This window comes from Pongo pygmaeus, chromosome 17 (genome assembly GCF_028885625.2).
Source record: "Pongo pygmaeus isolate AG05252 chromosome 17, NHGRI_mPonPyg2-v2.0_pri, whole genome shotgun sequence".
Classification (NCBI taxonomy): domain Eukaryota; kingdom Metazoa; phylum Chordata; class Mammalia; order Primates; family Hominidae; genus Pongo; species Pongo pygmaeus.
This window is the reverse complement of record NC_072390.2, coordinates 30,414,883-30,486,971: the sequence shown is the minus strand read 5'-3', so window position 1 is coordinate 30,486,971 and position 72,089 is coordinate 30,414,883.

Here is a 72,089-nt window from a genome sequence, read left to right as displayed (position 1 = left end):
ATCCAGTCTATCGTTGTTGGACATTTAGGTTGGTTCCAAGTCTTTGCTATCGTGAATAGTGCCACTATAAACATACGTGTGCATGTGCCTTTATAGCAGCATGGATGAAACTGGAAACCATCATTCTCAGCAAACTATCGCAAGGACAAAAAACCAAACACCGCATGTTCTCACTCATAGGTGGGAATTGAACAACGAGAACACATGGACACAGGAAGGGGAACATCACACACTGGGGACTGTTGTGGGGTGGGGGGAGGGGGGAGGGATAGCAGTAGGAGATATACCTAATGCTAAATGACGAGTTAATGGGTGCAGCACACTGACATGGCACATGTATACGTATGTAACAAACCTGCACATTGTGCACATGTACCCTAAAACTTAAAGTATAATAATAATAAAATTAAAAAAAATTGCCATTCTGACTGGCATGAGATGGTATCTCATTGTGGTTTTGATTTGCAAGAAATATTGAATTTCAAAAGTTAACAATAAATTTAAAAACCAAATATAAAACATTGCAAAGGCTGAAGAATCCTTGTAGGCAGATAGATGACCCTTATAGCCTGGATGCTGCCTTGGTCTTCACCTTGTTACCTCAGCTCTTCTGGTCTCTACTTTCTCTCTAGATGACATCATCTGTCTCCTTGGCTTCAAAGCCCATCTAACATTTATGACTTCCAAACCTGTATCTGATCTTACTCCTGAAATCCAGACTTCAATCTCCAACTATCTCTTCAGCAAATCCTTGCTCAGAGGCACCTCACACTCAATGAGTTGATGAGAATCTCCCTGTCTATAAACCTTCTTCACTTGGAATGATTTCTACCTTGGTTAATGCAATCACTTCTATGAAATCACCCAACGGCACGATCTCGGCTCACTACAGGCTTCGCCCCGGGTTCACGCCATTCTCCTGCCTCAGCCTCACGAGTAGCTAGGACTACAGGCACCTTCTACCTCGCCCAGCTAATTTTTTGTATTTTTTTAGTAGAGACGGGGTTTCAGCATGTTAGCCAGGATGGTCTTGATCTCCTGACCTTGTCATCCGCCCGCCTCGGCCTCCCAAAGTGCTGCGATTGACACCTCATTTTTTAAATCTCATAAATATTATTAATAAGTAAGTCCAATTGAATCTACCTCAAAATATTTCTAAAATCTGTCCAACAATTGGCCCAAAGTCTGCTAGTTAAATAAACTAGGAGTTTTCCAAGTTTTTTAAACTACAATATATTTTCTTTTTACAAAATTTTACTTAAATTGTACTTAGAAGGCCAATTGCAATAGATATAAGTAGATCTTGTCAGGTAGAAGTTGGATTGGAGGCCCAGACTCCCACCCACTCACCCTCATTGTCTTTTGAAGTGGCCCACGAGGCATCTCTAAGAGACTCACAACAGTCCCCAAACACAGTTTAGAAACCAGACAGAAACGTAAAACTCCAAACTGGCTTCCCCACCACCACTCTTGCCATCTGCTGTACTGCTACAAAAATTATCTTTCTGAAACACAGATGTGGTCAGATTTCTATTTAAAAAGCTCTGGTGGTACACTACTAACATAGAATAAATCCGTACTTCTTAACGTGAATTTATACACTCTACAAGCCAAGTGTATAGCCACTCAGTAATTACACCTCAGTTCACACTACAGCCACACTGGCTTTTTCGTGATCTACTCTCTTGCCTCTTGCTTGGTTCATACTAGTACTTTGGCTAGTAAAAGGTTTAACCTGGGTTCAAAATGGTGCTGGAGATATAAGGCTGGAATGCTACTTGCTCCTCTAATTTCCACACTGCCTATCCAAATGTAATTGTTACCTATCAAAGGCAAGATCATTCAGACTGAAGGAAGAGTACAGTTGCTTCTATAACAACCATGAGGTATATATGCTTAGTCTCCAATCATTGGATCACCTTTAGAGAGTGGCATTCATAAGGATGTATGGTGGGCATCCGATATCCACCTTGCTCATTAAATTGAATGATCCCTATTATTGATCATTATAGTCATGCAGTATTACCTAGCTTTCAACTAACCAAGGCACTTCTGGTTATCGTACATAGACTATTCATTTTCAAAGACACAATCAGCAAAGCATCTATTTTGTGCCCTATATAATTAAGGCCCTATGAAAAAACAAGACAGTTTCTATGGTTAAAAAAATGTAATCTGGTTAAGAAAACAGACTATAATTCCAAACTGTTTATGAGCAGCATAAAGAAATATGCAATTAAGTAATTAAATATTACAGATGATTAATGCTAAATGAATTTAAGAGTAGGTATATAGCACTGTCTTCTAGAGTTCTTACAACAAACCTCACAAAGCAGATTGTTTTAAGCTGGGGTTTGGAAGGCAGGGAAGATTTACAGAAGATGAGGAAAAGGTGCTTCAGGCCAAAGAAATAATATAAGCAAAGGTGCAGGATTAAAAACAACCTGGCTTGTGACTGCACCAGAAAGAGAAGAATGGACTAGAATGTTGGGTAATTGAAAATTCCTCAAATTCAAAGAGTTTCAAGTTTTTATAATAGGTTACAAAACATGATTGAAGGTTACGTTGTATGTGTTGGGTGCAGATGTCCCTGGAGAAACAACATGAAGATGAAATTTAAGGAACAGCCGTCTTGTACAGTGGTAGAGTGTGCAAGATGGATTATAGAAAAGAGACTGGAGTCGGAGAATCTGGTTCAAAAAGCAGAACACCTGTGCAGTAATTAAGATAAAATTGATGTAAGCCTAGACTAGAGTGGCACCCATGGTGCCTTGGAGAGAAGATGCCTCAGTGTGAAGGAAGAACCAACTGGGCTTTCGAGAGTCTGTGTTTTATCAATAAAACAAAGAATGAATGATACTAAATGAACACAGGGTTTTCAGGGTTAGTGATATTGTTATGTTTTAACAGACACAAAAGCCAAATTGAGTGATGAAAAAAAGTTCCTTTTCTTTTTTAAAATGTTAAATTTTAAGATTAACCTGGTTTCTCCAGAAAACAGAGCCTGAGGCAATTATTAAAGTGCTGATGCATTGTTGGGGTGGGAATGAAAATACAACAAAGCAGGTAAGAAAGGATGTTTGGTGAGGCAGCAATTCTTTCCTGTACTGGCTGCAATCTCACAAGGAGCGGAGGAGAGACACAGCAGGGGCCTTACCAGGTGTGTTCATTCAGCTCACAGGACTTTTCTAATCAGGCTGTGAGAAAGAACCATGCTCCAGATTAGTCTGTGGGGGAGAGGAGGAAAGAAAATCAATCTGCCTGTCTCCCTTCACACTCCTATTTCTCATTAGTCAAAAAATCACTCCAAAGGGCATCAACTACCCTCGTCATCTGGCTCTTAGGTATGAGCTTAGGATGCCAGAAGCTATAACCTGCAGTGTGGGGTTCCATCCAAGATCTGATGTGGTGCAGGGAGTCTGAAACTCCAGATATACAGCTGGTCAGCCAGGTGTGGCGGGCCAAGAGGAGGGACTGGCACCTCTGGGGAAAGAAACAAGTGGCTGTGGTGTCCTGGAAATGGGTAGTGCCTTTGCAAAAAAGGACACATCATAGGGGCTATGATATGAGACATATATCACATATCATATATATCATATATCTGACATGATAAATGATTAATCCATGTGGAATTAACTGGCACAGTTTGGATATATGGGATAAAAGCCTGAGGGAAACCTTGTGACAAAAGGTCAAAGTTTATAATTCAGCCCCCACAAACTAATAATTAGAAATTGAGAGAAAGGGTGAGCCCTGGGAGAAAGAGAACACAAAGACAGGAGGGAAAAGATGAGGACCTAACACTGAGAACTGAGAAGCACAGAGGAAAGCAAGGAAAGAAGAGAAATATGGTGTAGTCACATTAAAAACATTAGAAACAAAACAAAAAATGAAATATAGTGTTTTAGTCCATTCCAGCTGCTATAACAAAATATCACATCGTAGACTGGGTGACTTATGAACAACAGAAATTTATTTCTCACAGTTCTAGAGGCTGGAAAGTCCAAGATAAAGGCACCTGCAGATTTGATGTAGTTGTCTGGAGAACGAGGGCCTGTTTTCTGGTTTATAGAGGGCGCCTTCTTACTGTATCCTCATATGGTAGAAAAAGGGGAGCTCTCTGGGGCCTCTTTTATAAGAACACTAATCCCATTCATGAGGGCTCCGTCCGTATAACAGGAGAGTTATCTATGGAGAATCCTGAGAGGTCAATCCATAGAGAAAAAATAAATCAAGATATCTCTTGTTGTGTACAGAAGGTGGGGTTGAAACTAAGGTAAGGACTGGGTTGGGGCTCGTCACAGAGAGACGAATAGCATTAAATGGTGTCTTAGTTTGTTTGTGCTGCTAGAACTGAACACCACAGACGATGTCATTTATAGTGGGCAAACATGTATTGGCTTATGGTTCTGGAAGCTTGGAAGCCCAAAACTGAGGGGTAAAGATTTGGTGAGGGCCTTCTTGCTGCATCATCCCATGGCGGAAGAACAAAGACAATATGAGAGATTGCAAGAGATGAAATTTACAGCCTAAAGCCCTTTTATAATAAGAATTAATCCATTCGTGTAGGTGGAGCCCTCATGATCTAAACCTCCCATTAGGCCCCACCTCCCAACACCATTCCATTGGGTATTGCATTTCTAACACATGCATTTAGTGAGATGCATTCAAACCACAGCAAATAACGAGCTTTAGAAAAAAACTGCCTGCGCCCCAAATCAAGCTCCACTACTTCCTTGCTGTAACCATGGCAAGTTACTTGGAAACTCCAGTTCTCAATTATCTCACTTGGAAAACAGATATAATAATAGAATCTATCCTATTGGATATAGTGACTAAAATGAGGTATAAATGATATGCTGTATTTAGCAGAGTGCCTAGCATGTGATAGAACTTTTTACACCATGTATTTACATGGATGTCTCAAATGTAACATGTTTAATGATACCTCCCACCATCTGATGCACCTCTACCTAAAATAATCACACCACTGTCCATTCAGCAAGCCAGACACCTAGAAGTCATACTTTGCACCTTATCCCTCATCTCCCACATCCAATCTGACATCAATTTTACCTTCAAAGTATCTATGTGAACCTATACCATCTCAGTATCTATACTCCTATTATGCTAATCCAAATTGCTGTTTTGCTTTAGCTGTGCTACAAAAATGGTCCATGAACCCATGAACTCAGGCACCTGCACAACCACTTTGGCTTTTCTCCAATCTCTTCTTGAATCCAGAGGCTCCCAGGCAGTGTCATGTATAAGACACAGATGCCCAAGGAACACAGTATACAACCCAAGGTCCAGCTTGTGAGTCCTAGAGAATAAGCCAGATGGAAGCTTCAACAGATACAGCTCAAGACAAGCCCCAATTCTCTGTGTCAAATAGACTGGTATTTACTTCTGTCTGACATGCCATTTTATTGGCATCCAAGTAAACTGCAAGCTGACCTTTCTAACAAATACATTTATGCAAGTGCATTTCACAAATTAGACCTTCTGTATTATGCTATAATTTTTTTATGAATTCAATTTTAAATATACGTCCTAGTGCTTTGTATTTCATTTTACTTACTATAAATGGAGATATAAAGAATCTGTTAATTATTTGTTTTCGTCAAATCTCATCAAGATACTCCTAAATCCCCTCATTTTGACCAGGGGATGGAAAAAATATTATCATTCTATATTTGTGCCATAACATGGGCAATTTAGGGAAATCAGAGTTCTTATCTATAGTCAAAGCAGTCTTAAACAAAGCAAATCTGATCATGTAACTGTTCTGCATAAAAGCCTAATGCTTCATAGCGCTCTCAGAATAAAGATTAAAATAAGCAAAGTAGACTCCAGGCCTGTGTGTTTGCCCACACAATTCCCCTGGTTTTATCTTAGGCCACTCCTCTTCTCATTCTCTGCATTTCAATTACCTTGACTTCTTTCATTTCCTTAAAGGCATCATGCCTACTGAAGTCATAGAAACTTTGTGTATGCAGATCTCTCTTTCTGAAATGAAAATGCCTTACCCGATCCTGCGCAGTTACCCAATTAATTGTATTTCATCCTTTAGCTCTTCGCTCAAGGATAACTTCCTCAAGGAAGACTTTCCTGTACTTACCTCCTTCCCAGTCCAATTCAGGGCTTCTGTGCACCTGTCAAATAACACATACATCTATGTTCCCCTACAGTATTCCCAATATTTAACATACTACTTGACATTTTGTAGGAGCTCAGTGAAAAACTTGCAGAAACTAGATTGAGGACAAAATTCTAGCAAGCCCTGGGTAAGGCCTCAGGTTGTGAGCTGCGGCTGTTTTGCCCTGATTCAGGAAGGCTGACTCCCCTTACGTATGGCTGTACTGAGGGCGGCATGTTCATTCCTAAAGACTCACCATGCAGAAGGAGATATTTCTTTTTGCTTAACTTTGTAAATGTGAAAAACTTTGAAGGACTTTTCAGGGAATAGAAATCAATCATCATTAATCCTTCTAATATGACAAACTGTTTCATTTTTTATAACAGCTTCTGTTCGTTGTCAAAATATGTTCATATTTTACACAGTGTACATATAATATTTGTATGCTGCTTTTTATTCAGCATAATGTTACATACATTTTATTAAATTACTACAAAGTCTTCATAGCTATCATTGTATGTAACTACACAATTAGATCTTCCAAAATACTTTTTTTTTTTTTTTTTTTGAGGCTGTCTCCCTCTGTTGCCTAGGCTGGAGTGCTGTGGCACAATCTCAGCTCACTGCAACCTCTGCCTCCTGGGTTCAAGTGATTCTCCTGCCTCTGCCTTCTGAGTAGCTGGGATTACAGATGCACACCACCACACCCAGCTAATTTTTGTATTTTTTAGTAGATACAGGGTTTTGCCATGTTGGCCAGGCTGGTCTCGAACCCCTGACCTCAAGTAATCAGCCCGCCTCAGCCTCCCAAAGTGCTGGGATTACAGGTGTGAGCCCCTGCACCCAGCCAATATCTTCTAAAATACTTATCAAGAGAGTATAAGTGCCAAGTACCATGAAAGCACAGTGAAGCAAAAATTCATTCAATTTATATAAAAAATATTGAACAAAGAAATGATACAGAAATGGGAGAGGAAATGGGGCTAAAGAGGAGCTGTTTCTTTTTTTGTTTGCTTTAATTCCAGGGGTAAGATACCTTTGTGTGCTAATGGAAATAATCTTGTAGAAAGAAAATTGACAATGAATTTGGATTGTGGTTTTGACAAGTTAGGATTACACAGTGTAGGGGTTGAAAAGGTACAATACCTTTCCTTCAGAAGGGTCATGGCTGACACTCCTATAACAATGACAACAGCAAAGACAGATTAAAAAGAGAAAAGCATGATACATTTATTTAATCAAAGTGTTACATGACACAGGGGCCTTCAGAAATGAAGACCTAAAGACTCAGAGAAAACGATTTTTTTGCTTAGGTCCAACAAAGAATGGACAGCCATGTAGAAATGTGATTGGACAAAAATGGTGTGATGTAATGATAATAGACCTAAGTGGGAAAGACAGCGAGGCCTGCCTGTTCAGATTCTTCTTGACTTCTATATGCAGCATTTCTGTCTTCCAGGTATAGACCAGGTATAGACCCCTTTGGAAATGAGAGTCTTATGATCTACTATCAGATAAAGTAGGCCAGAAAATTTATGGCCATCTTCTACACAGAAAGGAAGGTGGAAGGTTAGAGTAATACAGTTGATCCTTGAATGACACAGGTTTGAACTGCTTGGGTCCATTTATATGTCGATGTTTTTCAATAAAAATATTAGAAATGTTTTCAAGATTTGTGGTAATTTGCAAACCATGTAGCCTTAGAAGTATTGAAATAATTAATAAAAGGTTATGTATGTCATGAATGTATAAAATATATGTAGATACTAGTCTATTGTATCATTTACTACCATGAAATATATGCAAATCTGTTATGTAAAAAAGTTAAATATCAAAACTTAGGCACATGAACACTTACAGACCATACATGGCACCATTGGCAGTCAACAGAAATGTAAACAAATGTAAAGACACAGTATTGAATCATAACTGCATAAAATTAACTCTAGTACATACCAATCTACTGCAATAATTTTGTTGCCACCTCCTGTTGCTACCGCAGTGAGCTCAGGTGTTGTATCTGCTTAAAATGCCCTGTGACGTTAATCATCTCCACGTGAGCAGTATTGCAGTAAAAAGTTTTCTCCAGCAGCTCTTGAGTATTTTTCATCATTTTTAGTGCAATACCATAAACTTGGAATAATATCACAGGACCCATACAAAGTGCCACTAGTGATGCTGGAATTTGTCCCAAGAAGCAGAGAAAACTCATGATATTATAAGAAAAAGCTGAATTGCTTGATATGTACCATAGATTGAGGTCTGCAGCTTCAGTTGTCCACCATTTCAAGATAAATGAATCCAGCATAGGGATCATTGATGTGAAGCCATCACTGCAGCTAGACCTGCAGGTGCAAAAACCATACACTTTTTATGGAATAACTTTTAATCTCATGTTGAAAATACAGCTTTTATATGGGTGCAAAATTGCTATAAGAAAGGCATATCTATAGATTGTAATATATTTTGAGAAAAAGCAAAATCATTATATGACAAGTTAAAGCAAAAAGAAGGTGAAGGACCTAAAGCTGGAGGATTGAATGCCAGCAAAGGATGGTTTGATAATTTTAAAAAGGCATTTAACTTTAATAAAAATGTCAAACTTGTGAAGAAGCAGCTTCTGCTGCTCAAGAGGCAGCAGATGAGTTCCCATTGCTATTAAGAAAATCATTATCTGCCTGAATAGGTTTCTAATGAAGATGAAAGTACATTTTTTTTTATTCTGGAAAAAAAAATGCCACAAAGAAGATTTAGTAGTAAGGAAGAGAAGCACACACCAGGATTTAAGGCAGGAGGGGATAGGCTAACTCTACTGTTTTGGGCAAATAGAGTTGGGTTTATGATCCAGACTGTGCTTTTCTATAAATCTGCTAGCCCCTGAGCCTTTCTTTTTATTTTTTTATTTTTTTTTGAGACAGAGTCTTGCTCTGTCACCCAGGCTGTAGTGCAGAGGCATGACCTCGGCTCACTGCAAACTCCACCTCCCAGATTCAAGTGATTCTCCTACCTCAACCTCCCACATAGCTGGGATTACAGGTGTGAGCCACCACACCTGGCTAATTTTTGTATTTTTAGTAGAGATGGGGTTTCACCATGTTGGCCAGACTGGTCTCCAAATCCTGACCTCAGGTGATCCGCCTACCTCAGCCTCCCAAAGTGCTGGGATTGCAGGCATGAGCCACTGTGCCCAGTCACTCCTAAGCCTTAAAGGGGAAATATAAACACCAGCAGCCAGTCTTTTGGTTTTACAAGAAGGCCTGTACAAGGAAAACCCTTTTTCTGAATTGGTTCCATCAGTGTGTTGTCTCTGAAGTCAGGAAGTACTTTGCCAGAAAGGAATTTCCATTTAAAACTCTTTTGGTGTTGAACAATGACCCTGGCCACGTAGAATCTCATGAGTTCAACACCAAAGGCATTGAAGTGGTCTGCTCACCCTCGAACACAACATCTCTAGTTGAGCCTTAGACGAAGGGGTCATAAAGACCTTTAAGTCTCATTACACAGGGTACTCTATGGAAAGAATTGTCAATGCTATGGAAGAGGACCCTGATAGAGAAAACCCCATAAAAGTCTAGAAGGGTCACACCATTGAATATGCCATCATTGATTTAGAAAACCATGAAAACCATCAAGCCTGAAACAATAATTTCTTCTGGAGTAAACTGGGTCCAGGTATTGTCCACGACTTCACAGGATTCAACAGTGCCAGTCAGGGAAATGATAACACAGATATGCAAAAAAGGTGTGGGGTGAAGGATTTCAACATAGGGGTCTTGGAGAAATTCAAGAGTTAAGAGAGAGTATACCAGAGGAATTAACAGAAAATGACTTGATGGAGATGAGTACTTTCACACCAGTGCCAATGAGGAAGAAGATATCGAAGAAACAGTGCCAGAAAACATAATGACATTAGACACTCTGCCAGAAGGATTCTGATTATACAAGAATGCTATTGACTTCTTTCATGACACAGACCCTTTGATGATATGGGTACTGAAAATAAAGTAAATGGTACCACAGAGAAACATTTTTAGAGAAATTAAAAAGCAAAAAAAGGCAGACCAAAATTACAATATATTTCCATAAAATTATACCGAGTGTGCCTGCCTCTGCTGCCTCTCCTTCCACCTCCTCTGCTTCTTCCACCTCTGCTACCCCTGAGACAGCAAAACCAACCACTCTTCTCCCTCCTCCTCCTCAGCCTACTCAGCATGAAGACAATGAGGAAGACTTTTATAATGATCCACTTCCACTTAATGAATAGTAAATATACTTTCTCTTCCTTATAATTTTCATAACATTTTCTTTTATCTAGCTTTATTGTAAGAATATAGTATATCATATGTATAACATACAAATCATATGTTAAATGACTTTATGTTATCAGTAAGGCTTTCAGTCAACAGTGAGCACATACACACTGTAATTCCCAAATTGTTACAGGGTCATCTGTATTTCTAGTTCCTACTACCCATCTTAGGGAAGAAGAACTCCAGTCCTGTGGTCTGCCTTGGGGAAGAAAAGGAAGCAAGAGAAAGGCAGGCAGGAGAAGATCAGAAAGAGGCTTTGCTTCTGAGGCCCTTCCAATGTCCTTCAGTTCAAAGTACTCTGCATGCCAAAGAGTTATACTTTTGGGTATCATTTTCTGAGCTCCAACAATAAAGAGGAGCACAGGATTTGAGAGGATATCCAAGAAAATAATTTTGGTGATGTTTATTTGTTTCATACTCCTTGTTCTCAGTGGGCTCACAGCAGGTGAAGAAAAATACAAGAAACAGTACATAGTAAAAAATGCTAAAATAGAGAAATATAGGATGCCATGCAAACACAGAGGAAAGATTTGATGTACCATATTTTACTAAATCATTATAGAATATTTCTATTAATTATGGATAATATCACAATAAACATATTGGTGTACATATACACATTTTTAATAATACTCCTATAAATACATCAGAATTATTGGATGTTTCACCTTATTAACTAATATTTGGATAGTTTTGTTCTATACTGAAATATTTCTGAGAATGCTTAAAGTTTTGAGATTTTGTTTGGCTTTTAATATTGTAGTCACGTTATTTCTATAATAACTTTCTTTTATAGATCATAGAGGTTTTCCAGGGATATCGGGGAGCTAGGGACCAAGGGAAAGATTCCCTTTTGCCTTCTGAAGGTTCACTGCAAATAAATCAATCAAATAAATAAACTCACAAAAGGTGGATTAATTGGAGAAAAGGCATGCAAATATTATTAGCAGGAACATGGAAGCCTTCAGAATGCAGAACCAAAGATTCAGGGGAAATTGTGCATCTTTATGCTTAGGTTAAACAAAGTATGGGCAGCTGTGTAGAAATATAATTGGACAGAAAGGGCACGCTAACAGACTGAGTGAGTGGGGGAGCTAAGCAAGAACTATCTATTTAGATTTTTCTTGGCTTCTCTGAACATATATTTCTTCCTTCTGGGTGTGGGGCAGTATCCTCTCTGGAATGGGATCTCATAACCTATAGTCAAACAAGGTAGGTCCAACAATTTTTTTATGATCAGTTTTTACACAGGGTGGGGGAAAGTTAGATCAATATTTTTAGGTTTGGCCGGGCGCAGTGGTTCATGCCTGTAATCCCAGCACTTTGGGAGGCCGAAGCAGGTGGATCACTTGAGGTCAGGAGTTCAAGACCAGCCTGGCCAACATGATGAAATCCCGTCTCTACTAAAAATACAAAAAATTAGCTGGGCATGGTGGCAGGCACCTGTAATCCCAGGTACCCAGGAGGCTGAGGCAGGAGAATTGCTTAAGCCTGGGAGGCAGAGGTTGCAGTGAGCCGAGATCATGCCGCTGCACTCCAGCCTGGGCGACAGAGCAAGACTCTGTCTAAAAGTAATTAATTAATTAATTAAAATAATAATAATATTTTTAGATTCTATGGTAGACTTCAAGGAAAAGTGGTTCTAGTTTCTATGACCTGCCTTGGGGTAGAGGGAGTCCAGTTTCTATGGCCAGCCTGTGGAAAGAATATTTACAGACAACATAAATGAGATTTAGGATAGCAAAAGAAGGTTAGAGAAAAACTTTTCCTTCTGAGGCTGCTTCTGAAGATTCATTTGGGGTTGTTGATTTACAACAGAGTCAAGCACAGCATCATTCTGAATCAGAAATAATCACTGCATCTGCCACCCAGCCTTGAGGAGGATGTTAATCAAAGACAGTTATCTCAAAAACCATGGCTTTCCTCTCTGTATTCTGGTTTTATTAGGGAGCTCCCACCAATATAGAATACAAATTGTGCCATCCTAGTTTATATATAACTAAACTCCAGGTGTGGAAACTATAAGATTCTCTAGCATACAGAAGAGATATAAGAGGAGGTAATTCCCAGGCCAGTCAGGGTGGCTTACGCCTGTAATCCTAACAATTTGAGAGGCAGAGGAGGGCGGATCACCTGAGGTCAGGAGTTCAAGACCAGCTTGGCCAACATGGTAAAACCCCATCTCTACAAAAATACAAAAATTAGCCTGGAATGATGGCAAGTGCTTGTAATCCCAGCTACTTGAGAGGCTGAGGTAGAAGAATCACTTCAACCTGGGAGGCAGAAGTAGCAGTGAGCCGAGATCGTGCCATTGCACTCCAGCCTGGGTGACAGAGCAAGGCTCCATCTCAAAAAAAAAGAAAAAAAAAAGAGAGGAGGTAATTCCTATCTTATCCACATGATCATATCCACTCAAGATAACTTATTACATATATTTTTAATTATTTTATAGTGATTAGTTACTCTGGGACTCTTGAGTTAATCAATCTCTTACCAACCAACATATACGTCTACTGCAGTTTTACTACAACCTTGTCAGTATTAAGTGCTATATTTTTAACTTAATATTTTCAATGTATGTTGTTGAAAAATATTTTGGAGCAATACAGAAAGACTCTCTGCTTAGTAAAATTGTCATTTTTCTTTTTAAAAAAACAAATGATTAGTTTTTTCTTAAATTACTGAACATGTATACTTGAATTCTTAATCTTCAAATCAATTAAAAACAATCTCCTAGTGAAAAATGAAAAAAGCTCACACTCTTGTAGCAGAAAAGGTCCTCTTTTGAAAACAAAGTGCATGGGCCAGGCGCGGTGGCTCACGCCTGTAATCCCAGCACTCTGGGAGGCTGAGGTGAGCGGATCATGAGGTCAGGAGATCAAGACCATCTTGGCTAACACAGTGAAACTCCGTCTTTACTGAAAATACAGAAAAATTAGCTGGGCGTGGTGGCAGGTGCCCGTAGTCCCAGCTACTCTGGAGACTGAGGCAGGAGAATGGCATGAACCCAGGAGGCGGAGCTTGCAGTGAGCCGAGATCGCGCCACTGCACTCCAGCCTGGGCGACAAAGTGAGACTCTGTCTCAAAAAAGAAGAGAAAGTGCACGTAGCGTGTGTTTTTAAGACACTGCCAGTAGAGGTCTTTTTCAATTCACTATATTGTTTAAAAACAGTGCGCAAGTGATGAAAATCAGGGCACATGAATCTGAGAATCATGTGTGGTTAGAGCTGGTGGTGTTCCTCACCATTGTGATGACTTAGACCCATGGGACAATGAACCTTAACGGTGATGATTAATAAAGAATATTCTCTCAAACCTCATTCATTCATTCACCATACACTTAGATTCCAACAAGGAACAGAGCACTTGAGTCACAAATATTAACAGGACGTCGCCTCAGAAATAATGAGCTCACTAAAATAGGAAACAAAGGTATAGTAACACAGGAAAGGACAACGCCAGCATTATAGAAAGTGTCAGAACAACCACAGAAAGGAGGACAACTAACTCTGCTTATAGAAGGGGTGTATTCTCCTTTGTTGCTGTAACAGATTACCATAGACAAAAAATGATTAAATTGCTTCCTTAAATTACCAAGCATGTATACTTGAATTCCTCATCTTCGAACCTGTTAAACTTTCTATGCAACCTCAACTTGTGGTTATACCTCATAGACCAGGGATGGAGAACAACGGCTTCTCTCCACTTATACACAGGAAAGAAGCAGCTTCCTCCATCTCTTATCCAAAAAAGAGAGGTAAATCTTTGTTTCTTACAGACAGGATGGAAAGTATCCTGGGTCTAACCTTAACTTTTGGGAATGTCAATAAAATCTCTCCAAAAGCCAGATGGTCCCATGTGTCTTGAATTTTTTGACCTAGAAATGTCTTCAACATCTGGGCTTCATCCCTTTTGGCATGCAAATGCTGGGGAGATGGCACTTCAGATTTCTTGGCACCTTGGAGGCTTTGGGGGTCTCATTTGAGCTGTAATCATTGGCCCTCTTAGGGAATAAAAGTTGTGTTGCCTTTTGGATAGAGTAGTTAACAAGAAAAATGGCTATATACTCAAAGTATGTGAAGAATAAATGTTTCTAGGGGAAGATATTGAAAACACTCCCTGTATTTATAGTGTATGCATTTCTATGTCTCAAGACACCAGGATCTCTTAGAGGAGCACTGAGAAATTCAGGGATACTTTATCCCCAAGAATCCATAAATTGTTCTTCAATATAGCTAATTTGATAAGACCAAAAAAAAAAAAGAGCTATCTTGGGACATAATCAAGACAGCTGACTAGAAACCTCTAGTACTCTTTACACACACACACACACACACACACACACCCCACAAATAAACAACTAAATTCTCACCAAAATAACTACAGGAGAGCTCCAGAGCTCCAGAGAACAGCAAAGAAGTAGCAGAAATCCTGTAGAGCACAGAAATGCAGGATGGCCACATAGGGAAAAGAAGGAAACAGCTTGTCTTTAGTCAGATTGTTAGAGTAGGCAGATAGCCAGAAATGAGCAGGCAAGGGAGCCCCTGGGGAAAGAAGTCCAGGAGATGCTGCCCATTGACAGTTAACAAAGGAGACAATGGCTACAATGGCTACTTCTGGCCTTGTGATTGGGCTCCTGTATCCTCGAAGGGGACTTATCAGGCCCTAGCAGGAGGTAACCATGATAGAGACTTTCCCTGCTGACAAGCATGCACATTCCTCCAATAACTCACCCTAGAGTAGCCTTTTGCTCGTAAAAAACACATCCTTGGGTGGAGAATTTAATGCTAATGAGACATGTGACATGTATCTCACTAGAATGTGCAACCACAGAGCATGTGTGCCCAAGAGGAATGTCTAAAACATGATTGCAAGTGACACCCCTCCATGGTCGTTCATAAATAATTATGTAAGATTCTCATAGAGTCCCCCAGCACTAGCTGCTGCTGGTTCATTCTCTTGAGCAGCCTGTTCTTTCTCATCTTTCAGAGTTTACTGTCTCTTTAAGTAAACACTGCTACTATTTTTCCAACTGGACCGGCCCAGAGCTATTTTCCAGACACACAAGGCCAGAGCTGTTATCCAGCTGGGTCAGCTCACTTTTCTCTTGGAGTGTACTTTTATCTCCTTAACAAACCTTTGGCTTACATTATTAATTGTCCTTTGGCTGAATTCATTCTCCCAAGTTAGACAAGAACCAAGGATTCCTGCAGTTCACAGTTGCAGGATGAGCTCAGAATCAGGAGGGTAGGGAAAGGGTAAGAAAGAAGACTCCAGCAGCCCCCATTACCACCATGAACACTGCAATCTTTGCTACTGGAAACTCTTGCAGTCCTGACAGTTTCTGAACCCACCTGAAGGAGCTCCCCAGAATCCACATGCTCAGCCACCCCCCAAAAAGGAGCAGACACCATTCCCCACCACCACCATTCCCTGTGCTGCTATTGCAGTGCACCATCTTGGAATCAGAGACATTGCTAAAGGGCTTCCTGCTGTGGGAGTGTAGCCATTGCCTCACCCCTTCATCCCTGAGGGAGATGTCCACATGACAATGTGCTATTTCTTAACCAAGCTCCAGCTATGCCCTACCCCAGGATCAAGCTACCACTGAGTTGCTGTGCAACCCCAATTTCAGTCAGTGGTGTATCTTCCTTTCAGGGCCAAGATAAAGTTGTGCCCTGTCCTCCAGGGATTTCACCCAGGGCTCCTGAACACCCCCAGTGCCATAGGTGAGGCAAGACCCCAACCCATAGGGACCTCAGACTTCTGGCACACCAGAGCTGTTGACCCCTGCACCAGCACCCCAGGTGAGGCAGTGCTGGGGATCCTCTGAGCCTTTAGAAAACTGGAGCACTTGCATCCTCCAGAACTACAGCTGATGCAGCACCCCAGTCCCAAGGGGTCTGGAGGCTCTTTTGACCTATATAGCCACACTTTCTGGAGTTGAGGAGATGTGGCATTTTGCATCCCAGGAACTCATAGCCTTGGCTGAGTTGTGCCACTCCACCCGCAAGGCCTAACAGCCACAGTGCCCCACCTACCTGGAACAGGATTAACCCCTCTTCCCCTACAATCTAAGGTGCTGAGTTATCCCATCTCTCTAGGGAGTGGAGTCATTGCCGTTCTGCTCCCAGCCTCCCAGGACCCAAGCAACAGCAGAGTCTTGCCATTCCTGGGTCCTTGCTGCTGCACCCAGCCTCACAGAGTCTTAGTTACTGTCATGTCCCACTATTCCAGGGTATAGAGTCACCACCGTGTGGTACTCATCTTGTGGAGCTTGAGCTGACAATGTGCCTTATTGGTCTTGGATCTCAAATTGCAGCTGTGCTCTGCTCCCCAGGGTCCCAGCTTCCAAAAGCCTCTCTCTTCTCCAGAGCTGTGCCAGTATAGTGCCCTGCCCACCCCATGGTCAGAATCACAGCTACATCCCAGCCCCATGGGCTAGATATGCTGGGATATGCCTCAGAGCTACAAATTCCAGCTTAGTAGAAGAACTGAATCCACTTGATATGGACTGACTCTGTGTCCCCACCCAAATCTCATCTTGAATTGTAATCCCCACATGTTGAGGGAGGGACAAGGTGGGAGGTGATTGGATCATTGGGGGTGGTTTCCCCCATGCTGTTCTTATGATAGTGACAGAGTTCTCATAAGATCTGATGGTATAAAAGGGGCAGTTTCCCCTGCACTATCTCTATCTCCTGCCGCCATGTGAAACATGCCTTACTTCCCCTTCATCTTTAGGGGCCATGATTGTAAGTTTCCTGAGGCCTTCCCAGCCATGTGGAACTGAGTCAATTAAACCTCTTTCCTTTATAAATTACCATCTCAGGTCATTCTTTATAGCAGTGTGAAAATGGACTAATACACCTCTCATGCCTTGGAAAGAACCTATGCCTTAAATCCCAGGTCTAATAACAGTGTCACAAGACTCTGAGTCCAGGAACCCAGCTACACAGCTGCTCCAAGCACCTACTCCCCATATCCCAGTGCTGCCATGGCTGTCTGTGTGCTCTGTCAGATCAACACCAAGAGAGATCTCCTCAGCTGAGATGACTCACTATGGGGAAGACAAGAATAGGAGGATCAAACCTTAATAGGTTAAAGCCTTTGCCCTAATAACCTATGGAGCCACCATCACTGCCACAAACTCCTGCAACCTATACCACGGAGGCATTCACAGTAATCACCAATTATCACAATTGAAGAAGCTGCTGGAGACTACACCACTGCAATCACATGGAACCAGAGCCACTGCACCCTGAACAACCAACAGTCTCAGGCTCTTCTTCAGATGAACATCTTCTCCTACAAACGCCACTGTGTAAAGTTTGGAAGAGGTGACTGCACCACCAGATGCACAGACATTAATGCAGAGATACAAGAAAAATGAAAAAGCAAGGAAAAATGACACCATCAAATGAGCACAATAATTCTCCAGTAAATGACCTTTAAAAATAAAAATGTATGAATTACCTGAAAAGGAAAGAAACTCAACAAGATACAAGAGAATACAAATAGACAATTAAATCAGAAACAATTCATGATCTGAGTGAGAAATTCAACAAAGAGATAGATTATTTAAAAAAAAAATTGGAGAAGAAGAATCCAATCAGCGAAATAAAAAGAACAATAGAGAGCTTCGATAGCAGGCTAGATGAAGCAAAAAGAAAGAATCCGTGAAGTTAAAAGATAGGTCTTTTGAAATGAATCACAGTGGGGAAAAGAATGAAAAAGAGTGAAGACAGCCTATGGGACTTATGGGACACCATTAAGTGAATAAAATAAAATGGCAGCCGAAAAATCAGGGAATAAATTGCAAACCATATATCTGATAAGGGGTTAATATCCAAAATTTAGAAAGAATTCATACAGCTCAATAGTAGGAAAACAAATACCCCATTTAAAAATAAGCAAAACATTTTAATAGACATTTTTCCAAAGAAGATATAAACATTGCCAAAAGGTATATGAAAATGTGCTCAACATCATTAATCATCAGGGAAATACAAATTTAAACCACTATGAAATACCACTTCACACCCATTATAATGACTATTATAAAAATGTTAACAAATGTTGATGAGAGTGTGGAACAAAGGAAACTCTTGTACACTCTTGGTGGGATTGTAGATTGGTGCAGCTATTATGGAAAAAAGTATGATATTTCTTAAATACATTTTAAAACAAACTTGTGAATGACCCAGCAAACCCTCTTCTGGGCATATATCCAAAGGAATTGAAATCACCACCTGGTAAAGATATTTGTGCTCCCATGCTCTCTGCAGTATTACTCACAATAGCCAATATACAAAAACAACCCAAGAGTTTGGTAACAGAAAAATGGACAAAGAAATTGTGTGTGTGTGTGTGTGTGTGTGTGTGTGTGTGTGTATGTGTATATACATGTATTATTTGTTCAGTATCAAATGTTTGCCTGTGTAGAGGTGGGAATAGACTGAAAGAAGCACAAGGGAGCTTTCTTTGGGCGTGTAGCTGTTCTATATCTTGATTCGTTCAATATTATTCGGTCCTAAAAAGGAATGAGATCTTTCCATTTGTCATAATGTAGGCGAGCTTCGAGGACATTGTTATAAATGAAATGTCAGACATGAAAAAAATTGTATAATCTCACTTATATGTGGAACCAAGAAAATTAAATATACAGAGAAAGAACAAAACACTGGTTACCAGGGGTTGGGGGGTGGAAGGGGAAATGAAGAGATATAGGTCAGAGGATACAATGCAGCAGATATGTAGGGTGAACAAGTCTGGAGATCTACTGTACAACATGAGACTATAGGTAATAAAATTATATTGCATTTAGGAATCTGGTTAAACGAATAATTTTAGTTGCTATTCACACAAAAAGAAAAAATGTTAATTTTCTTCAGTATAGTAAAGTTTTACTATCTATATATATCTGATAACATTATGTTATATACCTTAAATATAGAAAATAAAATTCATTTTTACAAAGGATAAACTATTGATACATGCCACAATATTATGGATGATGATAAATCTCAAAAACATTATGTTTTACGAAAGAGGTTATACACAAAAAAACCCATACTGCATAATTCCCCCATAAAGAACAGCCAAAACTAAACTATTGTGATGAAAGTCAGAACAATGTTTGCCTGCGCAAAGGTAGGGATAGACTGTAAGAAGCACTAGGGAGCTTTCTTTGGACATGGGGTTGTCCTATATCTTGATTCAAGTGGTGATTACACAGTTGTACATAGTTGACAAAACTTAAGCAATTGTACTCTTAAATCTAGCATTTCAGTATTTGCAAAATTCACCTCAATTTCAAAAGTATTCCTCATATGTAGTCTTTTTTTGTATACTGATTTATATTAAAATTCTTGGTGTCTATGTAAAATCCTTTCCTCCTCTACGAATCTTTTGTTGTCAAAATGAAAAAAATCCAACAACAAAAGGATGTTTAATCTTTTCTCTACCTCCACCTGCTGTAGGGCTGAATAACGGTAAATGTTGTCTCCAAGATAAACAAACATGAATTCTGTAAAGTAGAGTGAAACTGCCTAAAGTGATACACTAATAACATGAGGACTGTACTCCCAAAATTCTGATTTCTAAATTAGTCTGATTTTTTGGGGGACACAAACTATTCCACTAAGTAAAAACTATTATTATGGTGGTAAAGTGGAAGGAACACAATGACATCCCATATACCAAAATTACCACCAAGGGGATAGCATGACTGACAAATAAATGACAAATGGCTGAGAAAATAATAAAAGTAGAACACCAGCTATAAAGTGTAAGCCTGGAATTAGAGTTTGTGAAGCCTCAGTTGAAAACATATATATAACAGAATATTTTGGCAAAGGATACTGATATAGTGGCAGTATAAGGTGGATTATTCATATGAAAAATTATAATTTATTTATTATATATTTTTGAAGTTTCCCTTTTTAAAATTTAAAATTATCTGGAAGTGTATTAGTTTTCTCTTGCTGTTATAACAAATCACTACAAACTTAGAGACTTAAACCAACATAAACTTATTATCTTAGCTCTGTAGGTCAGAAGTCCAACATAGGTCTCAATGGGCTAAGTCAAAGTATCACAGAACTGTGTTCCTTTGTGGAAACTCTAGAGAAGAACTAGGTTTTGCATTTTCTAGATCTAGAGCCCACCTGTATTCTTTGGCTTCTGGCCTCCTTTTGCCTTTTTAAAAGCCAGAGCTATTAACATCAGACAACATATTTTAACTTTGCCATCTATCTTATCTTTGCAGCTAGGAAAGGTCCATAAGTTTTAAGAAACTTGTGATTTGATTGAGCCTGCTTGAATTATCCAGGATAGTCTTTCCTTCTCAAGATTCTTAACCTTATTAAATTGGCAAAGTCCCCTTTCTTATGCAAAGTAACATATTCACAGGTACTGATGATCAGGGCATAGATATCATCGTAAGACACTATTTTGCCAACCATAGTGGTTATCAAAGCATTCTTTACAGAGAAGGGTGATCCTCAAATGGGGTATTAAAGAATGAGTGAAGAGGAGTTTTGCTTCTGACTGAGATGAAGAGACTGCTTTTACCCTTTCAGCTAAAATAACAACAAAAAGCCAAAATATATTAAACAACTACTTTCAAATATTGGATATCAGGCAGCACAGGGCAGTAATCTCTGAAAGAGAGGAAACAAAGTGAGCATAAAGATTGCCCACCTTGCTCTATGGAAAGAGATTCCACTGAATTTAGGGGGAAAATCCCAGGAGAAACTCAGAGATCTGTTTCAGTTGAGGAGAAAGGGTTGGGAGTGGAGAGATTGTGGATATTCCAGGGTGACTATATATCACAGGGAAGATTACCAGAAATAAGAGAGCTCCCTAGAGAGAGAAAAGAGATCAACAGAGAGTCCCCTGGAGTTATTCACCAAGCACTGATCAGCACATTTGTCAGGAAACTATCTGAGGCCAGGGAAACAGCTACCCAGAAGAAGCAGAGAGAATAATTCCTATAACTTATACAGGGCTCATAGTATTTTCAAACAATACCATTTACAACAGCGTAAAAATATGAAATGCTTAGGGACAAATCTAATAATCTAATAAAATATATGTAATATCTACACACTGAAAACTGAAAAACACTACTAAAAGAAACAACAGAAGGCCTAAATAAATGGAGATATATACTGTGTTCATGGATAAGAAGACTCAATATTTTTAAGATGTCACTTCTCTCCAAAATAATCTATAGATGTAATACAATTTCAAGGAATATCCCAGAAGTCACTTTTTTCATAGAAACTGACAAGATTATCCTAAGACTCATATAAAAATGCAAAGACTTCAGGACAGCCAAAACAAACATTGAAAAAGAAGAATAAATTTGGAGGAGTTACACTACGTCATTATAAGACTTAGCATAAAACTACTGTAATCAAAACATTGGCATAAAGTTTGACAAATAAATAAATGAAACAGAAAAGAGAGTCCAGAAATAGACTGACACAGACATGGTCAATAATTTTTTACAAAAATGCCAATAAAATTAAATGGAAGAAACTTATACTTTTCTCAAAAGATGGTGAAAGAAAAATTGGATTTTATCTTGCAAAACACACACACACAAACGCAAAACAAAAAACAAGAAAGGGTACAGAAAAGGCAAGATGGCTGACTAGACACAGCCAGAAGGAACATCTCCCACCAAGGGATGGGGCACTGGGAAGACTGGTGTACTCTAAGCAGATCTTCAGAGGGAAGGCATTGGGAATAGATGGAGGGAAGACACAGATGTTGGACTAAAGTGGGAGAAAACTGGGAATGTTGCATGGGGCTACTGTACACCAGGATGCATTCCTGGGCCCCAACAACTCCTGGGGAAGGGGTGTGTTGAACAGGCAAGGAGAAATCTGCTCTTGCCACGGGCCTCTGTAATCTTGGCAGGAGGAGACCTCTTCACCACCATGGACACTTACATTGGCAGGAAGAGCTACTCAGAGAAGTGGTAGGGAAGAACTCCAGCAAGAGCAGAACTCAGAGTGTTTAGTGTGGGAGCATCTGTAAAGGAGCATGGCCAGGGTCATCCCTTTCCCTAGGCTTGACTCACTCCCACTGGAGAAATTAGCCCTAGGGGAACGGTCAGACCTGAAATCTGCAGAGAAATCTTGCCTATGAGACTGGGCCAGTTCAATCTGATCACCTCTCAGTCTGCTGGATACTCCTAGGGCCCCATCCCAGCCATGCCTGCTTGCAGTTCATCCCCCCAGATACCTCCTAAGGGCCTGCATCATAGCTCCCATGATAGTGGACCACACACATGACTAGCAGAGTGCTCCAGCAGAGCAACCCCAGTGGACATGCACCAGCTGGCCTGCACCCTCCTCCCACTTCAGTCTTCACTTGCTGCTTTGCCTGTGTGCACTTGCCCCCAGCCACCCCCCAACCCACATTACTTTGCCAGTGTGTGTGTGCAAGTGCAAACCATGCCTTCCCTTCCCTGCCAGTACACATGTGCATCTTCATCCTGCCATGCCACTATGCATGAAGAAAAGAGGACCTTCCCTGCCCTGAATGGCTACTGACACCTACAGGAATGTGCACAGACAGCACACACAGTTCTGCACCCACCTGAGTTCTGCTCTCATGCGGAAACCACCACCTGCATGAACATGCACAGTCACTGGCACGGGGATGGAGTGTCCCCCCAGCCACACTTTCAATACCAGCCACTGCTACAAATGCATACAGGAAAAGGCCTACTGCTTCTGTGAATACTGGAACAGATGCTATGCTGTTAATGCCAGCTGCTGCTGCAAATGCCCACATGGAGGCTGGCACCCTGGTACCTGCTAGCACCCTGTTGCAACTGACAAGGGTTTACCCCACCATGCTGCAGATGCAGCTGATACTGGCATGTGCAAACAAGGATGGATCACATTGCCACCACCCTAGGATGTGCTTTGGCTGGCATTTCCTATTGGAATGTTATGAACAGCAGTCTGGGAGCACCTTGACTTTTCTAGTGCAACAGGTTCTTAACATTGAGGGGCCAGACTGGGTGTGGTGGCTCAGGCCTGTAATCCCAGCACTTCGGGAGGCCAACACGGGCGGATCACGAGGTCAGGAGATCGAGACCATCCTGGCTAACATGGTGAAACCCAGTCTCTACTAAAAATACAAAAATAATTAGCCGGGCATGGTGGCAGGCACCTGTAGTCCCAGCTACTCGGGAGGCTGAGGCAGGAGAATGGCATGAACCCTGGAGGCAGAGCTTGCAGTGAGCCGAGATCACGCCACTGCACTCCAGCCTGGGTGACAGAGTGAGACTCCATCTCAAACAAACAAACAAGCAAACAAAAAATAAATAAACATCGAGGGGCCAGAGAACAAAGCAGGGTCCAATACCAGTCTCCCAGAGTTACAGCATGAAGTCCAGGCGTACTGAGCTGAGCCTTGGCCACTAAAATCTTCCAGAAATGAAGCCAGTTAATCTACCTTACATCACAAAAGGCATCAAATACAATAAAAGAAGAAAAAAAATTCAAAAGACAGCAACTTCCAAGATTGAAGGGCCATCAACTCACAAAGATGAGAAAAAAACAGTGCAAGAACTCTGACAACTCAAAAAGTCAGAGTGCCGTCTTTCCACCAATCAACACTAGTTCTCCAGCAAGGGTTATTAACCAGGCTAAAATGGCTGAAATGACAGAAAGAGAATTCAGAATATGGATAAGAATGAAGATAATTAAGATACAGGAAAACATTGAAATCCAATCTGAGGAAGCTAAGAGTCACAATATAAAGATACAGGAGCTGACAGACAAAATAGCCAGTACAGGAAAAAAAAATAACCAATCTGATAGAGCTGAAAAACACTCTGCAATAATTTTATAAAGCAATCACAAGCATTATCAGCAGAACAGACCAAGCTGAGGAAATAATCTCAGAGCTTGAAGACTGACCTTCTGAAATAAGACAATCAGACAAGAATTTTAAAAAAAGAATGAAAAGGAATGAACAAAACCTCCATGAAATATGGAACTGTATAAAGAGTCCAAATCTATGACTCTTGGGCATCTCTGAAAGAGATCGGGAGAATGAAAGCAACTTAGAAAACATACTTCAGGATATCATCCATAAGAAGTTCCCCAACCTAGCTAGAGTGGCCAACATTCAAATTCAGGAAATGTAGAAAACCCCTGCAAAATAATTCACAAGATCATCCCCAAGACATAAAAGCATCACATTGTCCAAGCTCAAATTAAAAGAAAAAATGTTAAAGGCAACTAGTGAGAAAAGACAGGTCACCTACAAAGGGAAGCTTATAAAACTAGCAGTGGACCTCCCAGCAGAAATTGTACAAGCCAGAAGAGATTGAGGGTCAATATTCAACATTCACAAAGATAAGAAATTCCAACCAAGAATTTTATATCTGGCCAGACTAAGCTTCATAACGGAATGAAAATAAGGTCCTTTTCAGACAAGCAAATACTGAGGGAATTTGTTACCACCAGATCTGCCTTATAAGAGCTCCTGAAAGAAGCACTAAATATGGAAAAGAAAGACCATTACCAGCCTCTACAAAAGTACACCTAAGTACACAGACCAGTGACACCATAAAGCAACCATACAAACAAGTCTGCATAAGAAGCAGCTAACAGCATGATGACAAAATCAAATCAACACATATCAATACTAACCTTATATGTAAACAGGCTAAATGCTCCAAATAAAAGGTACATAGTGGCAAGCTGGATAAAGAAGCAAGATGCCATAGTGTGCTGTCTTCAAGAGACCCATCTCACATGCAATGACACACATAGACTCAAATTAAAGGGATGGAGAAAAGTCTACCAAGCAAATGGAAAAGAGAAAAAAGCAAGGGTTGCAATCCTAATTTCAGACAAAACAGACTTTCAGCCAACAACTATCACTAAAGACAAAGTGAGGATTACAAAATGGTGAGAAATTCAAAATGCTAAAAGATTCAATTCTAAAGCATTACAAAATGGTAAAGCATTCAATTCAACAATAGACCTTAGTATCCTAAATATATATGCATCCAACACAGGAGCACCCAGATTCATAAAGCAAGTTATTAGAGACCTATAAAGAGATGTAGACTCCCACACAATAATATTGTAAGACCTCAACACCCCACTGACAGTATTAAATAGATCATCAAGGCAGAAATTTAACAAAGATATTTAGAACCTGAACTCAACAGTGAACTAAATGGACTTGATAGAAATCTACAGAACTCTCCACCCAAAAACAAAATAATATACATTCTTCTCATTACCAGATGGCACATACTCTAAAATTGACCACACAATTGGACATAAAACAATCCTCAGCAAATGCAAAAGAACGGAAATCCTACCAACCACTCCTTTGGATCACAATGCAATAATAAAATTGGAAATCAAGATGAAGAGAATCACTCAAAACAATACAATTACCTTGAAATTAAAGAACCTGCTACTGAACTTTTGGGTAAATAATGAAATTAAGGCAGATATCAAGAAGTTCTTTGAAATTAATGAGAACAAAGATAGAACATCCCAGAATCTCTGGGACACAGCTAAGGCAATGTTAAGAGGGAAATTTATAGCACTAAATGCCCACATCAAAAAGTTAAAAACATCTCAAACTAACAATCTAACACAACAAAAAGAAGTAGAGAAGCAGGATCAAACCAAAACAAAAGCTAGCAGAAGACAAGAAATGAACAAAATCAGAGCTGAATTGAAGGAGATTGAGACATTAAAAAAACTTTCTAAAGATCAATCAATCAAGGAGGTAGTTTTCTGAAAAAAATTAATACAATAGACCATCAGCTAGACTAATAAAGAGGAAAACAGAGAGGATCCAAATAAACACAACTAGAAATGACAAAGGAGATATTACCACTAACCCCATAGTACAAACAGCCAACAGAGAATGCTATGAACACCTCTATGCACACAAACTAGAAAATCTAGAAGAAACAGATAAGTTCCTAGACACATACACCCTCCCAAGACTGAACCAGGAAGAAATTGAATCTCTTAATAGACCAATAATGCACTCCAAAATTGAATCAGTAATAAATAGCCTACCAACCAAAAGGAAAAAAAAAAAGCCCAGGACTAGGGAGATTTACAGCTGAATTCTACCAGATGTATAAAAAAGATCTGAAAGATCTAGTACCATTTCTACTGAAGATATTCCAAAAAACTGAGGAGGAAGAACTCCTCCTTAACTCATTCTATGAGGTCAGCAGCATCCTGATACCAAGCCCTGGAAGAGACACACACACACAAAGAACACTTCAGGCCAATATTCTTGATGAACGTTGATGGAAAAATCTTCAAGAAAATACTAGAAAACTGAATCCAGTAGCACATGAAAAGGCTAATACACCATGAACAGGTAGGCTTTATTCCTGAGATGCAACCCTAGTTCAAAATATGCAAATCAATAAACATGATTAGTCACATAAACAGAACTAAAGACAAAACCACATGATTATATTAATAGATGCAGTAAAAGCTTTCAATATAACTCAACAACACTTCATGTTAAAAACTCTCAACAAATTAGGTCTTGAAGGAATATGCCTCAAAATAATAAAAGCCATCTATGACATACCCACAGCCAACATCATACTTACTGGGCAGAAGCTAGAAGAATTCCTCTTAAAAACTGGCACTAGACAAGGATGCCTTAGCTCACCATGCTTATTTAACATAATATTGGAAATCCTGACCACAGCAATTAGGCAGGTGAAAGAAATAAAAAGCACCCAAACAGGAAGAAAGGAAGTGAAAATATCCCTGTTTGCAGATCATACAATTCCATACCTAGAAAACCCCACAGTCTCTTGCCCAAAAGCTCCTTGATCTGATACATGACTTCAGCAAAATTTCAAGATACAAAATCAATGTACAAAAATAAGTAGCATTCCTATGCATCAACAACATCCAGGCCAAGAGCCAAATCAGGAATGCAATCCCATTCACAATAGCCACAAGAAGAAGAAAATACCTGGAAATATAGCTAACCAAGTGGTAGCCTCTGCAATGAAAATTACAAAATACTACTGAAAGAAACAAGAGAGATAACACAAACAAATGCAGAAACATTCCATGCTCATGAATAGAAACAATCAATATTTTCAAAATGGCCATACTGCCCAAAGTAATTTACAGATTTAGTGCTATTCCTTTCATACTACCAATGACATTCTTCACAGTGGTAGAAAAAAATTATTCTAAAATTCATATGGAACCAAAAACAGCCTCAATGAACAAGGCAATCTTAAGCAGAAGAAAGAAAGCTGGAGGCATCATGCTACCTCACTTCAAACTATGCTACAGGGTTACAGTAACTAAAACAGCACTGCACTGGTACAAAAAAAGATACATAGACCAATGGAACAGAATAGAGAGCCCAGAAATAAGGCCACACACCTACAATCATCTTATTTTAGACAAAGTTGACAAAAACAAGCAATAGAGAAAGGACTCCCTATTCCATAAATGGTGCTGGGATAACTGGCAAGCCATATGCAGAAGATTGAAACTGGACCTCTTTATTATACCATATACAAAAATCAACTCAGTATGAATTAAATACTTAAATATAAAACCTAAAACTATAAAAACCCTGAAAGACAACCTCAGCAGTACCATTCTGGACATAGGATTGGGCAAAGATTTTATGGTGAAGATGCCAAAAGCAACTGCAGCAAAAGCAAAAATTGACAGATAGGATCTTATTAAACTAAAGAGCTTCTGCATAGCAAAATAAACTATCAAGAGAGTAAAGAGACAACCTACAGAATTGGCAAAAATATTTGCAAATTATGCATCTGGCAAGGTCTAATATCTAGTATCTACAAGGAACTTAAACAATGTTACAAGAAAAAAAACACACAACCCCATTAAAAGTGGGAAAACAACATGAACAGACACATTGCAAAAGAAGACATATATATAGCCAACAAGCATATGAAAAAAAATCCAACTAACACTGATCATTAGATAAATGAAAATCAAATCCACAATGAGATACCATCTCATATCAGTCAGAATGGCTATTACTAAAATTAGAAAATAACCGATACTGAGAAGGTTGTGAAAAATACACTTTTGGTGGGAGCATAAATTAGTTCAACCATTGAGGAAAATGGCATGGCAATTCCTCAAAGACCTAAAAACAGAACTACCATTTGACTCAGCAATTCCATTACTGGGTATATACACGAAATAATATAAATTCTTCTATCAGATAGACACATGCACATGTATGTTCATTGCAGCACTATTCACAATAGCAAAGACATGGAAAACCTAAATGGCCATTAATGGTAGTCTGGATAAAGAAAATGTGGTACATATACATGATGGAATACTATGCAGCCATAAAAAAGAATGAGATCATGTTCTTTGCAGGAACATGGATGGAGGCCATTATCCTTAGCAAACTAATGCAGGAACAGAAAACCAAATGCCACAGGTTCTCACTTATAAGTGAGAGCTAAATGATAACACATGGACACAAAGAGGAGAAAACAGACACTGGGACCTACCTGAGGGTGGAGGGTGAAAACAGGGAGAGGAGCAGAAAAAAATAACTACAGGGTACTAGGCTTAGTAACTGGGTGACTAAATAATCTATACAACAAACCCCTTTGAAATGAGTTTTCCTGCATAGCAAACCTGCACACGTACCCCTCAACCCAAAATTAAAGTTTTTATAAAAAAAGAACAACAAAAATCTTGAATTTTACCTCACATCATATTCAAAAATTAACTCATAATCAATCATAAACAGAAAAGTAAGAGATAAAACTATAAAATTTCTTTTTAAAATGAGGTAAAATCTTAATGATCTTAGGTTAGGCAAATATTTCTTAGAATACAAGAAAAATCAACTCTAAAATTACAAAAATCATTAATTATATTCCACCAAAAGTAAAAACTTTTTTTCTTTAAATGCACTGTTAAGAAAATGAAAAGGTAAGCCACAGATTGGGAGAAAATATTTCTAAAACATATCCAACAAAAAAAACCGTGTCTAGAGTACACAAAAACACTCAAAGCTCAGTAATAATCAGAGAAAAAACTCAAAAATGGTCAAAAGTTTGAAGAGATACTTCACCATTGAAGAAATATAGATGGTAAATAAACATATGGTAATATACTCAACATAATTAGTTGAAAAATGCAAATGAAAACCATAATAAGGTATTATTACATGCCATGTAAAATGTTTAAAATTAAAAAAATAAACATTTCAAGTATCAGTAAGAAGATAGAGCACTTCTATACCTATTTGCTAATATTTGGGACCAAATTGTTGCAATCATTTTAGAAGAGTTTGGTAGTTTATTAAAAAGTTAAACATATTACCACCAAATGACCCAGACATTCCACTCTTAGGCCTTTACCCCAGATAAATAAAAGCATATGTTCATACAAAGATTTGAATGTAATTATTCATAGCAGTTTCATTTATAATAGCCCTAAACAGGAAACAATACAATGTTCATTAGTAGATGAATAAACAAACTGTGGCATAGCATATAATGTAATACATTCAGCATTTTATTCCTTTTGGTGCTACCAATAATTCGTTCTCTTTCCTTTTGCATTGTTTTTCTTTAGGTTGCTTTTTCACAGGACAATATATAAGCCCATAATTGAAAGGACAGAAAAATAGAGTGTGCATTTATACACTCACAGATAATTGAGAAACACTTTTACTGATCCTAATACACCCAAGCTCACTGTAGAAAAAATATAAAATAAAAAAAGAATCATATACACAATATCAGCACAACATCAGGTCCAAAAGAATTGCTATTATTTGCATTTTACATGGTTCATTCTGGTTATTCAATGTTTATTTCTGTTGTTTTGGTTTCTATTACGTTATCAGAATCATTAATATTATCCCATAAGTATTTCCTATATCAATTCACCAACCTTTCTTCATCTAGACACTGACAAAGGTGATGGTAAGGAGGGGCTGAAAGTGCTCCATACAATTCTAGTGAGATTACTGCTCCATCTTCCCATGTATACTCTCCAACTCACTAAAATCAATTAACTAGGAATCCAGCCCCAGTTAATAGACTACAAGTAGAGTGCACACCTTTCTATGAGGAACCCTCAGGGTATATGTAGGGGAGAAAAAAGTAATATATTTTCCTTACCCATTGCATGATTCATGGCTGACACTCCTATAGCAAAGGAGAGATGAACAGGAAAAAAGCACAAAAAATTATTTAATCAGTTTCACATGACACAGCACCCTTCAGTAATGAAGAACTCAAAGACCCAGGAAAAAGTGTATTTTTATGCTAAGTCTGCTGAAAGAAGTGGGTAGTTGTAGAGAACATGATTAAACAAAAAAGGTAATAAACTATGGGAAACTCAGCAAGGCTTGCTTGTTCAGATTCTTCTTGGTATCTCTGCCTGCATTCCTTCCCTCCGAGTATAGGTTAGGATGCTTATTACACGAGGATCTTATGACCTACTTTCAGGGGAGGTAGGTCAGAGAGTGATATTCCTTGGTTTTATAGCTTGCTTTGGTTGTGGGGTAAGGGGGAATGAGCAGGGGAGAAGAGGAAGTCAGAGAGACCTTCTTGCTGCTGAAGTCCTCCTTTCTCCTTTAACTAAAAAATACCCAACATGCCAAGGCACCATACTTTAGGTTATAATTTTCTGAGCACCATATTTTAGGGTATCATGTTTAGAATTTAAAGGTTTCCTGATCTGGCTTCTTCCACAGTCTACATCATTTTCTATATCCTGTTAACCTCACGTATCTCAAGAGGTCTATGCCTCAGTTCTGGGCACTTTCCCCAATCAATTCTACAAATTTTCCAATCAAATTAGGACTCATAGTCTGTCATCATCAAAATCCTCTACATCCTCCTGCTCTCCTCTAGATGTTCTCCTAACCCTGTTTTAATTCAACCTGGACTCATCTCTGAGGTATTACTGCTCTGCATTACTTTCAAGAGGGTCTGATTTTTTTCCGTCTTATCCTACATAGCCCTGGACTTTTAGGGGCTCATAGCCAGACACATCTAGATCATGTTCCCGCTTTGTTCCCTAAATACCAGTTCCTTTGAGGCTTTTACCATTAAGTTCTACCACCCAACCCCTCTGTATTGAAAGTCATTTATTAACTAAGTGGATCCTAAATACCACCTGGCTATCCTATTTGTACTTCAATTGTCTATCCACATTTTTACTCTCTAAAAAATTATTTAGCATCTCTTCTCAAATGTCCAGCACCCCTTCCTTTTCTAGACACACAGCTGTCAATCTATTTCTTGTTACACAAGAAAGTAGAAACAATCCCAAGAGATATTCATCATTTTCTCACAAAATTTACCAACCACATGAACTTATGTGCTCTGCCGTTCCTTCTGTTATACTAGGTTAACTGTCCCAGATCCAATCTAATGTCAATCCCTAGGCTATGCCCATCTCCTCTCACCTACTCACGGACATATCTTATGCAATTAACCTCTATATCTAAAAATATCAATTTTCCTTCCCTACAGCAATCCTATCAACTAACATGGTGCGATGTCTTTCTCCTTAAAAAAACAAACATACAACTCTTCCTTGACCTATTATTACCTTCAAACCTGTGATCCCCTCTATAACAAAACAAACACATAGAGTTATTTTTATTTGTTTTCTCCAATTGTTCAGCTTTTCTTTCTTCCTCCAACCATTCCAGTTAGGCTTTTGCAATTATCACTCCCAGTGAAAGAATTATAAGGTCAAAAAAGGTCTCTACGTTGCCAAATCCAAGTTTCAATCCATATTTTACTCAGCTGCTCAACAGCATTTGACATGGTTGATCATGGCCTCCTACTTAAAAATATTACGTTGGTCCAAAAGTAGTTGTGGTTTTGCCATTACTTGTTTTGCTTGCTTCCCAGATTCCTCACTGTTTTCCCATCTCAGTAGCTGCAACTTCAGGATCATTTTTTTGTTTGTTTGTTTCTATCTTCTCGCTAACCTCTTAACATTGAAGGTTCCAGGGGTCAACTGTTGAGCCTCTTCTGTATCCAATTTGCTCCCTAGTTTACCTCATTTAATGCCGGAGGCTTTATATACCAAGCTGATGACCCGTAAGTATTTTACCTCTTGCTGAAACGGGAGAATTCCCTGACCCCCCACCCCCCTTGCAGAACTTGTGATGGGGTGTGGCTCATCTGTTCTGTTGCTGCACACTCAAACCCCTTATGGGAAGGGAACCATGCAGACAGGCAGGTGCAAGTGCCTTTGGGCTCTGGCCCCACAGTAGTGTCTAGGGGTGGGTGCCTGCAACTCCTGAAGCCCCAATGAGTGTGTTACAGTCCTCTTTTAGCTCTGCTGTCCACAGATGGCTTAAGTGTTAACAAGCTCAGTGTTCTCTTGGTACCCAGGTCCTTGTCCAGTGTTCAGAAAGCATCAGGTCACACAGAAAAATTGAAGGATGGTAAATGTGGAGAATTTTATTGCTCAATGGAGGTGGCTTTCAGAGGGATGGGTGGGGAGCTGGAAAGGGGATGAAGTGGGAAAATGATCTTCCCCTGGAGTTCAACTATCTTGCAGCCAATGTCCTCTCTAACGATCCCCAGCTGAACCCCTCTCAATGTTCAGACACTCCTTCTCTTCTCTCCTTCTCTGCCACTCTGTTGCTCTTCTGTCCTCTGTTCTTCTGCTTGTGGAGCCTGGAGTTTAGGGTTTATATGGGTACAGGATGGGGAGCATGGCAGGCCAAAGGCAACATTTGGGTGCAAAAACAGGAGTGCCTGTTCCCATTTAGGGCTACAGATTTCCAGGCTTGAGATTGGGGCCTTTGCCAGGGAACTGCCCTCTTTTACCTAGTATTTCCCTACTTCCGGCCTGTATCATTGCCTAATCTCCAGATTCATATATGTATATCCCTAGTATCTAGAAAATACATGTTAAATGATAGGTTCTCAGTAAATACTTGTTTTAGGTACAAATCACAAATAAATATCACTAAAATTACTTAAAGCATAATTTTAGTCACTGCTAATTTTCTTTTTCTATTCTTTCTTTTTTTTAAATTTTTTAGACAGGATCTTGTTTTGTCACCCAGGCTGGAGTACACTGGCACAATCTTAGCTCACTGCAGCTTTGACCTCCTGGCTTAGGTGATCCTCCCACCTCAGCCTCCCTAGTAGTTGGGACTACAGTGTGCACTATTACACCTGGCTAATTTTTGTTTTTTTGTGTAGACATGGTTTCGCCATGTTGCCCAGGCTGGTCTCAAACTCCTGGGCTGAGATGATCCACCTGCCTCTGCCTCTCAAAGTGCTGGAGTTATAGGCATGAGCCACTGTGCCCGTCCATTGATAATTTTCTATCATAGGTCTAAAGTTTTCATATTAATATTGAGAATTTAGTTTCTAAATGTTCTGTAATCAATAATGTTGGATTCTAAATCTCTTCAGCAGCCAGGTGGCTATGAATTCTTGCTTGACGTTTTTATTGTTGCTGCTTCATTTCTTTTCAAGTCTCTTGCTTTATGTGAATGATAGGAGGAATGCCTCTGTATATGAGAAGGATGCACACCAAGTGAGATGATGCAAAGCACTGTCATATGCCCAACATTGTGATAGGGGCCCAAAAATAATACTGTCTTTGTGCATGATTCCTTGAAAACATCAAGGATTCTTACCTCAGATTGGATTCCCAGAACTCTAATTATACTGTTGGGGCATATGAATATTTGTATTGCCACCAACACGTATTGCCAAGTGGTCTTTCAAAAAGGCTGTACTAATGTATACTTGCATTAACACTCTATGAGAGTACCTGCCTCATGATACTTTCGCAAGAACTATTATCAGTTTACAGACATTGAATTAGCAACGTTTAACTAACCGAAGTAATATAAGCACGTACTTCTTGTATCAGATGTAATGCTAATATGGTAACAACTTGTCATATTACTTAAATTGACTTTGCCTTAGTTTCTCCATCTGTAAAATGGAGATAAATTTGGGGATTGCAAAGGGAGATATATAATTGGACTAATCAACAAGCATAGTGCTTTTTGAAAAGATAGAATGCTATGGGGCCATGTGATTTTACCACATGATATACTCAGAATATCCCAATCAAAATCAAGTGTGCATTGAAAGAGAGCTATGAGCACAATTTAGCTGATAAATGCTGTCAGGAAGGCATACTTGTTTCTTTTCAGAGCAGCTGGCTTGTCTGAATTGCTTAAGCCGTACAGTAGCCTTGCAATTATGATGTGTATGTCTGTGCGCTTTATCCTTACAAAATCATCTCCATGTTCATCTGCTTAGTCATTAAGTTTTATGGTGGAAATTGAACGCCTAATGAAATTGCAGATTTCAACTGTTTTATGGCCACTAACAAAATCTCATTTACCACAGAGTAGCTATGAAAAGATGTGAATGACAGATGAAAGTATAGAGCATTATTATAAATGGAAGAGGGAAATTAGTTCCAACGATACACAAAGAAACAAAGCTGAAGCCATTTTTTACCATTTCCTCCACCATTCTTTCATCTGTTCATTCATTCATTCATTTAACCATTCAACAGTCGTTACTAAACATGAACTGAAGTGACCAGGACATCGTTCCTTTTTACAAAAATCCTGTAATATAGATATGGAAACTAATAGGGCCATAGGCAAATCAAGGCAGCTACGCTACTTACAACAATACTTTTGTGTGATGACTTTAAAGGAAATGGTGATGGTGGAGTAGAAATTCTCAGGTATGTGAATCAAAAGGAGCATGAGACAGTGGGTAATTCTCATAAGCTTTAAAGTTGTGTGCTGCATTAATTAAATTTAGCGGCTTCCAACTAGGCTGGAATAATGAATAGATCAATATCCTGAAAGACATATGTTCTTGGCCAATTTACATTATTTGAATATTAATTTTTATAGGCTCCCTTATCTCTCTTTTCTGTGATGTGGGTGTGCATGTGTGTCTGTCTGTCACTTTGTCTTTCTGTCTCTAATAAGTGAAAAGACACAAAAAACTGTAAACTGACAGGTTTGATATTGGCCGTCAATAAAAGGACTAACGTGAAACAGGGAGCTTGTGCTCATGTGAAAAGATCTAGATTTCAGTCAGAATGCAAAAGCATTCACTAAGAGATCACATGTGATCAGATTAAATATTTTGCTTTGTCTTCACAAATTTACTTGGTTTTGGAATCATCATGGACAATGGACATGTCATTATGTTGATTCCACAAATTCTGTGACAAAGTACTTCTGGAGAGAAGAAAATATGCACTTAGGGGGACTCTCAGCTTGTGACACAACTACATATGCAATGTTAATGCGTCCACAAAATTAGCAATGGATGGGCAACAATGACACAAGCTGGAAGGCATGTCTAGTTGTTTCACAAGCCTTGTCTTAGTTAATAAATCCTTACCAACAATTCTGACATAATGAATGGTGGCAGTGAAACAGGAGAGTTCCCTGATACTCCTCACAGGATGTGCAACAGGGGCGTGGCTCATCTGTTTGGCCACTGTGCTGCGTGCTCAAATCCCTTATGGGGGGGGAGAGCACACAGATGGGCATGTACAGGAGCCAAGGTGAGTGCCCCTGGGCTCCGGCTCCATGGCAGTGTCAAGGGGTGGGTGCTTGCAACTCCAGAAGCCCAAGTGGGTGTGTGTCACAGTACACTCTTTTAACCTTGCCATCCACAGACAGCTTAAGTGTTAAACTGCTCAGTGGACCCTCTGTCTTGTCATAAGGGCAGAGGGGCAGTGTGACAGCTTTCTGTATCCTGAGCTCTTGTCCAGTGTCCAGGAAAAATCAGGTCTCCCATGGTCTTGAAGGACGAATGTGGGTGTTTTATTGAGTGGTGGAAGTGGTTCTCAGTGGGATGGACAGGGAGCTGGAAAGGGGATGGAGTGGGAAGATGATCTTTCCCCTGAGCTTGGCCATCCAGTGGCCGATCTCCTCTCTGAATGCTCCCAGCTGAACTCCTCTTTGTATTCAGATGCTCCTTCTCTTCTCTCTGTCACACCATTCTGCCATTCTTCTGCTCTTCTGCTCATCTCCTCATCTGCTCGTGTACTCATGTGCTGGTGGAGTCTGGGGCTTGGGGTTTATATGGATACAGGATGCAGGGCATGGCCGGCCAACCTCCTTGCCTGCTGGCTTCTGGTTGATATCAGCCAATAAGCTGCAGCAGCAGGGCAAGAGTGGGGTTGAAGTGTTCACTTCCTTACATCTCTGCCTTCAGGGTGAACCTGGGCTGGCTACATTCTTCCACTAAAGTACACAGCTCTTGTTGGTGTTGAGGGGCTGGTAATCACTCAGGCAACTACTCAGGCAACTACTCAGGTAACCACTCCCTTGCCTTGCCCCTTCAGGCCTAGTTATGGTAATGTCTCTGGCAAACAGCATTCTCCTCTGTAGGTTCCCCTTATCTCTGCCCTCATCTTTGTAAATATCCTTCATCATACTCTTCTCACATATTCCATTTGAGTGTGCCTGCTCCTTCCAGGCTACTTGTTTAGAAACACCAGAGTAACCTGCAACTTGCTTTATTCTTAGTATTCCACATATAATTAGTTGCCAAGCTCTGTCTAATCTACCCCTCCTCCATGGTGTCAAATCCATCCTTTTTTCATGCCTATTAGCACAGTGCTAGTTCATATGAACTTTGACATTAAATCATGTGATCACATGTAAAAGCAACATATAAATTATAAACGTCATTTCAGTATTACTTATAGTTACTATTATTATTACTACAGCCCCTGAACTCCCCTCTTGGTTTTCTAGCTTCTTCAGTACATACCACACAGAGCCAACAGTTCCTTCTAAAAGCAAATCTAATCATATCATTTTCCTGCTCTAAAGTTTTTAGTGGCTTCCAAGGGTCCAGAATAACCCTAAGTTCACTTTGCATGCTTTCATGCCCCCACAATCTGATTCTAGTACATAATCCTTCTTATCTTGTGCTGTATTCTATCTATGGGCCTTTAGCTTCCTGGTGCCACTTCATGCCCCAAAATGTCCTGAATTTATCCATCCCTGCATCCTTGCTATATGATATTCCCCTGGTCTATAATATCATTTACATAGTGGTCCCATGTTGGTGAAATTCTTTTCAACATTCATGGCCTTTAACTTCAAATGCCATCTCCTCCACAACATTTTTTTCTGATCCTATGAGGGAAAGAAACTGCCTTTTCCACACTGCCCCAGATCTTGTTCATGTTCCACTAAGGTATGCATGTAGCACCTTGGGTTGTGTTTACTTACAAAACGACTGTTCCACAGGGCCATTTTATACTCCTGGGCAGAAATTATTTGGCCTCCCCCACTTACTTAATTTTCATCCCTTCAATGTTTAGCTCATATTGACTCCTTGAAAATGATTGGTAAAGGGAACTGGATGATGACATATGATTAGAAGATAATTTTATCAAATTCATGTACCAAACAAAGCTATCATGCAAAATTAATATGAATGTTGACAGAATCAAGTTTCAAGATCATTTTGATTTATAGAATAGCTATGGTGAAACTAACAAAACATATTAAAGGATATAAAGGTATTACTCTAAATTTTAAATGCATAAATGAAGATCTAGTGAGTCCTAATTGAGCAGCAGTTTAAATTATAATTCTGGATTTTTTTCATGGGCCATAATGAAAACATGGAATAATAAATGCAACCAAAATATAAAGGTAAATTTCATATCAAGTTTTAATAAATAATAGAATTTTAGAGTAAAAGTAACAAGAGTTGTATTTTATTCTGTGAAGTTTAGACTACTCCAGGTAAGATACACATATTTTAAAGAAGGGTTTGACAAATTAGTAAGAGTCTGTTAGTGAGAGTCTACACAAGTTAACCAGGATATTTTGCCAGAAACAAAGAAGACTTTGAAATAAAGCCAATCACCGCCCTCACCCAACATGTAAAGCTGATTCATCTTTGTAGTTTCCAAGACTCAAAATTACAGCCAATGGGCAGAAGTTGTAGGTAGAAAGTGGTCAAGTAAATATGAAAAAAGAGTATATTTACAATCATAGCTATTTCTTATAAAATCCTAAGCTCCTGGTTACTATAATTGTTTAAATAGAAGCTAAACAGTCCTACATCAGTGATGAAGTGAAAGGAATTTCCACATTCGCAGGAAAAAAGGAATAGATCACTTTCGAAAGTCACTCCCTGGTAAATTTGCCACAAACACAACTTTTAATGTCTCAGTTCGTTTTTAAAAAACCTTATCTGGCTCCATGTTTTCCACTGTTTCAATTATAAACTGCTTCTCAATGACTTTCATAGTCATACCTAGAGTACATATTCTTAATTCTGAATTATTCTCAGGAATTGCCTCTAAAAGTATAAGATCTGTCAGTACATGCCTCTAAAAGTGTACGAGCTGTCTCATGCCTTAGTAACACACCAAGATCCTGTGGTTAACACTGGTAAAATAACAGTAAGTTTTTTAAGGTTTGCTTTTCTCAAGATAATAGTCATCAGTCTATAGAGTTCAAAGAGAAATATTTTGTGTGAAGACTGGAAAATTTCCACCTCCTCAGGCCTCCCTACTATGTTTTTTACATGAGGTAAAGATCATTCATTTAACAAATATTTATTGCTAAGTAAAAGTACTTATGGATTTGGGTATAAATATATGGTGCCACTTCTCATCGTGCTTAAATATGAGAGGTCTTCAAATGGATTATGGAAAATGTGTATTATGAAAAAACTACATAGATTTTCATTTTTTGTACCAAAATGATCTTGAACTATCTTGTTATAACATGTCTGAACAGAGTCTAGTTTGAGGCACTAAGAAGGATGAGACATAAGTTTCAGAAATGCCTCTATCAGAGCAACATAAATTCTGCTACAATTCAAGCAAGAACAAACATCAAATTTGTGGTGAAGCTTAGGTGAAAGAATGGTGAAGTCATTGGTGCCTTATGAAAAGTGTATGGGGACAATGTTCCAAAGAAATCAACAGTTTACAAATGGATAACATATTTTAAGAAGGGACAAGTGGATGTTGAAGATGAAGACTGTGGCAGCAGACCATCCACATCAGTTTGCAAGGAAAAAATTAATCTTGTTTATGCCTTCATTAAAAAGGATAAACAATCAACAGCAGAAACTAGTCAGCACCACAGGCATTTCAGTTGGTTCAGCTTACACAATTCTGACTGAAAAATTAAAGTTTAGCAAACTTTCCATGTGATAGATGCTAAAACTGTGGCAGCCAGATTAGTTTCAGACAAGAATAGAGCTTTCAATGGAAATTTTAAAACAAGTGGGATCAAGCATTTCTTTGAAATATTTCTTTGAGGAATTGTAATAGGAGATGGAATGCAGCTTTACTAGCACAATCCTGAAGACAAAGCACAATCAAAGCAATGACTACCAAGAGGTGGCAGTGGTCCAGTCAAAGCAAAAGCAAACCAGTCAAAAGCAAAGGTCACTGTCACAGACTTTTTCTTGGATGCTCAAGGTATTTTGTGTCTTGACTTTGTGGAGAGCCAAAGAATGATAACACCTGCTTATTATGAGACTGTTTTGAGAAAGTTAGCTGGAGGTTTAGCCAAAAAACACCCAGGAAAAGCTTCAAAAGAGAGCCCTTCTCCATTATGACAATGTTCCTGTTCATTCCTCTCATCAAACAAGGGCAAGTTTGCAGAGTTTCGTGGGAAATCATTAGGCATCTACCTTATAGTCCTGACTTGGCTTCTTCTTATTTCTTTTTGTTTCCTAATCTTAAAAACAAAATCTGTAAAGGGCATCCCTTTTTCTTCAGTTAATAATTTAAAAAAGACTGCATTGACATAGTTAAATTCCCAAGACCCTCAGTTCTTTAGGGATGGGCTAAATGGCTGGATCATCACTCACAAAAATGTCTTGAACTTGATGGAGCTTATGGTGAGAAATAAAGTTTATATTTTTAAATTTTATCTTTTAATTCCATTTTTCCACAGATTTTTTAAAAGCTTTGTTGTATGGGGGAAAAACAGGAAAGCAGATCATTACATTCCAAATAACAAGTGCAAGGGCAAAGAAGAGAAAGTGCTTGTGGTCTGGGGAAGTTGAAAGGGTAACAGAAGGATCCACATCGGAGGTCAATGTTGAAGTCAGGTTGGAGACATGAACAGAAGCCCAGCAGAGGCAAGCAGGGAGAAAGTTTCATGCCTGAGAAATCTGGGAACTTTTACACAGACCTAGGAGAACAGAATGTGTTTGAGAATCTACACGTGATTTTGAACTTGCTCCAGCTCTGTTTAAGTGGGTAATAGAAGTTGAGGTTGAGCAGCATTCATATCACAGGATCTTGCTTGCTTTGATAAGAAATTCAGACTTTATGCTATTTCTCTTCTGCCATGGTAGGGAAGGAGGCTCATCAGGGGAAAAGTAATCTAAAAGGTTTTATTTTATTTTATATTTTATTTTATTCCATTTTATATTTTTTAAGTTGTGGGTGGTTTAACAGGAAAAGGGATACATGGCTTGGATAAAGCCCAGATATTCTGAATTCCCAAAGGTTAACTCCTGGACTAAAAGCAGCTTTCCCTTCGGCAACCCTATGAAGTGTGCACTGCTTCTGGGCACAGTCACACCTCTGAGGCTGCTGTGCATAGCTTCCGTTTCAAGTCCAAACACAGCTGACTCAGACTAGAGGAAGAGAAAAATCATTTCGGACAAGGACACTCAAGGGACATATTGCTGCAAATTCCACCAATTGAAGCAAATTATCTGGATTGTGGAGTAGCGGTGTGCGGGAGCTCGGTGCCCGGCAGGAAGTCAGGTGGCTCCGTGCAGAGGCCTAGTAGGAGCACAGCTGCGCGGCACTTGTGTTGCCTGCGAAGCAGCGACAAAGAAAACACTCTTCAGGACGCTGAAGAATGATCCCTGATTGCTCTGGAAAGAGATAGAAGAACACGCGGCAGATATTTTAGGTCCTTGGCCTTTGAGGAATTATCTTGAGAGCTCTGTTAGGTTATTCTTGGGAAAATGCTAACCTTGCAATTCAGGGTCTGAAAATGCCTATCTATTATGAAGACAGCGAGGCTTAAGATCTGCTTCCAAAACTGGTTATAAACATCAGCTCCTTAGCTTTTAATGTCTTTCTCTCTTTCTGTCTCCTCCCCTCCCTCACCCTTTATTCCTAGCATCAAAACTGGGAGAAAAGAAGTAGGTGCATTAGTTCATATAACCAGCTTCAATGAGATTGTTCCAGTTTTCTGGAATGTAATCTTGTTTCCTATTGTGCTCTATGCTTTCAGTGAAGAGAAGTATAACCATACTTTTCCACATCCTTTTTGGAAGAATGTGCATCCCTTCAATGTCTGAGGGACAATGGGGTCAACCCTTAAGCATCATGTCCAGATCTTCGAAGCTGGCATAGGAGAAAAATGAATTCCACGAATTGCCCAGGCCACCAGACAGAATTGTAGAGCTTGAACCTGATGTCTACACACAGAGTTCTTCCAAACAATATTTGCTGCATACATTTTCATTAGAATATTTTCTTATCTCAGTCTTCCAGCACTTCTTTTCTTGATTGCTCAAAGATCAGTGACAACACTTCAGCATCCTTACTTATAAGTTTTCTCCCTACCTTCAGTGATATTTATTAGGCAAATTGTCATTGATGCATTCAGGATAGTTAAGTGCTTCTAGAGTATTCCTTTATCCACCTTGCTTTTCATTCCCCGCTCTAGGTCTGTTCTTTTCAGTTTGAAGATCCTCACCATGATTTCATAAGAAGTTAGAAACAAAATAAGAGACAGTAAGAGACAGAGATTTGTTTTCTCTTCATTGGCCCCAAATCTCTGACCTATATTTTGCACTAAACTAAAGACTATCTCAAGGAAGGCAGGGAAAGTGACCTGCTCACCTCAGAATCCCCTTGCCTAACACTGTACCTGCTGCATCCTGTGTGCCTGATAATTGCTCTGTGCGCCTGATAATTGTGTTTGCCACATCCTGCAGTGACCCCCTGTGAGTCACATCCATGGGTAATCCCATCTCCTGGAGAGTGGGCAGAACCTGTTACCTGCTACCAACCAATAGAATATGGCAAAAGTGACGGAATGTCACTCACATGATTGTGTTTCTTTATATAGTAAAACAGAAGGGAGTTTTCAGATGACGTAATTAATCACTAATTAGTTGATTTTGAGTTAATGAAGAAGAAGCTTGCCCTGGAAAGGCCTGACCTCATCCACAGAGCTCTTTCAAAGAGAATTTAGGCTTTCCCTGAGCTCAGAGACTCAAAGCAGCAAAGACTCTCTCCCACTGGCCCTGAAAAAACAAGCAACCATGAATTCTACAGCTGCAAGGAAATGAGCTCTAGCAACCACATGAGTTTGAAAGCGGACTCCAGCCTCAGATGAGATTGCAATGCCTTGATTGAAGCTTTGTGAGGTCATAAGCAGAAGACCTAGCTAAGCCATGGAAACTGTAAGATAATAAATGGGTGTTGAAGTGATTTTTATGTAGTAATAGAAAATTACTGCATTGAACAAACATCAGATTGCCCTTTGCCGTTCTTCTTTGCATTCCTTTGCAAGTCTCAGTTATTTTTGCTACAGATTCTTCCTGACATAATTTTTTAAAGTTTTATTTGTCTGTGGTGATTTTATTTATTCCCATATATATATTCCCATATATATATATTCCCATATATATATTTTCCCATACATATATATTTTTCCCATACATATATATTCCCATACATATATATTCCCATATATATATATTCCCATATATATATATATTCCCATATATATATATTCCCATATATATATATATTCCCATATATATATATTCCCATATACATATATATTCCCATATACATATATATTCCCATATACATATATTCCCATATACATATATTCCCATATACATATATTCCCATATACATATATTCCCATATATATATATTCCCATATACATATATTCCCATATATATATATTCCCATATATATATATTCCCATATATATATTCCCATATATATATTCCCATATATATATATTCCCATATATATATATTCCCATATATATATATTCCCATATATATATATTCCCATATATATATATTCCCATATATATATATTCCCATATATATATATTCCCATATATATATATTCCCATATATATATATTCCCATATATATATACACCCATATATATATTCCCATATATATATATTCCCATATATATATTCCCATATATATACACCCATATATATATTCCCATATATATATACACCCATATATATATACACCCATATATATACCCACATATATACACCCATATATATACCCATATATATACACCCATATATATATTCCCATATATATATACACCCATATATATATACACCCATATATATACCCACATATATACACCCATATATATACCCATATATATACCCATATATATACTCATATATATACCCATATATATATACTCATATATACCCATATATATATACTCATATATATATACCCATATATATATACCCATATATATATATCCATATATATATACCCATATATATACTCATATATATACCCATATATATATACTCATATATACATACCCATATATATATACTCATATATATACCCATATATATACTCATATATATACTCATATATATATACCCATATATATATACTCATATATATACACCCATATATAGACTCATATATATACCCATATATATATACCCATATATATACGTTCCCATATATATACCCATATATATATACCCATATATATATATCCATATATATGTTCCCATATATATACCCATATATATATGTTCCCATATATATACCCATATACATATATTCCCATATACATATATACCCACATATATATATTCCCGCATATATATATTCCCATATATATATATATTCCCGCATATATATATTCCCATATATATATTCCCATATATATATATATTCCCGCATATATATATTCCCATACATATATATTCCCGCATATATATATATTCCCATACATATATATTCCCGCATATATATATATTCCCATACATATATATTCCCGCATATATATATTCCCATACATATATATTCCCGCATATATATATTCCCATACATATATATTCCCGCATATATATATTCCCATACATATATATTCCCGCATATATATATTCCCATACATATATATTCCCGCATATATATATTCCCATATATATATATATTCCCGCATATATATATTCCCATATATATATATTCCCGCATATATATATTCCCATATAGATATTCCCATATATACATATATTCCCATATAGATATATCCCCATATATATATATTCCCATATATATATACTCCCATATATATATATACTCCCATATATATATTCCCATATATATATATACTCCCATATATATATATACTCCCATAGATATATATACTGCCATATATATATACTCCCATATATATATACTGCCATATATATATACTCCCATATATATATACTGCCATATATATATACTCCCATATATATATACTCCCATATATATCTTTATTCCCATATATATATATTCCCATATATATATATTTTCCCATATATATATATATATTCCCATATATATATATATATACACACACACACACACACATATATGTATGATTTTAGAAGGTGTTCCACTGGGACATTGCCTGGCTTACCATGTTGTGTGGGTTCTTTTGGTTTCATGTCCCTTTCTTACTTGCTGAGGTTAAAAGCAGTGACATAGGCAGAATTTAATCTTTCAAAGCCCTTGACTGTCTCTGGCCCTTTCTTTCCTCTGGAGTTTTGTGGCATAGACTCATGAAATCATTTCTTTGATACTTAGAAAACCTACCACCTGGATTTGTTGTGAGATTGCACCAAAATATAGAGCATTAGAATGCCCCCTATCACTTTATAGAGTTCAACATATTTTTCTTTTTCTTTTTTTTTTTTTTTGAGACAGGGTCTCACTCTGTCACCCAGGCTGGAGTACAGTGGCACAATCACAACTCACTGCAGCTTGGACCTCCTGGGCACAAGAAACCCTTCCACCTCAGCCTCCTGAGTAGCTGGGACTACAGGCACATGCCACCATTTGCAGCTAATTTTTTTTATTTTTTGTAGAGACAGAGTTTTGCTATGTTGCTCGGGAGTTGCTCAGGTGTTGAACTCCTGGCCTCAAGTGATTCCTCCTGCCTTGGCCTCCCAAAGTGCTGGGATTATAGGCATGACCCACTGTGCCCAGCAGGATTCAAAATTTTATAGAGCCCCCTAGAAAACTTCTTTCACCTCCTAAAGATGGAGGCCCATTGCTTTAAGATAACATGGCCGTGTTTCCTCAGGCTCACATCATATCCTTCTCATTTGCAAATAAATCCTTCTTTGGATCAAAATTATTCCCAAAGTAGCCATTTCTTAATTGTCTCCATCACCTCATGGGAGATGTAGCTGTTGGGAAGCTGGGCAAGCAACAAGATTATCTGTAGTTATTAAGACTTGGGACAGGTACCTGGGTGGTGAAAGCTCACTAGCACTCCACTCTCACCTCTGAATCAATGCAAGAACTCACACAGGAACTGCATCTCCCATTGTTCTACTTATCTAGGAATGAGGTCATGCAGTAAAGAGCATTCTTCTAAGAAGGACCTAAAAAAAGGCAAGCTGGGAGCAGGCTAATGCCAAAGCACACATGAATCTTCTGAACATTGCCCTGTAAGTACAACTGCACCACACATGGGTGCGGGAGACGTTTTCCTCAACTTGACTTAGTGAAGGGTAAACTAAAAGGGACCGGAAGGGAAGGAGACAAAAAGTACTAAAGTCCTGGAGGGCAAGATGTCACAGGGGAGTGTGTTCATTCTTTCGCTCATTCACTCATCACTTCATTCAGCAAACACGTATTGAACAGCTCCCAGGTGCCAGGTTGCTTTTGTATGATTAAAATAAGGAGGTGATCAAAGTATGATTTCATGAAACAGATGGTTTATTTTAATACAAAGAGAATCTTTTGTTAGGTTCACAGTGCTTAAAGAGGGGGAGAACAATGAGAACAAACTCACAAGGAATACATTTGATTTTGATAGACGAGGTACATCTCCACATAGTGAGTAAGTTCTAAAGCTATTAAACTCTAGCTAATCACTTAGGATGGAAGCAGACCTCTGTGGAAAGTAAAGTCCAATTAAAGGTTAAGATGTACCTTTATATGAAAAGTTTCTCAGGAAAGCTGGCATCCAACACAGCAGAGATCAAACACAGCAGATATCCATGATGAACCTAAAGCTGAAGGGTGGTGTTGGTGCTGCCAGGCCAGGCTTTGGAGATAACTTCAAAGGCTAACAGGGTGTGGTGCTGTGGCTGCCTAAGCTGTGAGTGTCGGCAAGGCAGCTGAAAGTGCAGCCTGTCATGGCCTCAGCTCTTCCAGTGTCTGCCAAACTCATGAGTTTATTGTGTTTGAAATCCAGTAGTTGAGGTCAGTAGCTCACATATGGGGTCTGATTAAGGTGTGGTATCACATTTCCAAGGGCAGGGGAAGTATACTCCATGTTCACACATGTGGAGCCTGATAAGATGTCCCATTCTCCAGAAGAGGAGGAATGCACTCCAAGTTCTATTACAGCAAAATATACATCACTCATGTTGCAAATTATGTAGGTGTTTGGAATCATTTCAAAGTTACATAATATAGGTATTAAGCAAAGTGCTAGGGATATTAAGATTAAAACATGGTTATTGGCTTCAAGAAACTATCTACTGCAAGGGATAAATTAATCCCAGATAGTAAAAGCATGGTAGGAACTGGAATAAAAATAAATACAGATTGTTATAAAAGTAAGTAGGAGGAGCCCTGAACTCAGCCTTGGAAATAAAAAATATTTCTCAGAGATATTTCAGTAACACCATCTTGAAGGTCATGTAAGAGTTATCTAGGACAAGAAGGAGAAGAGCTATTAAGGGAAAAAAGCATAACCCAGAATGAGAAGAAAAGGGACCATTGTGAGCAATGGAAGTGAAGAAGAAGCCCATATGACTGGACAGAGGAATGTGCAGGAGTAGGTAGAGTTCAAAGAAGTTAGAGAGACAGGCCCAGGAAATATCATGATTGGCCTTATATGACATGCCAAAGAGTTTAGATTTTATCCTAGAGGGATTGGGAGCCACTGAAAAAGTCATTAAGTGGGAGGGTGACATTATCAAACTTGTTATAAATTAATATTTGCTGTTCGAAAATTTTGTCCACTAATTAAGTTTTATACTACTCCAACTTAAAAAGGCTGTGACCAGGTATTCATAGCAAGGTCAGACGTAGAAATTAAGAGTCATATAGGACAACCTTACATCTTCTCAACCAAAATCAATGTTGCAACTGCATTATAGGTAGTAGTGAAAGAGCACCTTTTGCTTACTGAATCCTATCTTTTAAAACACTGAGAATGTAATAGGGCCTTAATAATTGAACAGTAAACGAATGAGGGTCTGTGTGTTTGAGCTTATGGTAGTGTTTCCTAGTTAGATTGTTTCAATGCAACATGCCTAAATTTGTGCCTCAGTGACAATGATAGATGCAACAATAGAAGGGAATGTGTGATGTGGGTCACAACTTTAGGCCTAATGCTGCTGTTTTAGCACTATTCAATGTATGTCAGTGGATACTACGATCCTTCTAGTTTTATGTGTGATTGTTTTGGAAACAACCTGTGCAAAATGTATTGAAGTAAAACTATAAAAACAAATATTCTCCAATTAGACAGGGGAAAACTCATTTGCTATAAAACACGAATGCAATAGAAAATATTGTTACAGTTGTATTTCTAGTAGACACATTCACATTAAAAGAATTAATCCTGAAAAAACAGAGTGTCTTCCAGGAATTCAAGCAAGTATTTGCACTAAGGAACATTCCACTGAAGACGAGTGGTTTGGTAATCACAATAGTTTCATGTATTCATCTGTAGCTTTGACTTTTCTTCTAAATATCCGTTCCTCTTTCCAATCAACTACTAGACATTTTTACAAAACAATGTCCCACAAACATATCAAGCTAAGTCTACCAAGACAAATCTTATGAACTCCCTCTACCACCACCTACCGATCTTCTAAGATCTTTATTATAATTGGTTGTACCGTTATCAACACAGTTACCCAACCTGGAACTTCTGTAGTGGTCCCAGAATGTTCCCTCCTCTTAATATTCCAATTCTAGTCACCATCCCTACTGATTCTAACTTCTAGATATTTTTCAAATTTATTGCCTCTTCTGTTTGCTCATGGTCTCTGCCTTAGAAGAGGCTCTTAGCACTGTCATCTAGAAGACGGTTTTTTGTAACCAACCAAGTGACTTTTCTGTGACCACACTCTTTTTTCTTCCTAGCTATCTACTGCACTACTAGCAAAAATGACCTTTAAGAACACAAATTTATTCATTTCAATGTCCAACCTTAAGCCCATTTAGCCTCTTTTCATCACACAAGCATGGCATAAAAGTAGGGTTGTAACGGAAATAACAGGTTCAGTCGCTCGCCACTAGCAGAGTCCAATCAACAAGAGTAAGTTCTGGTATAAAGAAAGTGACTCTGTTTCAAAGCTTACCTTAGGGGAAGAAGTACAGGCTCCTGCCTTTAAAGGTACTGTTTAGCTTTGGGGGAAGAAATCAGGGGCTTTAAATGGGAACTTAGCATGAACAGTATGCAGGAGAGAGAGCGAGCAAGCAGGTGGGGGTCTACAGGACTCACTTCAGTGCCTTATCCACCAGGTGGTCTAGCGAGCGGTGCTATTGTGGGCAGAACTAGGTTGTAAAATGGCTGTTGGCTCAAGATGCTCTCCAGGTGGGAAAGACTTTCATCATGCACATACTTTAGATTGTAAATTGACTGTTGTCTCTTGAAGCAATCTTCTGGTGGGAGAGAGTTAAGTGAGCACATAGATAAGCTTGCTATGTAGGGAGTGTCTGGTAAAGGGAAGGTAAAGTTTATAATTGCATTTCTAAACAGCTAAGTAGGAAGTGGGTAACAAGAGAAAAGGAGAAAAAGGAATAGAAAAAAAAAGTAATTAAAAAAATAACTCGGCAGGGCCCAGTGGTTCACACCTGTAATCCTAGCACTTTGGGAGGCCAAGATGGGTGGATTGCTTGAGGCCAGGAGTTCAAAACCAGCCTGACTAACATGGTGAAACCCTGTCTCTACTAAAAATACAAAAAATTAGCTGGGCATGGTGGCGAGCGCCTGTAATCCCAGCTATAGTGGAGGCTGAGGCAGGAGAATCGCTTGAACCCAGGAGGCGGAAGTTGCAGTGAGTCGAGATCACGTTAGTGCACTCCAGCCTGGGCGACAAGAGTGAAACTCTGTCTCAAAACAAACAAACAAACAAACAAAAAACAAAAAACTCATTCTCTTTCTCTTTGAAAAATGGGAGTACTAAGTTACAGAGTGATAATTTGTTTTTATTTACCCAATTTTGGCCTGTTTTTCCAGCATAATTATTAAATAACTCCCTTTAACTATCAAAAGTGCCCTGACTTAGACAATAAGTTATTAGATGACTTTGTTAATGATGTTCTGCATGACCTAGTTCCCATCCACTTCTTTTGCTGTCTGCCTGGTGAAGAGCTTTTCGTCATCTTAAGTCACCTGCTTCACTAGGACCATTTTTCTCCGGCAACTGATCACACTGATGACACTGCTCATGGAGCTTCCTCTAACGTTTTGCATGGTTCAGTTGATGTAGATGGATCACTTGTAGGCCTTGTAATAGAAGTGGTGAGGCAGAGACCAGGCCACAGTTAGCCTTGCAATGCCAGAACATAGCAGAAGACCACCATACACAGAAGTGCATCTGAGAGCTACCATCAAGCCTAGCTTCAGCAACAGTTCAGAAGACTGTACTCCCCAACAAAGAAAATTGTTCATGTATTTCTATCTACAGAATAGGTGATTAAAATATATTTGACAAATATTGCCTTTGTTTTCATTTGTGTTAACACTTAAGACTAATACGGCATCGTGACAAGAATTGTTTTCAAAATTAATTTTTGTAAATGTAATGACATATTTGGTGACCAATTAAAACTATATTTTTTTAGGGACTATCAATCTTCATTCAGGTCAGAGATTTGCATTTTTTCTACACCCTGTAAGGGATCTTACTTGCTGTCAACACTCCCTGGAATGTCAAACAGCAGTGATAATTAGGCTTTTATATTTGTGCTCATTAGCCAGAACTAAGGGTGTACATGCTACTAAAGTACAGTGACTTCTCTCATTTGAATATTTACAGTCCTGACAACTCGAAAACATATTATGTAGTGTTAATCAAACAAAGAATTTCACATTCTTCTCACAAGCAAAGGATACACATTTTAGGTAAAAATTAGCATTTGACCTTCAATATATAGAAAACACATCTCATATAAATCAAAGTCACCTGAATATGTAAGCCAACCAACAGCATATACTTTGTAGAATTCTTTAGTTTTATGAATTTAAGTTATAGAAGGAGCCACAGCAATTCTGATAGTTTGTAGGATTTGAGTTTGTGTGATCTTTGACTTAATATTTTCTATCCCCTTCTCTTTCAATAGCATTCCTTGCAATTGAGAGGTGAAGCTGGCTGGGCTTTTGGGTCAGGTGGCAACTTGGAGAACTTTTCTATCTAGCTAAGGGATTGTAAATGCACCAATCAGCACTCTGTGTCTAGCTAAAGGTTTGTAAACGCACCAATCAGCTCTCTGTCAAAACGGACCAATCAGCACTCTGTAAAACGGACCAATCAGCTCTCTGTAAAAATGGACCAATCAGCAGGATGTGGGTGGGGCCAAATAAGGGAATTAAAGCAGGCCACCTGAGCCAGCAGGGGCAACCCTCTGGTCCCCTTCCACATTGTGGAAGCTTTGTTCTTTTGCTGTTCGTGATAAATCTTGCTGCTGCTCACTCTTTGGGTCTGTGCCGCTTTTATGAGCTGTAACACTCACCGCGAAGGTCTGCAGCTTCACTCCTGAAGCCAGTGAGACCACGAACCCACCCGGAAGGAACCAATTCTGGACACATTTTGGCAACCACGAAGGGACCATCGACTATCGCCAAGTGGTGAGTACCGTTGTACCCCTTTTGCTTGCTAATGTGTCCCATTTTTCCTTAGAATTTGGGGGCTAAATACCAGGCACTTGTGGCTTTATTCTTGAAGTCAGTGAGACCAAGAACCCACTGGAAGGAACCAATTCCAGACACACAATCACCAGAGAGAGAAATTTCCCCCATTCATGGAGTCCCTCTGAATTATTACACCAACAGTACTGTTGTCTGTAGAGGCTTAGTAACCAGACTGGCCTGGAGTCACAGCTACTAGCTTCGTTATTCCTAGCTGAAAACATGAAAGTGGGTGCAATCACCCAGGAAGATAGTGTAGACGTGAGAAGGGGTGAAATCCCAGGATGGAAACCTGAGGAATACCGCATCATGGGAATGCACTGGCAGAGGATGCTGAGAATATTAAGGCAGAGAAGTAAGAGGAAATTCAAGGAGGGTGTGAAATCTTTAAACTGAAGGAAAATGGTTATTTTAAATATGAGGGAGTACTCATGAGTACATAGAAATTAATGTAAAGACCTGGACATGATCTCTGGGTTTTGAAAGAAGATAATTGTAGATGGTCTTGGGAAAAATAGCTTTTATGAAGATGTAGAATAAAAGTCAAATTTCAGTGGGTTGATGAGTGAATAAAAGTGAGGCAGAAAATGAGGCTTCTCAGAGAAGTTTGGTGGGAAAGGGAAGTGAAGACCATTGGCTCCTAGCAATGAAAGAAGTCAGATCTAAGGAAGGTTTCGTTACAATGAAGATGCTGAACATAATTAGGTGTCACTATTAAAGGGAGAAATGAGCATAAGATTAAGAGAGTGAATGACTAACAGACTAGGTCCTCAGGAGGTGATGTGGATGGGATCCAGAACTTAAAGAAGACTAGCCTTGGACATTTCCATTCTCCCACAGTGAGAAGACAGAAGAGGAAAAATGAACGGGAATGCTGTAAGATTAAATGTAGGGCAGGTAAAGTTCAGAGACTTCCCATTATATTGTTCTCTTCCTCTTTCTCTCTTTTCCAAGAACAGGAAGAGGCAAAGTCATTTGCTGAGAGTTGGAGTTAGGTCATAGCATATAGGGTTTGAGAAATTAATTTTTTAAAAATAGCATGGAGAGAGAAAGGAGACAAGCCTGACTAGGAAAACAGAAGGAAGGCCAGGTATCCAGGGCACCCAGCTTAGGTTGGAGAGTATCAACTGATAGAGGCCCCCCAAGATTATCTATAATTATCTTGTTTTAAAACCCAGGGGTGACGTCCAGACCTTAACGTCTATGTACTCATGAGTACTCCCTCCTATTTAAAATAAGCTTTTTCTTTCAGTTTGGAGATTTCACGCTATGAAGTCTTCTCCAGTAGAACTCATCAGCTGGGTATAGGCATTGAGAAATCAGCTGTTGGATTAATCTCAAGCTAGGTATTGTGGAGAAGGTGCCATGGAAAGATATTGAATCATGGGAGATGAAGTGGTATATCTTTTCATTTAAACCTCTTCACATCTCTGTAAGAAAGTTATCCTCATCTCCATTTTACAGAGTATGAAACCATCACTCATAGAGGTTTATGTTTGCCTGATCTCATCCAGATTACACAGGCTGAGTTGCGAAAATTAGCTGGGCCTTTTGAATCAAAGCCATTACTCTCTCCACTGCACTGCACTGCCTCTTCATGAGCCACATGCCACTACCTTGAACATAAAGAAGGGCTAAGAGCTTTGTTCTTTCCACAGCAACTCTGTTCCCTCTGTTCTGTAACATAAAGCCAGCTTATGCATGTTAGCCCATGGAAGAAAAGCTTATGCTAGCTGAGAGAAGATTATATATTTTATGTACAATATGTACATGTAGTGTATCAGTTTACTAAGGGCAATGTTCACACATTGATAAGCTCATTGACAACATACGATAATTAGAAACCAACTTCTATTTTGTGAGGGGTTCCAACTGATTTTCGCTTGGCTTAGTAATACGCACTGTATGCTGGGAAAATGAGAAATGATCTTCAGCAATGGCGCGATATGGCAGAGGCTGTAAACTGGAATCACACACTCATTGAATAAAAGCAGATTTCATTTATTCATCCCTTTAGTAGCAATTTATAGCATTGAACTGAAGCTACTCTCAACACACTAAAAAGGGGGCAAAATAATATTTTATGATTTGGTATGTGACTATAGCCAAAGAATTTGAAAGGTTTTAACAACAAGGCTGTTTCAATTCCCACTTTATAGGTAGAGAACACAACAGAGACAGTTCCTCACCTTTTATTTCTCAGGCTGTTAGTAAAATCCTCAGCAGCCCTCAGTGCTCAGAGAGCTTGACCAGCTCCAAAGCTTAACACATTTTGAATGCTGAGCTCTTTGAAGGAGTAGGTCTTTCTCTATATACACAATAAATATATGAATTTAAAAAAGAAAATATTAGTGCCTTCTTTTGGGCCTCCCAAAAGTGGCCTGACTCTAGAGGTCTAAGAGAAATGGGGTGGGAGACTGGTGCCCTAGTTGTATACTGAGAACCTCCATCTCTTCGGGCTGTCTCTTCTTAGCTTCCCTTCCTCCTTTTGCTGAGGAAAGGTCAGAAACCATGATGACAGTTTCCTGCATGTCCTACCCAGGAGCAGGGATACCCAAAAGAAAGGCAGACCCAATGGAGGCAGTCAGCCAATCCTATTTAGAACGGGCTCAAGAAATGGGGAGTGTTCAATTCCACTTAGTCCCTTGTCAAATTCAATGGGAACCAACTTTACAAAGGAGCTGTTACCTCTGACTTGAATCCATGATAAATGCTGAATACACAATTTACTAACAAAATTTCTACCAAAGCACTTTTTATGTCATTAAATGGTGAATGCATACATTGAAAGAAGACATAGTCAAATGTAGTATTTTTTAAAGGCAACGTTTGACACATCAGTCAGTTTTATTGAGATAATCTTCAAGCCTATTGGGTTATAAGGTTTCTTTATGCAGACACTGAGGAAATGGCTAAGGTATTTATGATATAAAACTCAAAGAATTAGCATCAGTTCCTGCTGCAACTTTATACGTTGCTAGGATTGCCAGGGTATACACTATTGTCTGCTGCATAGCAGCTCACTATTTTACATTAAACATGTAAAATAGACATGTTAATGAGACCGTCTTGGCACATGAATGTTTGAACAACTTTACCCCATGTTATCAAATTTAAAACTTCCTCAAACTTACTGATGCTTATAAAGGAGTCTGTGTCACCTAAAACAGTCCTCTTTATGTTCTGCTCTTTCCTAACTGGTCTGTTATAACCAATTAAAATATTTTCCTACCCATGTACTTCTAGTTGGCACATGGGATTATATTTTACTTAAAATGATGGTTAGATAGCAAGCGGGTCTTTGATAAGAAAATGATATTTCTAATAACTTAAATGGTGGAGTATGCACCATCTGATATGAAAAACCCAGCTCTGAATAATTGTTTCTGAAAATGTTTATTCTGAATGCAATCAAGACCTTAGACCCATACCATCCAATATGGTAGTGCTAGCCACATGTGCCTACTGAGCTACTGAAATGTGACTAGTTCTAATTGAGATATGGCATAAGCATATTCATTGGATTTTGAAGACTTAGGATGAAAAATAAAAAAGTAACAAAGCTCATTAAAAATTACTATATTTAATATTAAAATGACTATATTTTAGATATATTGAGTTAAACCTACTACTAACATTAATTTTCAGTTTCTTTTTACATATTTAATGTGGCAACTTGAAAATTTAAAATCACATATGTGGCTCTCATTTTGGGCTCACATTATACTTCTATTGGAAAGTGCTGCCTTCTCCCAATTTCTAGTTTATAGGAAATACAAGAGAAAGAAAAAGCTAAAAGGCACCAGGTACAATTAGCCAAATCCAACATGGAGAGCATTCTACCACAGTGCCACATAGCACGTGGGTTTCAGATGGCTACTGAGCTGCGTATCTATCTGCTATACACCCACCACAAAACCAGGAGCTGGTCTAAGAATTGAAATCATCTATGTCACATTGCTATACACGCGTATGGTTCAGGTGATGTAGTTTTCATAGCAGTTCTTAGTCAATGAAGACAACTCCGTTCATGGACCTGTAACACTTTTCTAACCAGTATTTGAAGTAGCACTGTGTGTGTGACAATTAGATTGGTCTCTTCAAAAATAAAACGATTGTTCTCAAAAAAAAAAAAAAAGCAGCTGTTTTAGATTGAAAGACATAACATCCAAATGCAGTGAGTGAAGCTTGGTCGGATCCTGATTTGTGGGAGAAGGGAGGACAGCTACAACAGACATTTGGGGACAACTGGGGAAATCTGACTTTGTGCTGGAGCAAGAAATAGTTAAGCTGTGCTCACTCTAGGCCATTCTTAGGAACTTCCTGAGGCAGAGTTTGAGAGAGAAACCAAAGAGCTCTTCCTAGACTGCGTTCTCCACTAGGAAACAATGAGCCACCTGGCAAGATTTCTCACCTTGTTTACTAACTCAGGAGTACAAAAGTTGAAACAGATCCAAAACCTTCATTTTTAATGGAGTTGTATTGCCCAAGAGACCCCAGCTACTAGTGCTGTGTTTGCTAAATCCCTAAAGCAATGTCTAGACTCTGAACACATGTCAACAGAAAGTAGGCCACTAAAAATACGGTCCCTCAAAGGGCTATCTTCTAGATTTCTCTTCTCAGGTGGCCACAGATGGTAATAAGCAAGAGAGAATTCCCTGACCTCAGAACCCAAGAGAGCCAGGCACTTGACCCGGAAACCCTATCCTTTGCTAGGCAGATAGTACATGCTAAGTTTGCCCCACATGATATCATATGGCTTCTTACCTTTCATAGTTCCCTTGCCAAGGTGGGAGGTGTTCTTTAACCTTTATTGTAAAAAATTTTGAACCTACACGATAACAGAAAAAAAATCATATAACAAATACTTTACACACAGTTTAACAGTGATTGATATTCTGCCAATCTTTTTACGTCTCTTTTTCCCCGTTTTGTTTGCTGTGGTATTTTAAAACCAATACCAGAGATCATGTTATGTCCTACATAAATTAAGTGAGAGTTTTTAACTTTTCCTGTTGCACTGATGTTTTTCTCCATAATTGTATATTGAATTGTTTGCAGCGATGAAACTTTTCATATGTAACCAGATCATAAGACGATACATTCAAACTACCTAACATATAGAGATCCTGGAACCTGCAGCTGAGTTCAATAACTGCCTGAGGCTTTGCTATGCCTCTCTTTGGTGAAGTGACTGCGATCCCAATTGTGTTAGGGCATTTGGGAAGATTTGTATTCATGGGTGAAAATAATCTTAATTCCACATTGGTGTCCTAGGGTTTCATTCTCTCATATTTCTTTTTAAAAATATCTTTCCGAGTCAAATGTAAAACCGAACTGATTCAAAAACTAACATTGCCATGTGTTTGTTTAGTGCTTAAAATGCACTTTCATATGAGGAAATGTGTGCTCTTTAAGATGAAATGAAGTTTGAAAAAGTCAGAGGCATGAACTCTAAAACTAATCAGTCATGGTAGGCTTGGAGCCAGATAAGGTGAACTATCTTTTTCTATGTCAAGCTCAAGGGAAAAAAAAAAAATTGTTTTTGATTTGCATTGCCCTGGAGAAATTTAAATGAAAATGGAGGTGTTAGAGGAGGTGTGTGTGAAAGACTAGCAAGAGGTGGAGGAAGGAGGGCAGAGATGACTGAAAGCAACAACGAAAGTGGTACATCATGTTCCCTGGAGCACTGTTACTCTGATAGCCAGTCAGGTTCCCCTTGGCACTGAGCTATGAGCCTACAGTTGTCAGCCAGAATATTGAGGGTGCTAAAATTTCATATGGTTTAAAAATTCAGTTTACTGGCTGCAGGGAAGAAGCAAATATTCCAAAGATTTCTTCCAGTTTCAGCCCTCTAGGTTTCCTTGCTACTTAGTCACACAGTACAACACTTGTCAGGGGTGCAACAGTCTAAATTAGGTCAGCCTTCTCTCTGTAAAGAGGTTTAGCTCGCACCTGGTAGGATCACACTTTTTCACTTTGAAACAGACTCAAAGAGAAGTGGCAATGACACTGAAATGATGTTTTAAAATATTTGCGGGAGATAAAAATGGATTTTTCTTTAAAAACTTCTTTAAGATTAATTTCCAGGCTGAAGAGTTGTTTGGGTTTATTTTATTTTAATTTAAAATATGACTAAATGTTTAATGTATTGTACATACTTTGTTATCTATGTGATGCAAATAAATTTGTCATTGTTTTCATCTACTTAATCATGACACTGAAAGGTCCCTCAATAATGTACAACGGAAATAATATTTTGGGGTTCTATGCATAAATAAAAGACACTGTTGACAAAAAGAGTCAAACTTGAAAATTATTTGAAGAGATTTATTCTGAACCAAATACAAGGAAAAATGACCCCAGGGAGTCCTGAGAACATATGTCCAAGATAGTCAGGCTACAGCTTGGTTTTGTATATAGATTCTAGGGAGACACATAAAGCAATGCATAAGTTGGGTGCAGTGGCTCACGCCTATAATCCCAGCACTGTGGGAGGCCAAGACAGGTGGATCACTTGAGGCCAAGAGTTTGAGACCAGCCTGACTAAGATGGTGAAACCCCATCTCTACTAAAAATACAAAAATTAGCTTGGCGTGGTAGTGCACACCTGCGATCCCAGCTACACCTGAAGCTGAGGCACAAGCATTTGAGAATCACTTGAATCTAGGAGGCAGAGGTTGCCGTGAGCCGAGATTGTGCCACTGCACTCCAGCCTGGGTAACAGAGTGAGACCCTGTCTCAAAAAAAAAAAAAAAAAGAAAGAAAGAAAGAAAGAAAAAGAAAAAGAAAAAAATTTAACCGTAAGATGAACATTGGTTAGGAAAGGCACTTCAACTGGAAGGCAGGACTGGTGGGGATTGGGGGTTAAGGAATGGGGTGGGGTTGCAAGGCTAGCCTTCCAGGTCATAGATGAATTCAAAGACTTTCTGATTAGCAATTGGTTGAAGAGTTAATTTATTTTCTAAAGACCTGGAATCAATAGAAGGGAATGTCTGGGCTAAGATAAGGGATTATGGAGACCAAGGTTCTTATTATGCAGATGAAGCCTTCAGAGAGAATAGATCGTAAATGTTTCTTATCAGACTTAAAAAAGTGCCAGACTCTTAGTTAATTCTCTCTGGGATCAGAGAAAAGACCTGGAAAGGGATAGGGATTCTCTACAGAATGCAGATTTTCTCAAGAGACAGCTTTACAGAGCCATTTTAAAACATGTCAAAGAAATATATTTTAGGGTAAAATACTTTCAGGTCCTGCTATCCATTGTGTGATGCTATATTAGAGTCAGTTTGGAATTTGGTGTCTTATTGCTATGAACAGTCTCTTTGATCAGTCTTAAAATCTCTGTTTTAATGTTAATGCTGGTCTAAACTCCAAAGGGAGGAGGGTAGGATATAATGAGGCATTTCTGGCTCCTATTCCCATCAGGGCTGAGCTAGTTTTTCCAGTTAACTCTGGAAAGCCCTTGGCTGAGAGGAGGGGGCCTATTCAGTTAGCTGAGGGACTTAGGAATTTATTTTTGGTTTACAAGACTGAATATACAAAATGGACAATAGCCAGACCAAATGAGACCATAGAACTCCAATCCACAACTTCTGCATGACACAACAATCAGTACTTTCTCAATGACTGCCAGCTTTCTCCATTTTTATCCCTGTTTCCAACATGGGATCAACCAGAATAAGCCAAACATGCTCCTCATGCCAATCACAGAAGATGCCTACTTCCAGTTAGCTGCCCGCAGCTTCTTCAGGCAAGCAGCCTCCAGTAAGGGCACACCTGAAGCCTCCTTTCTTCCCCACTATCACACTTTCCCATTCTCCTGCCTGTCTTTGAGTCTACCAAACACAAGTGACCGTGGCCAACTTCATTTCTATACCAAGAGCTAAATAAATAGCCTTGTTTCTTCTCACGTAGGCGGTCTTCACCTATTTCCACAGTTCCCTGAAGGTTTCCCCAAGATAGTCAGCTCTGTCCGTTGCCACAGATCCCAGGCTTTGCCCAGATGTGAATTCCCTTGTTGTTTGCTGCTTGTGATTGATGGAGTCAGCACTGACTTAGTAGGCCAGAACGTGGTCTGAACTCCAAGCCCTTCGTATTGTGTCCCACATTCCTAGTGTGGAGCCAGCGTTTTGTTATTGATTCCCATTTGTTTGGCATTTTTGATAGAATTAGGTGGCCATTTTAAATCCTTTATTTGTTCTCTTTTATGCTACTCTTTTATGCTACTGTTGTGTGCTGTACAGTTTAAAAGTATTGTTCCTTATAAAAAAGAGAATCACGGGGTAGATAGAACAGAGGCATAGACCCTATAATTCTGTTTTCCAGCCAACTGCACAAACTAACAAGGGTGCAGTCCTTCCAAATTGGTGTCCACCTGGACAGCCTGTGCTTTGGGTCACCAATAAAATTGTATGAAGTTCTGCTCCTGTCTCAATTTTGTGTCCTGAGAGCTTGGCTTTGATTCCGTGAGTGCTCTCTTCAGGTTCCTGCCTCCTGGGAGGTGCAGATTGTCAGGTCCACATTCGGAGGTGGCCAACTGTCATGGTGTGAGGGCCAGAGACACGAGTGCACAGTGCTATATTCTGACTATCACCGGCTCTCATGGGGTGGGTTAAGTCTACATCGTCTCCACCACCAGGAAAAACTCCTGCTTCTTATACGTAGTCTCATAACAATCCTAATTCTTGCACCTATCTTTCTAAATGCCATAAATACAACAAGGAAGATTTGGGCCCCTTTAAGAAACATTGATTTGAACAATATTGTTCATTTGAGAGACACCTTAGAAGAGAAGGGATATGGGTACTCATGGACATAAAGATGGCAACAAAGGACATAGGGGACTACTGCAGGGGTGGGGACAAAGGTTGAAATGCTAACCGTGGGATACTGTGCTCACTACCTTGGTGACAGGATCATTCATTTCCCATACCTCGGCATCATGCAATATCCCCAGGTAACAAACCTGCACATAAATCTAAAATAAAAGTTGAATTTTTTCTTAAAGAAGGAAATAAGATTTCACAAGTCCAATGGGCAACATTTCTTGATTGATATGCAGAGTTTCCCAAACAAAATTCTGACTCGTATTTGTTTTAATAAAAGAATCTTTGGCCAAAGCTGATAAGCAGGTGGACAAATTTAAGCAGCCCAAGCTAGACTTCTTTTCCTAGTAAATCTGTCCCCTAGTTGCCTCCCTATATTTAAATCTCCCTCTTCCTGCTGCTGCTGCTTCTCTCTCCTTCTGTTCCTCTTCTTTTCTCTTCCCCTTGTCCAGACTCCTTACCTTTTCCTAACGATTCTTCTAATACCCCCAAAATGCCATTTCCTCTAAGGATTCATCCCTCCTATGAACCAGGTATGTGGCAAGTATAGAATTTAAACCTGGACCCAAGATTAAACAAGTGCTACAATAAGGATTTCCCTACACCCAGAGAAGATCAGCAACTATTCATAGCAGAATTTCAAACTCTTTTGGGTAACTCAGGGTTACCTGACCTGTATAGACTTGTACACATGTTGGTTGAAATCTCACATGCCAAATGCTGAATGGCAAAAGCTGATTAGGCTAACCTGCAAAGAGACTGAAAATATCCCTCTTTCCACAATAAAGCTACCAAAAGGTAGAGCAAAGTCATCTAAAAAAAACTACAGCCAGATATTTTCAATAAAAATTGATCGAAACATAATTTGCTCTGCAAACAGAGAAAAGATGCAACTAGGCCGGGCACGGTGGCTCACGCCTGTAATCCCAGCACTTTGAGAGGGTGAGGTGGTCAGATCACAAAGTCAGGAGTTCGAGACCAGCCTGACCAACATGGTGAAACCCCGTCTCTATTAAAAATACAACAATTAGCCAGTTGTGGTGGTAACCACCTGTAATCCCAGCTACTCAGGAGGCTGAGGCAGGAGAATTGCTTGAACCCGGAAGGCGGAGGTTGCAGTGAGCTAAGATTGCACCATTGCACTCCAGCCTGGGTGACAGAGGAAGAGTCCATCTTGAGGGGGGGAAAAAAAAGAAAAAAAAGAAAAGATGCAACTATAGGAGATTTGGGAGGGTAGGCTATAAAATACCTTCTGAAAACATTTACAGATTGAAGAAGGTGCCAATGTAAACAGTGGCCAATTCATCTCATTTTGTCAGGGAGTTAAAACTGAAATTAGAGATCTAATTTCAAAGCATAAATTAGAATGGGACAGAAGACCTTTAGGTAGTCTACAATACCTAGCAAAACACTTTGAAAGAGCTTTAAGATAAAAATGAGACAGTCCCTTAATAGATTTATGACCCTACAGATTTGCCAGCTATGTGGTTCCCTTCCCAATGGATCACCTTTTGACAAAGACACTTGCAAATATCATAATCAGGAGGGACACTGGAGAAGAAAGATTGCCCTACCTTACAAAAGAAAACCCAAGACATAGAAAAATTCCATCATTCAGGTCAATATGGGTGCTCTGAGGAAGAAAAAAGCAGCCAGTACACTGCTGGACCCTTAAACACTCAAGATGAATTACCCAAAATAGAGATGGTTACTCTCATTAATTCCTGGTAGATAAGAGCCCTGCTCTTTCTACAACAAACCCTCCACCCTTGCTCAAGCTCTTTTCTTTTCCTCAGCATAAATGCACAACACAGATGGTAGTATTTCACATAACCCACATATTTACTCTATCTCCTAGCCCTTCCCTGTAACCCTTGGGCATTTGACGAAGAACATTTCTTCCTGCTCCATGATACCACCTCCACAAATCTAATAGGGACTTACTTTGTAGATGGAACTATAGTAGTGATTGTACAACAGAGAGACTATTTCTCGAGTTTTCAGAGGTCTCCTATAGTCATAAACAAATTGTGTCTGCTCTGCATATACTTTTTTCTTCTCCATTATATTTGATGCATATTTCAGAAGCCGACCTTGATGCCGTACTTGATACTTTGTGGGCTGAAAATTCCACTGGCATAGGAAAAACAATTTGAGCAGAGTCTATTAAAGTTCAAGGAGATCCTACTGTTACCTAAATGTCCCCAATATCCTTTGAAGCCAGAAGCAAAGAAGGGCTGAAACTTTTCATCTGAAAGCCTTACTTGCAAGGATTTTCTCATACTCTGTATGAGCCCTGTAACACTCCCATCCTGCCAGTGCGTGAACCAAATAAATGAAGGTATCAGCTTTTCCCCTAGACCTCACAGCCACCAACAAAATTGTTATCCCTTGCTTCCCAGCAGTATCTAGCACAAATACCATCTTGCCATCAATTCTACCTCAAGTCACTTGCTTCACTTGTAACAGATTTCTGCTTTGCCTTTTTCAATCTGCCTCTAGACTAGGAAAATCAGCATCTTTTGCTAGTTTCTGCTAAAAGCAAGGGATAGTGACTGACTCCCTTTGTATAGCAAGCCCTAAATAACCTGTTTGTTCTCATTTGAATTCTTTTGTTTCTCATTCATTTCCACAACAGGAAACACATTTATATAAATTGAAGACTTTGTTAATTTCGCAACATAACATTGAAAAACATTTCTTTTATAATTATAATGCTTTATTATCATAATTTCTAGATGTTTGGTATTAAGTAAAAAGAATACAGATAAATTTTCAACTATTTTCCTTAGAAAACACTAAAAGTAACTTACATGAGAGTTGTGATTCTTCTAATAGCAAAGTCACTTATATTTTACTCACCTATCCACAATTATAACATTTATAGAACTGTGACAAAAATGTTTAAATACAATAACACTAGAAGGCACTCAAGGAGTTTACTGCAATTACAGTTGGAGATTTCAACAGTCTCCTCTAGATAAGTGATAGAACAAGTAGTCAAAAATCAGTAAAGGTAAGGCCAGGAGTGGTGGCTCATGCCTGTAATCCTAGCACTTTGGGAGGCCAAGGTAGGCAGATCACTTGAGGTCAGGAGTTCTCTACTGACCAACATGGCGAAAACCTGTCTCTACTAAAAATAAAAAAATTAGTGGGGCATGGTAGCGGGCACTTCTAATCTCAGCTACTCGGGAGGCAGAAGAATCTCAGTTGAACACGGGAGGCAGAGGTTGCAAATTCTCTATTTTTGAATTAAATTCAAAAATTAATTAATATGATTATCCAAATCAACAGACTAAAAATGAAAAAAAAAGCAGAAAATCTAAATATACCAGAAAAAGGATTTGAAAAATTCAAAACCCGTCAATGACTTGTACAAAACAGGAACTGAATTTTCTCAACTTGAATTTTTAAGAAAATCTATAGAAAATCTGCAGCTAACATTACATATAATAAAAAGATTGAAACTTTTTCCACTAAGATCAACAATAATGAAGAATGTACACTTTGTTAATATCACTTTTATAAAACATTATGCTGGAGATCCTAGTCTAAGCAATAAAGCAAGAAGAAGAATGAAGAAGTATATAGATTGGAAAGAAAAGTTTCAAACTGTTTTTATTCTCAAACAATATTATTGAGCACAGAGATAAATCCAAAACAATCTAAAACAAAAGCGACTGTTAAAACTAAGTGAATTGAACAGTTGATTTGTTCAGGAAGTTACTACACATGAAAAGTCAACCCATAAATAAATTGCAATTATGAATTACAACAACAAACTGCACAATAAAATAAAATTATAATTACAACAGCACAAAAATCTTGAAATACTTAGATATAAATTCAATAAAATATTTTAAGATTTATACACTGACACTTGAAAAACGTGTATGAAATAAAGAAAACCTGATTAAAAAAAGGTATATACCGCATTCACAGTATACATAGAAAGCTAATATCATTAAGCTATAAATTCTCTCCAAATTGATTTAAAAATTTGATATAATGTCAATCAAAATCCCAGCATATTTTTTTTTGGTAGAAGTTGGCTAGCTGATTCTAAAACTTACATGGAAATTCAAAATATCTAGAATAGTCATAACAGTTTTGAAAAAATTAAAATAATGTTGGAGAACTTGCACTGCACGATTTCAACACAGCTACAAAAATTAATATAAGATAGTAAAGGCATAAAAATAGCCATACAGATCGATGCGAGAGAATAAACAGTCCATATATACACTGTATAGAATGGCAGAACACATACTCTTTTAAAACACTCTGTTGAGAAAGAGACAGCTTTACATATATACATATACATTCTTTCAACAAATTTTTCAACAAAGTTGCTAAAGTAAATCACTGAGAAAAGAGTTGAATTTTTAATAAAATATGCTAGAATAGCAGGTTCTTTTATGTGAAATAAGAACTTCAACCATAATCATTACCTTATACATAAAATTAACTCAAAATGAATCATATACCTACTAATAACTAAAACTATAAAATTTCTAGAAGAAAATGTAAAGTAAGACCTGTGTGACCTTGAGTTACACAAAGATTTTTTAAAGAGAACACTATAGGCACTCAATATAAAAGAAAATAAATTTGACTTAATCAAAACGTAAAGCTTCTGCTCTTAAACTAACACTGTTTGAGATAATGAAAATAGAAGAAAACATATAATTAGAAGAAAATCTTTTCAGTGCATCTCTTTGACAAAGATTTTTATCCATAATATTTAAAGAATTCTTAGAATTGAAGAAGAATGTAAATAAATCAATCAAAAATGGGCAAAAGTCTTGAACAGACAGATCACAAAAGAAGATACATGAACCTCCAATAAGTAATAGAAAAAGTTCTCATGATGAGTTATCAAGGAATTTTAAATTAAGACTTCAATGACATACTCACTAGGAAAGCTTAAACTAAAAAGGTTGACCTCACCAAGGGTTGTCAAGTATGTGGGACAACTGAAATTCTCATTTGTTGCTAACTTAAGTGTAAACTGTTAAAACCACTTTGGAGAAGAGTTTGGCACCTTCATATAAAGTTAAATTTAAAAATACACTTACCATATACATTCATCCCATGGTATACATGGATGGGGGAATGGTTCAAGTACTCCCTGCGGATACCAAAATCCACGGATGCTCAAGTCCTTCATATAAATGGTGTAGTATTTGCATATAACCTATTCGCATCCTCCCAAATACTTTAAGTCATTTCTATATTATAATACCTTATGCAATGTAAATGCTATGTACGTAATTGTTATACTGTATTGTTTTGTGTTTCTATTATTGTTGTAGTGTTATTTTTCTTTTTTTTAGATATTTTTGAACTTTGATTGATTGAATCCATGGATGCAGAGCCTGCAGATAGAGAGGGATGGCTCTACCAATAATTCTAATCCTAACTATATGCTTAAAGAAATGAAAGCATATGCCCACATAAAAATATGTACGGAAAGTTCATAGAAGCTTTTTTTTTTCATAGTAGCCAAAACCTGTAAACAACCCATATATGTAACCATAGGTGAATGAATAAACAAATGGCAGTGTATATGAACAGTGGACTAGGCTCAGCAAATAAAGGCAATAACCACTGATATAAACAATGACATGGGTGAGTCCCTAAAACACTATGCTGAGCAAAAGAAGCCAGACACAAAAGAACACTTATTGTATGATTCCAGGTATAAAACAGCAAAACTAGTCAATGGTAACAGAAAACAGAACTGTGGTGACCTATGACCTGGTGAAGGGAACTTATTATGAAGATGCAACAGGAAACATTTTGCAGTGATCGAAGTATATACCTGTAGTAGTTGTGGTGTCATACATGGCTGCATACAGTTGTCAAAATTCTTCAAAGAGTAGGCCTAAAATACTGCATGTTTATATGAGTTGTGCTAAGAACTGTGAAGGGTTTGAGATGTCATTCCAGTTACAGTTTTGTACAATAGATAGCTAAATGGTGATGATGATGATAATGATGATACATAGATGATTGATTGATCAATCAATACATAGGGAAATGAAAAATGAAGCACCTATGTTATGTCAGGGAAACTAGTTCTTTGTCATATTCACAATTAGAAAATTAGCCTGAGTAATGCTGTTTCCCCACACCCATACTCAAAGGTGATGTGATAAGAGCTGATTAAAATGCTCCATACAAGTGACAAGTTACAACTTGTAGATGGGGGGTGGAAAATAATGTCTTCTTTTCACTTAGACATAAGAGAAGATATAAAAGGAGGAAGGAAAAGCTCTGATCCTTGCAGACAGGATGGAAAGGATCCTAGGTTCTGATGGTGACATTTTGGAATGTCAATCAAATCTTTCCAAGAGCCAGATAGCCACACGTGTTTCAGCTTTTATAACCTAGGAATTCAAAAGTAAAGACTTTGAAAGATTAATAGAAATGTGTCTTGAAGAAAGTTATGTAATGCTTTTCAATGACAAAGAGAATACTTACACACTTTCACATATGCACACACATAGTCACTCAAACCTGTTATTTGAGATGATTTTCACAAACCTCTGTTGTTACCTATGTCCTGTTTATTGCTAATAGGAAGCCTGAGCAGAGGGGACAGACAATACTCTTGGGAAGGGCAAATCTTCTTATGCTTCTGAATCATAGTGTCCTCATCTATTAATATGATGGATTGGTGACTTTAATATACTTTAAGCTCTATCATATTATGGTTTTACATTTGGTATGTAAGTGATCTGTGGAAAGAATAAAAGATTATGGGAATTCCATTTTCCCATTGCACACCCTTTAATCTGCCTGGAGGCACAATTCTGTACATTGTGTCTTTGGAGTTCTCTTGGCAGCCAGCTTTCAGTTGGGATGGGTCAGTGAGAGGCAGCAGCAAGAGACAGTTGTCCTGGAGAGAGAAAATGGATTGTTTTCCAAGTTCTTACCCTGCTTGGTGCCACTTATTTGCCAGGAACTACATTCCTCCAGCTCCCACCAGGCAGCCCTAAGACCCAATTCCAGCTCTGCCTGGAGGAGGGTAACAGCTTCCTGCTCTGATAGTCGCTGTGCGTTTCATCATCCCTTCATCCTGCCTACACCTCTGAAAGCAGTTCTTTCATTGAAGTTTCTTTATTGAAACATCTGGTGTAAATTCTGTTTCCTGTTGCAACTCTGATTGACTAGAAAGGTCAAAAATCCAAGTCATTTGTATTTGATTTTGGAATATATTTTCAGTTGTATTTTTAAAAAAATACATTGGTCTAATGTTTTAGAAATCCATACCACTTTAAAGACAAAATATATCCAAACAATGAACCTCTAATTCAGGAAAAACTATAAAAAGTTCCATTAAATCACCTGTTCAGTATTCCTTCCTGCTTCTCAGTCCAAACTCCCAGTAATCCATCTTGCAGACAAATGCAAAGCACTGGCAGAGATTTACCTGTGAGGCTGATGCACTTCTCAGTTGGGAGTAATAATTAAATGTTTTGTTTTAAAATGTTTCTCACTAGACAGTTGACTGTATTATGGTGGGAACACAGACATAAAACACTGAATTTTAGCTGCTTTAGGTATTATGCTATGGTGAACTGTATTAATAGGAACTCGAAAGCAATATTTGTTTCATGGTGGTCTGCGAATTACATTGCAAGATGGAAAGTCTGAATTCAGTTCTTGCTTTTGAAAATACCTGTGTGATTAGTGCCAAAGGTTTTAGTCTCTTGGTGGTTTAACTTCCTGATCCATAAAAATTTATGCATTTATACCAATTATTTTCAAAATAGCTAAGAAGGTCTTTGAGTGTTTAGGGAAAGAGTGAGTGTAGTTCTCCACTTAAATTTACAGTGGTGAAAATGCACTTTCCAGATGACCTTCCTTCTCTCAGACTTACTAAGAAACTGCCCTTGCTTTAAATACATTCCTGGTGGTATTGTGGGCTTGAGAAAGCTACAGATTTATTTTCACCGAAATACTAACGTTCTTAGTGATTCTCTCTTCTTTTATTCTTTTCTAAAATAGGCTAAGTAGCACTTGGAACATAGATCTAAAGGTGAGGAAATTAAACCAATTTTTCCTTTTACCCCAGATTAGTGCCAATATCTGTCCTTTGGGTGAAAGGCCCAGGGGAATTTCTTTTTCCTTCAATTGTTCATTCACTTACTCCTCAAATAGTTTTTGTGAGCTTATGATGCTCTAGATCAAGGTGCTTTTCAGGAAATTAAGAATAATTAGAAGTGATTTGTGAAAACAAAGTGCTTATGACCCAAGAAATGATACCATAAAAGTAACAAAGTTTGCTGAAACCCAAGGTAGAATATGGAAAGTGCCCCCAGGGAAATTAGAAGCAAACAAGTATAAATATTTAGGGAAAGGAAACAGTACAATCACCTGTGCCTCAGGGCAAACTTATGGTGGAGGGAGGGGGGGGAGTTTGAGGAGGACCTGGATGGGTGGGTGGGATTGCAGGAGGATCAACAGAGGACCTATTTCCTCTCTGAAATTGTTCTACTTGCTATAACATAGCAAAATATAAGAAAAGCCCTTATAAACGTCAAGTACCAAACAAGTGTTAGATTATCACCGATATTACATATTAATTTTCGAAAGCATTTTTCCAAAAATATACCATCATTAAAATAATGCTCTAATGTCTTCATGAAACAAATTAATATTTATTGAAATCAGCAATAGAGTTTTGGCATGGCTTGCTCCAGTGTACAAGGAAAATGATCACCCATCATTTTCAAGCTCTTCCGTACTCTTGACTCTACAAATGGCTACATTTGTGGTTCTCAAACTGTGCACCAAGGCACACAGTGTATTATACTGGACTCACAGTGGTACTGTGATATTCTCCAAGTTTTTGAGGGAAACACGCAGTACTCGACAACTGCTGGACCTCATGCAAACTACTAGTTCAAGTAAGTTCACAGATTCAATATGAGATCACACCATATTTTTTTTTTTTTTGAGACAGAGTCTCGCTCTGTTGCCCAGGCTGGAGTGCAGTGATGCGATCTAGGCTCACTGCAAGCTCTGCCTCCTGGGTTCACACCATTCGCCTGCCTCAGCCTCCCGAGTAGCTGGGACTACAGGTGCCCACCACCATGCCTGGCTAATTTTTTTTTGTATTTTTAGTAGAGACAGGGTTTCACCTTGTTAGCGAGGATGGTCTCGATCTCCTGACCTCGTGATCCATCCTCCTTGGCCTCCCAAAGTGCTGGGATTACAGGCGTGAGCCACTGCACCCGGCCCACACCACATTTTTTTAGATAGCATCATCTTTGCCAAACTGGATTTTCTGCAATTGCTGAGAAAGCAAGTACTGCACACAAATCAACACAGAAAGGAAAGTGAGAGTGGTAGTGTCCAATCTGATTCCAATGTTTGAGAAGCTGTGTGGTGTCCAACAGGTGACCAATGTTCCATTAGCAAGAAATTGAAGTCATTTAAGAGTTTTCAAAAGTACATTATTTTTCCTTTCATTTTATTTTTTCATTTATTTATTTATTTATTTATTGAGACAGAGTCTTGCTCTGTCGCCCAGGCTGGAGTGCAGTGGCGTGATCTCGGCTCACTGCAGGCTCCGCCCCTTGGGTTCATGCCATTCTCCTGCCTCAGCCTCTCAAGTAGCTGGGACTACAGGTGCCCGCCACCACGCCCAGCTAATTTTTGTATTTTTTTTAGTAAAGACAGGGTTTCGTCGTGTTAGCCAGGATGGTCTCAATCTCCTGACCTCGTGATCCGCCCACCTCGCCCTCTCAAAGTGCTGGGATTACAGGCGTGAGCCGCCATGCCCAGCCTCATTTTATTTTTTCAAATGGCTACTAAGTCATCAGGACATACATAAACTTACTGAACCTAACTACAGTGGAAATGTTGGGTATATCTTTTGGCCTAGGAGATCCATAGAAAAATGATGGAAACACACCATGAACAAAGAAAGTTTGGAGCCCTCTAGCCTAGGTAGGTGTCAAGAAGTTCACTCTGAAGAGTGGCTGCATTTGAGCCCAAGTCTGTAGAGAGGAGAGGTCAAATGGAAAAGATAGTGCAGGCACAGCTGGGCCATATCTTAGCTTTACCTGGGAAACACCAATCATGAAAACAATCACACAATTACAGATACAATGGTTTAAACCAGTCTTTCATTTTTTGCTCCTTTTAAAATTGAAACATGTCAAATTCATTTCTTTTTTCTAAAACAAATAAGAAACACCATGCCCTACGTGTCTGTTTTTATGACCCAAACACCTTTCCTGAAAAGGAAAGAAGAAATGGTAAAATATCTTCAAATGTATATAGTAGTTTGGGTCTATGTTTCCAGTCTTGGTACTGTTTGTCAGGTCTGGGAGAAGAGTACACAGAAGCTTTCACCCTATACATCTAAATATTTAAAAGATATAAATCAAGCTATACAACTATTAAAATTTGTTGTATCCTCTTACTATGAAAAATAATGCCTTCATAATGACCTGAATTCCAAGAGTCCCTGGAGTCCCACTCAGGAATATGGCACAGTAAGGAGAGCCTGCAACAGACAGCCAGACGGCTCTTCCTGCCCTGGCGATAGCCAACACCTGCTCCATTGCACATGGTCTCCTACAGCACCAGGGGCCTCACAGCAGATGTGGACACCCCACCTGGTTTCCACTCTCAGTCTCACCACTGCAAAAAGCTACCCTTGGTAGCCATTCAAACCCGGGCATGAACACCCACAGCATAGCCTACCTTTAAGAGAATGGTTCCCAGGGAGGTACTGCACAGGCCCTGCAAGTGATCTTGGGTTATCTTGGCAGGGGACACCATGGTGTGGTCTAGAAGGGAGGGAGCAAAGACTATTAGGGAAAACAACCCATGGCCCTACAGACTTCTCATCCCATAGGAAGAGCTGTAGCCAGTAAAGAGCCAGAGTGGGGTCTCCTAAAGCCAGAGTGCAAGGCAGGAACCCCTTTTGCCAGGGCCTAAGGATGATGCTAAAATTTCCGTATTTCATGGCACTCTTTAGGATGTTTAAAAATTGTATTCCCAGATACCAGCCTCTTCCTTCCTAATCACTTCCTGTCAGAAGAGTGAGTGCTCTTGCTTGCATGCATTTTCATTTTTAACAGGCAGAAAATACAAAATAAATTTGGCAACAGGCAGAACTTGCCATTCTGTTCCTGTGATATTTCTGGCATCCCTGCGGTGAAAGATGTGTACCAAATCAGCACTTTAGTCAACTTGCCTCATTCACAGGGCAGCTCACCTGTCTATCCACAGGAATACTCTGTGCCTCCAACAGAGTCAAGGAGATGGGCAAAGAAGGAAATTCCAGGAACTTCTTAGACCCCAGGAGGACAATTTGACCAAAGGTATTTCTATCCAATACTAAAAATTCCAGTGGTACTGATTGCAGATTGGAGCAGTATCCTCCTTAATGTGTTCATTAAGTCACCCATTAATGAGTCACCCATTAATGAGTCACCCATTAAGACATTTGACAAATACGTAATGTGAGCCTGCCACATGGCTAGGCACTGTGAATTATGAATATAAGATGAAATAAACAAAGCTTGGTGGTCTTTTCTTCCTGCCTGCTTATACATAGGATAGTAATTCTGATCTCTCCAGTTTTGTAAAAGTGAGATATTT